This window comes from Malus sylvestris, chromosome 7 (assembly GCF_916048215.2).
Source record: "Malus sylvestris chromosome 7, drMalSylv7.2, whole genome shotgun sequence".
NCBI lineage: Eukaryota > Viridiplantae > Streptophyta > Magnoliopsida > Rosales > Rosaceae > Malus > Malus sylvestris.
The window spans coordinates 19,350,979-19,423,067 of NC_062266.1; the positions used below are offsets into that span (position 1 = coordinate 19,350,979).

The 72,089-nt window shown below is 36.3% G+C and overlaps 4 protein-coding genes and 2 long non-coding RNA genes across 6 annotated transcripts; 4 read left to right on the forward strand and 2 right to left on the reverse strand.

Moving 5' to 3' along the window:
- The first annotated feature begins 7,523 nt into the window (after positions 1 to 7,523).
- Positions 7,524 to 9,205, forward strand: LOC126629877 (probable receptor-like protein kinase At5g24010). Its single transcript, XM_050300024.1, has one exon. It carries the CDS (start codon positions 7,629 to 7,631, stop codon positions 9,039 to 9,041), a length of 1,413 nt encoding a protein of 470 aa, XP_050155981.1. The 5' UTR covers positions 7,524 to 7,628; the 3' UTR covers positions 9,042 to 9,205.
- A 380-nt stretch (positions 9,206 to 9,585) lies between these two features.
- On the forward strand, positions 9,586 to 9,934 carry LOC126629878 (uncharacterized). The gene is made up of 2 exons (XR_007625882.1): positions 9,586 to 9,626; positions 9,670 to 9,934. It is a non-coding gene; the product is annotated as an uncharacterized LOC126629878 (long non-coding RNA).
- Positions 9,935 to 13,814: 3,880 nt separating this feature from the next.
- Positions 13,815 to 14,809, forward strand: LOC126630449 (uncharacterized). Its single transcript, XM_050300581.1, has 2 exons — positions 13,815 to 14,583; positions 14,736 to 14,809. The coding sequence occupies exons 1-2, from the start codon at positions 13,815 to 13,817 to the stop codon at positions 14,774 to 14,776; spliced, it is 810 nt and encodes a 269-aa protein (XP_050156538.1). The 3' UTR covers positions 14,777 to 14,809.
- Positions 14,810 to 31,059: 16,250 nt separating this feature from the next.
- On the reverse strand, positions 31,060 to 32,768 carry LOC126628175 (uncharacterized). Its single transcript, XR_007625305.1, has 2 exons — positions 31,636 to 32,768; positions 31,060 to 31,521 (listed from the first exon to the last, which is right to left on the reverse strand). It is a non-coding gene; the product is annotated as an uncharacterized LOC126628175 (long non-coding RNA).
- A 16,586-nt stretch (positions 32,769 to 49,354) lies between these two features.
- Positions 49,355 to 50,145, forward strand: LOC126629552 (brassinosteroid-responsive RING protein 1-like). The gene has a single exon (XM_050299631.1). The coding sequence runs from the start codon at positions 49,428 to 49,430 to the stop codon at positions 49,920 to 49,922; it is 495 nt and encodes a 164-aa protein (XP_050155588.1). The 5' UTR covers positions 49,355 to 49,427; the 3' UTR covers positions 49,923 to 50,145.
- Positions 50,146 to 54,896: 4,751 nt separating this feature from the next.
- Positions 54,897 to 57,576, reverse strand: LOC126629613 (U1 small nuclear ribonucleoprotein C-like). Its single transcript, XM_050299691.1, has 8 exons — positions 57,289 to 57,576; positions 56,916 to 56,937; positions 56,627 to 56,683; positions 56,453 to 56,534; positions 56,189 to 56,284; positions 55,968 to 56,092; positions 55,859 to 55,877; positions 54,897 to 55,660 (listed from the first exon to the last, which is right to left on the reverse strand). The coding sequence occupies exons 1-8, from the start codon at positions 57,386 to 57,388 to the stop codon at positions 55,070 to 55,072; spliced, it is 1,092 nt and encodes a 363-aa protein (XP_050155648.1). The 5' UTR covers positions 57,389 to 57,576; the 3' UTR covers positions 54,897 to 55,069.
- Between the last annotated feature and the right edge of the window lie 14,513 nt (positions 57,577 to 72,089).

Consider the following 72,089-nt stretch of genomic DNA (forward strand, 5'->3'; position numbering starts at 1 on the left):
GTTGAGATAGAACAATTGATGATGTCGTCTGCATAATGGGTGGATGCGAGTCTCAAATTCAAAGAAAGTATGCATTGGTAGTAAAACTCACACAAGCTCACTAATGTAAAACCTAAGGTAAGTAAAAACCCATAGACTAAGAAGAAAAGTGAAAAGTATGCATAATATCTAAAACAAACGTCAAACGGGATGAAAGTAGTAAACTCAATGGAGTATGATCATCCCAGAATTGGTGCCTCATCAAAACCTCGTTAGGTAGCAAAAACCTAGTAGGAAAAATGCTCATAATCGTAGGAAAAATAGTACATTAAGATCAAGTGAGTATGCTTTTGGATACTCCCTCTGAGTTAGACATAACTTCCAAGTAAGATAACTACAAGCAATTCAACTCAAATAATTTACGCATACTGATTCCTTGGAAGAGCTTCTGAAAAATAGACTTAGGCAATGACTTGGTGAAGAGATCGACTAGGTTTTCCTAGGAGCGGATTTGCTTGACTTCAATGTTATGATGATGTTGTTGTTGGTGAGAGTAAAAGAACTTCGGCGTTATATGCTTGATGTTGTCTCCCTTGATGTATATCTTCTTTAACTACTCGATATATACTACATTATCTTCAAAGATCATCATAGGAAGGTCAACGATGAAAGTAAGACCACTAGTGCTTTGAACATGTTCCAGAACTGCTCTAAACCAAAAACACTTATGCAAGGCTTCATTCAAGGCGAGAATCTCAACATGGTTCGAAGAAGTCACAACTATTGTTTGCTTGGTAAACCTCCAAGACATTGCGGTGTCTCTAATGCTAAAGACATAGCCCATTTGAGAAACGTGCCCTATGTGGGTCAAACAAATAACCAGCATCCGCGTAGCCAACAGGGTGAGAATCAACTCGATAACCGAGGGGGGCCGCGGCTCCTCTCGAGGATTCATGGGTGTAGAACAAGCCCAAATTCGTCGTACCCTTAAGGTAGCGAAAAATGTTTTTAACACCATTCCAGTGTCTGCGTTTAGTCGCAATACTGTATCTAGCTAAAAGGTTAATAGCAAAGGAGATGTCAGATCTAGTGCATTGAGCCAAGTATAATAAAGCACCAATTGCACTTAGGTATGGAACTTCAGGCTCCAAAATCTCTTCTTCATCCTCCTTGGGACAGAAGGGATCTCGTTTAGCATCTAGAGTCCGAACAACCATAGGAGTACTTGAAGGCTTCGCTTTATCCCCATTAAAACGTCACAACACCTTCTGGGTATAGTTTGATTAATGTACTAGGATTCCATTTGAACAATGCTCGATCTCCAGGTCGAGACAATATCGAGTTTTGCCTAAGATCCTTCATCTCAAATTCAGATTTCAAGTGAACGACAATTTTCTCAAGCTTTGTGGTAGTTCCGATGAGGTTCATGTCGTCAACATGCACTGCAATGATCGAAAATATGGAATGTGACTTCTTAATGAACGCACATGGGCATAATTCATTGTTCACATAGCCCTGACTTGTCAAATATTCACTCAAACGATTATACCACATATGCCCGAGTTGTTTCAATAGAGTGATATCCTCAATCTAATCGAGAGGGTGTTTCATGGTCTAGAACTATTTGAACCATTCAATGGAAGTCCTTATGGAACTTTCATGTAGATTTCCGTATCTAGATCCCTATAGAGATACGTGGTTACCACATTTATAAGCTACATATTCAGTTTTCAGAAACTACCAAACTGATAAGGTAGCGGTACGTTATGATGTCCATTACGGGGGAATGCGTCTCCTCGTAATCAATCCCAAGGCATTGAGAGAAACCTTGCGCTATAAGGCAAGCTTTGTATTGTACTATTTCATTCTTCTCATTACGCTTCCTCACAAAAACCCACTTATAGCCCATGGGCTTCACATGTGGTGAAGTATGAGCTACATGCCCAAACACCTTGCATTTCGCAAGTGAATCGAGTTTGACCTGGATTGCTTGTTTCCAGTTTGACAAATCGATTCTTCATCGACATTTACCAACGGAACGTGGTTTAATGTTATGGTTAAGCATGATGTCGGTAATAACTGTATAAGCGAATGCATCATCGACAATCATTTCATTCTGATTCCAAACCTCATCCATTACTGCGTAATGAACCAAAATCTCGCAAATCTCGAGAGGCCAGTTTGTCTCATCTAAGACATCACCGTAATCTAAAATAATCTCATGCGTTAGAACAGATGAGTACGTGATGGTTAGACTCAGACTAGAGTCACTAGTTTGTGTTTGTTTCCTCTTCCGGGGTTATGAATCCTTTGAACCAGGGAGTTTGCCACGGTTCAGGGTAAGAGCAGATGATTGGCTAGTTATTAGTGTACCAGGCCACCTGGAAAGTACGGCTGCCCCACCCTCAGAGACTGTCCGGTCTTCCAAGGATGTGTTACAACATACGTTAAGTACGTCCATCCTTACATGTGCTTTTGCAGTGGTTATATATGATTTTGTCACCTTTGCTAGATCAATAAAAGCATTCGGCATGCTTTGAGCAATGCTCTAAAGATCTAGAATACGTCGCACTTTAGTTTCATACTGGGCAATGCGGGGATCTAAATGAGACAAAGTGGGAGTAATTGACAACAATTCACGACGTTTTACATAAGCATGAGTGATCTTATCTCCCCTTAATGATGAGAAGACTGTCATATCAAAGTGACAATCCGCAAAACGTGCGATAAAGAGATCTCCTGTCAAAGGCTCTACGTATCGAATAATGGATGGCGAATCATAACCAACATAGATTATCATTCTTCTCTGATGACCTATTATGGTACGTAGTGGGAGTGCTATTGGCACATAGACTGCGCACCCAAACACAAGTAAATGCGAGACGTCAGGCTCGTATCTAGTAACCAACTGTAACGGTGAATGAGGTTGGGTAGCGGTGGACCTTAGGCGAACCAACATAACTACGTGCAATACTGCATGGCCCTAGACAAATACTGGCAATTCGATTCGCATAACCAAAATTAGAGTTATCATTTGAAGGCACTTCTGCCAGGCCATTTTGGGTGTGAACATGGGTACATGGTGTTCAAGATAAGATTTTAGGTGATGCTCATGTGATACTTTAAGGATACAACGCATCATATCTCATCTAAGATGTCTCATTTGGTCATGCCAAAGCAGAAAAGTGTCATAGGGCCGACCAATTGATGGGTCTCAACAGATCGAATGGTTATCTCTAATATTCCAACTTATCATGAATACGCTTCTGACCATATTCGTAAGAAGTGATACAAAGAAATTCAGAACCATTCTCTTCAGTGGTTTCAACATGATATTGATTACCTCGAATATCTCTAAAGTTCAACAATGTTCTTCCGGAACATGGAGAATAAAGGGCATATTTAATGGTTAATTTAGTACCATTAGACAACATTATACAGGTCTTTCTGTATCCTTTTATCAAGTTGGATGGGCTAGAGAGGGTTGTCAGAAATGCATTTTTAGGTATGAAGTTAGTAAAATAGTGTTGCTCACACAAGATGGTGTGCATGGTAGCACTATTAACCAAACAACTAACTTCCCCACTAGTCATACCTAGAAATAAATTAATTAAATCAGTCACATGCATAAGTATAATTCCATTCATTCAATTAATTAATCGAGAAATAATATCCATAATTCAAAACAAACCAAAACCAAACAAATAATTCCCAAGAAAGAAAAATTGTACAAAAATTAAACCATAAACCTAGAAAATTAGGGGGGGTTTCGGCCACACCTAGTGGGTTCGGCCACTAAGGGTGTAAACACCCTAACATGTCTTAGAAAAATAAAACTTTATTCTTCCATGGAAGCAGATGCCTCCTGAAAATCTGAAGTTTAGGGCCTTAAGGGCAAAGTGTTGGCCCTTTTGGGTCAAATTTCCTCTTTTGGGTGGGCCTCTGCTCTATTGACCTTGGGCTTGTGGTGGGGCTTGCCACCCATTTCCACAGCCACAATGAGGTTTCTATCGGTTATGGGTGCTAGAATTCGTCACATGCGCTTCAAGCGGAGCGTTCAAACCAGTAAGTCGAGCTTGATGATTCTTCAACAAAAACTGGTTTTGCTTTTCAACGAGAAGTAAAACAGAGATTAAATCTAAAAATTTGGTGAACTTTTGTGCCCTATATTGTTGTTGCAAGACAATATTGGTGGCATTGAAGGTCGAATAGGTATTCTCTAGGAGATCCTCTTCGGTTAAGTCCTCTTCACATAACTTAAGCAATGATCGGATTTTACAAACTTCAGAGTTGTATTCATTCATAGACTTAAAGTCTTGGAAGCATAAAAGTTGCCAGTCATGTCTTGCTTCAGGCAAGTAAATGTTTTTTTTTTGTGATTGAAATAATCGACAAGAGCAACCCAGAGGGTGCGAGAGTCCTCCTCAACGAAGTACTCGGTCTGCAGTGCATCATGGATGTGTCTTCGGATGAAGATCATAACATTAACTTTCTAAGCTTCATCGACTGGGTTGTCGATAGGTTCCTCATGGTGGCTCGAAGGCTTTTTGTAGTAAGATGAAACTTCACGTCTTGAACCCACTTTAGGTAGTTTCTGCCATATACTTCCAAAGCAGTGAAATCAAGCTTATTCAAGTTCGACATGTCCCTAAAACAGAGGGTACAACAAAAACATGGTTAGTCATATGGAAAGCCATAGACATACATTGTAGAACATTTAGGTTCTATAGAAATGGTTTGGTTTATTTTACGCATGAAACCTACGAGTTTCATCTGGTAAATTTTGAATGAAAACTTTGGGTTTCAAATGCGCTAAATTCGAAACTACATGTTCCCTTATAAAATGCTAAAAAAAATAGCATTGGATTAAAAAAAATGGAGCCCAACTCAGTGGGCTAGAAGCTGTGTACAGGACAAGGCCCTAAAGAGGTTTAATAGGCCACAGTTTGGTTGCAACGGCAGCCCAATCATGGTTGCAAGCCATTGGCCAGTTCTGGGAAGGAACCCAACAACTAGGATGTTGGTTTTAGGCTTCAAAATGGCACGGGTGCAGGCCCAGCATGTGCTGGCTTGCGAGTTGGTGCTCACAAAGCCCAGCTGAAGTTGGGGTTTGGTTTTTCGATTGAGGCAGTACAAGCCTAATAGCTATAAAGCTACTGGCCGGTTGGGCCGAAGGTTGGCGAATCCCAGCAAGCAACACGGGCTTGCTGTAGGCAAGCCTAGGGCATGGAATGAGGCCCAACAACATAGGGTTGCTGGTAAGGTTCTTTTACGGTCCTGCAGCCCCAACTCACTTCCAAGAAGCTTGCAGCTCTCAATGGACAAGTGAGCTGGGGCTGCTCGACCGTAAAAGAACCTTACCAGGCTGAGGCTTGGGTGTCGTGCATGTGCAGCAAAGCCCAAAGGGCTACTACCATGTGGTCTAGACGTCATCCCAAGGTGATCCACACGGTTAGGCAGCTAGCTAGCGACGGAGCTCAGTGGCGGTGAGCCGCGGCTTATGACGCAAAAATCCTAGATTTTTTTTCTTTTTGAATTCTATGGTTAAAAAACCTAATTGCTTCTAAATTAATTTTGATACTTTGACTCACAAATTCCACATAGCATAATTGATTATTGCATGAACAAATATATATATTGACAAAATATATGAACACATATGCAATATATATATAATTGAAAGGAAAATATAAATATAAGGGGTTTATGCATTATGAGGAATGTTTTCATACTTCGAGGTCATTTCAAATATCTTAATTTATTTTAAAAGAACCTGATTAGCAGAAAACAATTATGCCTTTGATTGTGTAGAAGAGAGCCTCCTCCTACGATCATTCAGCTCCTTAGCTTATGGCAAGAGCATGTTGATAACGTGTTGCAAGCCTAAATTACTGAATTGAATTCATGACTAGAAATGGAGAGCGCCGACGGCAAGAGAGAGAGATAAGAAAGATGTAATTCTAAGGTGTTTGTTGTATCACCCCATTGTGCATTTATTTATAGTAGTAAGATAGGTTAAATCTTTACCCTTACAAGCCTAATAGGATAATATCTACTAAAGGGAATATTCTAAAGATATCCTGTTAAATTTCAAGTAGACGGGCCTAGGGCCCACTCCAACAACATCGATATTGTCCCCACTTTACCACCTGCTCAATCCTTCAGGTATGGGGCTTTAATCCAAAAGGCACAGGTGTTAGTTAGAGTGGGGTAATTCTATTTAAATTGATTTCTTATCTCCCTCGGTCTGATGTGGGACAATGGATTCCAACACTCCCCCGCACGTGAGACCTCATTTTATGGGTCATACTTGGAGTTCCACACATCGACAGCCAGGTGGAGCCAAGTTGGGGCTCACCCATTCACGCGGGGCCAATGGGGACCCACCCATTCATGTGGCATCTCTTAGCCTACGTGGAGCCAAGTCAGGGCTTACCCATTCGCGGGGGACCAAAGGGAACCCACCTGTTCACGTGGCAGTACGAGCTCGTCCCTTAGCTCTAATACCATGTTAAATTTCAGGTAGACGGGTCATGGGCCCACTCCAACAACATCGATACTGTCCCCACTTAGCCACCTACTCAATCTGTCAGGTGTGGGGTTTTATCATAAAATGCATCGGTGTTAGTTAGAGTGGAGTAATTCTATTTAAAGGGCTTGTTCTCAAGCCTTCTGGCCGATGTAGGACAGAGGAATTCCCCTGCACGTGAGACCCCATTTTATAGGTCACACGTGAAGTTCCACACAACGGCAACCACATGGAGCCAAGTCGAGGCTCAATCGTTTGCACGAGGCCAATGGGGACCCACCCATTCACATGTCATCTCTTGGCCTACGTGAAGCCAAGTCAAGGCTCACCCGTTCGCACGGGGTCAAAGAGGACCCACCCGTTCACGTGGCAGTACGAGCCCGTCCCTTGGCTTTGATACCATCTTAAATTTCAGGTAGACGGGTCATGGGCCCACTCCAACGACACCGATATTGTCTCCCACTTGGCCACCTACTCAAATAGTTAGGTGTGGAGTTTTAATACAAAAGGCATCGATGTTAGTTAGTGTGGGGTAATTCTATTTAAACTTATTTTCTTCTCTCCCTCTGTCCGATGTGGGACAATAGATTCCAACACTAGATACACTAAGATTTACACAATCGTATTCCTAATTTAATAGAACTGCAACACTAATGAGTTTTTAGTAATTATCAAACTAAATCAAACTAAATGGACAAAACAGGGACACTTGTCCACATCCACCTGATTTTTCTAAGAGAGGAACAAAATTACCAGCTTAACCCACAATTTCATACTATCTAAACCCGAACTTGATGCAATTAATTCAACTTCCTTCCACCCCTCACAATTCCAAAACCCATATCAAAGGTGTACATGAGCTAAATATTTGTTTTGGCTACGTGCGTAGCCCAAAAGACCGTAATTATTTCAACAACTATAGCATTTTAATTCTGTTACGAAAAAGAAATAAGATAAAAATAAAATAAAATAAAATAAAATAAAATAAGAGAAAATAGACCAAAAATGACTGTCATTGATCTCAAGACTCGGATTCTACCACCACTCAAAAAACGCCCACCCGAAACTCAAGTCTCGGTCTTCCTCTTCCACCATTTCTGAATTCTCCAGACTCCCTCCCATGGAGTTTCCGTACATAAACCTCCTTTTCTCTCTCTCGCTACTTTCTCTCTCTACCCTTTCCGCCCTGTCTCACTCCTACTTCGCTCCCATAGACAACTACCTCGTCGACTGCGGCTCTACCGCGGAATCCCCCGTCGACAACCGCCGTTTCGTTCCCGACTCGTCCAACCCTGACTCGTCCCTCTCCTCCTCAACTCGCTCCATCCCGCTCAGAAATGAAAACCCAGTTCCCAATTCGCCCCAAATCTACAGCACGGCCAGGGCTTTCCGGCAGCCGTCGAAATACGAGTTCCAGATCCGCGACCCAGGGACCCATTTGGTACGCCTCCATTTCCAGACCTTTAATTCTTTGAAATTGGATTGGAATGATGCTCAATTTCATGTTTTGGTCAATGGGTTTGTGGCTTTGACCGACTTCAGAGCTACAAAAATCCCCGTTGTTATGGAGTTCTTGATCTGGGTCGATTCCAAAAAGCTTGTAATCGAATTTGTTCCTGCTAAAAAATCGTACTTTGCGTTTGTGAATGCGATTGAGGTGATTTCTGCGCCGAAGGATCTCGTTGCTGATACAGCGAAGTTTGTGAATGATGAAAAAGTTGAGGGTTTTAATGGGTTAATTAAGCAAGCGCTTCAGGTTGTGTATAGGGTTAATGTGGGAGGTTCTAAAGTCACCCCGTTTAATGATACCCTGTGGAGGACTTGGGTTACTGATGATGAGTATTTGGAATCGGATTCTGGGTCGAAAAGGGTGTATTTTGGTGGCCGGATTAGGTATCAGGGTGGAGGGGCTAGCAGGGAAGTTGGTCCCGATAATGTGTATAATTCGGCCCGGGTGATTCATAGTGCGACTGCTTCGATTCCGCATGTCAATATGACATGGGTTTTTGCAGCCGTTGGAGGATATAAGTATCTTGTTCGGTTGCATTTTTGTGACATTGCTAGTATTTCGATTGGATTGCTGTATTTCAATGTTTATGTGAATGGGAAATTGGCATATGAGAATTTGGATTTGTCTATGGCTGCGAATTACATGCTGGCTTCTCCGTTCTATGCGGATTTCGTGGTTGATGGAGAGGATTCAGGTGTTCTGTCCGTAAGTGTAGGACCTTCGAATAGGAGTGTGCCTTATGCCATGGATGGGATTTTGAATGGCATTGAAATCATGAGGTTGAATAACTCAATGGGGAGTCTTGATGGTGAGCATTGTGCCGGGTGGGTTTTGAGGAACTGGCCAAGAGGAAATGTTGGTGAGGCGGTTCCTTTGGTTGCTGCCGCCTGTTTGCTGCTGAGTATATCATTGGTCATACGAAGGAGGATGAGTGGGAAGGAATTCGTGGGATGGTCGAAACTTCCCACAGATGTTTCAGAAGTTAATCTCAAGCATGGAATCACACAGCTTTCGGTTAAGTAAAACAGCAGTACAGGATCAATAACTACCAGCTGATGTTTTGTAGGTTTTGAGTTTGAAAATGAATGTTGTATTGTTATTCTATAGGTGATAGGTTGTATGAAACAGTATGTAATGTAAAACTTTCACGTTTGCCAATCTAATGAGTAATGAACTCTTGTCAGATATTCTAACACGACTCTACTAAGGGCTGGTTTGGTATTGCTGTGCTTTGAAAAAAAGCTGCTGTGAGAATAAGCGGCTGTGCTGTGAGAATAAGCGGTTGTGAAATAAAGCCAGTAGAGTGTTTGGTAAACTTTTTTGTGAAAGTGCTTTTGGAAAAAAAAGCAGGATGATAGTGTGTCTTTTCATTAAAGGAGCACTGTAGCTCCGTGTGCTTTGAAAAAAACAGCAAATAGCAGCTTCAGCTTTTCCTTTGATTTTCAGCTTATTCTCACAGCAGCTTCCAAAATAAGCTATTTTTTTTCAGTTTACCAAACACAAAAATGACCCTCAGCTTTTTTTCACAGTGACTTTTTTTTAAAATCACCTCAATCCCAAACGGGGCCTAAATCAATGGCTCCCGTTCACAATCTAGCAGCAAAACATGTTAGGCCGTTTGGCAAGAGAACGTTCCCAGATAATACCGCAGTCTAAGTTGTATCGATTTCGTGCTGCGTTACACACTGGAGGCCCAGCGATTGCTCAGTTGGGTAGCTTGTCACACTTTCAGTTCTCACCGCAACAGCTTTTTGCAGTTTATCCGACTCTTGTTTGGGTTTATAATTTTGTATGTACTGGATATTTTTGGTTTAATTGTTGATAGGTATTTATTACTTTTATCATGTTAATATGCATGTCTCAGTTTTGTATCTTTTGGATAATTTGTTAAAAGTAATAGTCCTACTTGTTCGTAATTTATGCAAATAATAAGGAATTTGTTTAGGTTATATCTGATAGGGCAAACCACAAAGCAGCACACAAATTTTCTAATGATTTTCTTTATTAACACTAGGATTTGTCAATTGTAGCATATGAAAATAAGGATCTTTCCGGCAGAATATTGTTTCGCCCAACTACTTAAAACTTTACAAAAACTATGATGTTGTTCCTATTGACCTGCCATCGAAAAATAATTATTAGATAGACTTATACTTATCTAAATTCAACAAAATTTTATATGCAGACACCAGACACATAGAAGTACACAAATTTTTGGGATTTTTGAAGTTGATTTGCTATTTTAATTAAATCCAACAAAACAAGAACAACAACAATGATAAAATAACGAAAACAAATTTTAGTTCACAAATTAAGCAAACGAGTTAGGGAAAGTGCTATCCACCACCAAATAATCATGCAACACATGTTATGTTTCATTCAAATTCCTACTATTTCCAGATGAAGATGCTCAAGTTGGTTGATTGTTAGAACTCAACTTATTACTCTCTTACGTAGTATGTTAAGAGAATGGTGTTTTCGACTTAACTTAGTTCCTAGCATGCAATCTAGAATGACGTGTTCTAAATTTAACAAGTAGAAATCATTAAGAACAAAAACAGTTTGAGTTATCACAAGACATTATAAGTACTGGCGTTATCTTACTTATCTTAGAAATTGATTCACATGTGAAGTGATTGAGTATGTAGATTCAAATTATTATATTAATATTGAGGCTGGAACACAAAATTGAAGATGGCGCCAACCAGCATGCACTTAGACTAAAGTTTCTGGACACCCAAGATACAAGACCAAACACCAAGCAAAGCGTTGAGAGAAAACAATCTGCTTAAAAATGCAAAAATTGCTCATGTAACTCATATAAAACAGCCTTAGAATACTACCTAAAAAGAAATTATACGAACCGTGACGAAGGAAGAAAAAAATAAACATAAAACCACTATTCTAAAAATCTCTGCCTAAGCTAGGCGGTTGGCTATCACCCCGATTAGTCTCTAGGCGTTTGAAAATGAAGAAAGTGTGCCTAGACCCGCTTAGGCGTCTGCCCAGCCCACCTAAACCCACCTAGGCACCCACCTAAGTTGCGACTCTTACTGAAGTCCGTCTAGTCCGCCTAGACGCTATGCCCCAGCCCGCCGCCCGACTAGTGCCTAGTGTCTTTTAGAACCTTGCATAAAACCCAGACGAAGATATCACATTGAACTCCCTAACAGAAGTTTGCAGCCATCATTTTTTCTACAAGAATATCTAATTCCAGTGAGACCGGTAAGTTGATTATTGTAATAAATAAAAATTGTATATGAGTCGACCTTCGATGTCGCCTCAGTGCTCATCATCCAATCCTTTCAATAAATGGATGCCTTCTTCACCAGTGTCAATCAGTTACCTATTGATCTTCACATGATCGGATCGACATTCATTACTCTGCAAACAGAAATGTTAAGGGTAAGGGAGAAAAACAACTGAGCGAGCACAATTTGTTGTCAAGCAGGATAGACTTACAGGTCCGACTATAACCTCATTTCTCTTCAAAAGTTCTGGTGGATGACATGACAGTCTCTCGTCAAATCTCCAAGAAGATCATGGTATTCAGTTAATGCGGGATGTGACTGAAAAGCATATATCAATAGAGGATAACATTAATCTAGCGACACAAGAGGCAAGGAATGTAGACACTAGTTATTTGGCCGAATGTGAACACTACTTTAAGCAATAAATACCTGCAGGGTGATGCTATATGCTTTCCACAACCGCATATCGGGCTGGAAAAGATCGAATTGAACCTGTGCAAATTTAATTTGGCATCACTCGCGGTTGAAAGGTCATCCATAAAGCGTCTGGGCTCTCGTACAAAAATTTTCAACAAAAATATGCCTTCCTCAAATGTGGAAATGTGTGAATTTGTCAGTTAAGAGCATGATTTATGTTAGCTTAAGGTTAGGCGAAACCATGACATACACAAAAACATCATCCTGAGCTCGGCACCACTTGTCATTGGCCTTGGGCCAAAGCCTATACTACATCTTGTCCATAATAAGTGTGATGTCAACATGTGCTAAAGGAACTCAAGCGTAGGAAAAAAGTATGATGTCAAACTTCCCCAGATTTACGCAAGCTAAACGGTTCCTTCAGCAAGTTAAACCTGACAAGTTTAGGACTAGCTATTTTGATTCCTTCCTATCATTCGGAAATCAGAGTGAATGAAATGAGCAAAGCAAATGACAATGATGCTGATATGCTCATCATATGGCATAGACTTGTGAGAAATGAACCGTGTTGTACCTAAGATCGTCTTAAAAGAGTGGCCAGAACAACAATCCACTCTTTGAACTTGACAGAGCACATACGTGCCAAAAGGAATTCTGCATCAAACCGGCTCTGTAGTGTACCCATTTGGAGCTGGAAAAAGAGAACCATGTTCAGTCAGCAAGGCAAAGCGCAACAACTTCTGTAAGATGTGACAATGTGGCTTAATTCCAGCCCTGAAGCAAAATTCTCCAGTAGAGCACTTCCATTTCTCTCTCTTTGAAGATATTGCTGGCATAAATTGTTAGATCTATTGGGTGATGTAATGTCAAGTGTCATAATCTTGTAGTGCCAAGTGTCATCATCTGGTAAACTCAATTTGTTAGAGAGAAAGCTTACTCAGTAAGCTACTAGATTACTATAAATACTAGAGAAAGACTATATTGTAAAGTTAGTCTTTGACAGAATATAATACTCTCTCACATTTCTCTTAGTTCATATTCTTCCTCTTCGTTCTTTCATTTCTGGTTTGTTATGATGGTATCACGAGCCCAGGTTCTCTTGATCCAGAGAGGTTGCGATGGAAGATCGATGGCGCATGGTGGTTGTGATTGGTGATCTGTTCTGCGCCTACAAGAGAAATTGTTTGGATTGATTGAAATATTGGTGAATTGGAGGCACGAGGCTATTTTTCTCAATCTTGAATGATGAATTTTGATGATCTGTGTCTATGGTTGCATCTTGAAACTATATGGTTGGTTTAAAGATTTGAGTTAAAGGGTAATTGTTTGAGCATGAAGCTTATTTTGTTGAATTTGGTTGCTAAATGGGGTTCAAGATTGTTAGGGCACGAAGCCAAAACTGTGAAATTTGGTGAATTTTGAAGATCTCTTTGAGCACTAAGCTTCTGTATTTGCGAAATTTGTTTGTCTCCCAATTAAAATGACATCTCCAGTGGTTAAGATTGAAGGGTTGTTGGGTATGCTTACTATGCGTTTACAAGATGATAATTTTGCAAAATGGGTGTTTCAATTTCAATCCGTGTTGGAAGGATATGACTTGTTTGATTACTTTGATGGTACCAATGTGTGTCCTCCTAAATATGTTATCTCTTTGGAGGAAGGAGTGACTAAAGAAATCACTGAAGCTTATCGTGCATGGGTTAAAACTGATAAAGCTCTACTGAGTTTACTCATTGCAACTCTTGGCGATGAAGCTATTGAATATGTAGTTGGTAGCAAGACTGCGTCTGAAGCATGGGCTAATCTGATTGATAGATATGCTACGGTTTCGAGAGCACGGATTAATCATCTTAAAACTGAGCTGCATACAATAAAGAAAGGTCCTAAATCTATTGAGAAGTATCTGTTGCGACTTAAAAGCTTGAAAGATCAGTTGCTAGCTACAGGAGAAACAATCTCAGACAATGATTTAATTGTAGCAGCGCTTGCTGGTTTACCATCATAGTACAACATGATTAAAACTATTATTGTGGCAAGGGAGTCATCCATTACTCTCAAAGAATTTTGAGCACAATGACTGAGTGCAGAGAAAACTGCCGAAGAATCTCAGGGATCATTACAGTTATCCATGGCTGGAATGTTTTGTCAAGGGGAAACTTCTCAAACTGGTGCAAATAGAAATTTCTACCAAGGGGAGTCGTCTAATACTGGAGCTCAGCGTGGTTTTCAGTCTAATGGCTTTGGTTTTGTGGGACACTCACAAAGATCTAATGGTAATGGCTCGACTGGAGGTCATTTTTCTCAAGGCAGTATACCACATCAATTTCATTCTAACAGGTCTAATGGGGGCTTCAATGGTCAAAGGTATCATTCTCGACCTCGGTTTAATGGAGGCAATGGAACTACTAACAGGGGTAATGGAGGTTTTTCTGGTAATGGCAGTTTTTCTGGCAATAATCAGTTTCACTCAAAAGAGGGCTCAAACTGGAATCATTGGAATGGTTATAGTGGGCAGAAATCTGGGATCATTCCTGAATGTCAAATCTGTAATAAACGTGGTCATACGGCTCCTAACTACTACTATAGAAATGAGCAACAACCTGTGCAGCCACATAGCATTCCTAAATGCCAAATCTGTGGGAAAAGGGGGCATGTGGCATTGAATTGTTTCCATCGTAGCAACTATGCTTATCAAGGCGCACCTCTACCACCTACTTTAACTGCAATGACTGCTCAGTCTACACCCGAATTCAATGCTGATCAAGCTTGGATTATGGATATTGGAGCTACTCATCATATGACAGGACAAGCAAGTGATCTGGATATGCTAACACCGTTTGAAGGAGATCAAAAGATTACTGTTGGCAATGGAGAATGTTTACCAGTGAAGAATACCGGTTCCTCTTCTTTTCGAACTCACTCTAAACCCTTATATCTTACTACTGTGTTGCATGTTCCTTCTCTTGCTGCAAACTTATTATATGTGTATACTTTATGCAAGGATAACAAAGTCTATGTAATTCTTGATGAATGGGGTTTTTGGGTGCAGGACAAGGTAACAAAGGCAATCTTAATGAGAGGAAGGAGTAATTGAGACCTGTACTATATTCCAAAGAGTCTTTTCTTCAAGAATAATATGCAGCAGTTCAAGATAACTCCAAAGGCATTTCTGGGACAAGTTGTGAAGGCTTCTTTGTGGCACCATAGATTAGGACATCCAGCAAATGATGTATTACATAGTATGCTTTCTCATTCTCAAATACTGTATACTCCTGATGTGGATCGACATGTGTGTCAATTCTGTCTTAGTAGGAAAATGACTAGACAAGTGTTCTCTGCTAGTTCTTATATTGTTAAGAGACCTTTTGAAAGAGTCAGTAGTGATGTATGGGGACCATGTTCAATTGTATCTGTTGAAGGATATATATACTATGTGATTTTTGTGGATCATTATACCATATTTACTTGGTTCTTTCCTCTGGTGTATAAATCTCAAGTTTTCTCTGTGTTCAAAAAGTTTTATGCGATTGTTCAAAATCATTTCAATGCTACAATTCAGTTTTTCCAATCTGATGGTGGCGGGGAATTCACTAGTACAAACTTTAAGAAATTTTTGGACTCAACAGGAATTGTGCACTTAGTATCCTGCCCTCATACACCTCAGCAAAATGGAATTGCTGAGCGAAAGCACTGCCATATTATAGAGACTGCAATCACTCTTCTGTCTACAGCAGCATTACCTCATAATATTTGGACTCATGCTTGTGCTCATGCAATTTTTCTTATAAATAGAATGGTGTGTAAGTCTTTAACTATGCAGTCTCCTTTCTATAAACTGTTTGGTTATCATCCTCAGTTGCATTCTCTAAAGGTCTTTGGTACAGCAGTGTATCCACTTTTGAGACCCTATAATAAGACTAAACTGGAAGCTAGAACAGATCAATGTGTGTTCTTGGGATATGTGTTAGGATATAAAGGAGTGGTGTGCTATCACAAGACAAAAAGAAGGTTGTTCATTTCTAGGCATGTGATTCATGATGAGAAGGTATTTCCTTTTCAAGGTTCAGAAAAATTCCAGCAATTACATAAGAGTCCTCATTCTACTTGTAGACATCCTATCCTTGTTCCTATAGTCTTGCCGGTGCATTCCAGAAGTATATCTCAGTCCTCAAGTATTGAGGGTCCACAACCATTCACTCAGTCAGTGGGTACTTCACAGGTTTCAGATTCTTCATCAATGGTGTCTACATCTTTGGATCAGCATTCGAGTGGTTCTTTTCAACTACAGGCCTCACCTTTGGGTACAACTCCTTCTTCCTCTCCCTCACAAAATGCCATGTTACCTGTCCATTACCCTGTTCAAATTGAGGTACCTCTCTCTCTGGAATCTACTCATTCAACTTCTTCAATTAGTTCTACTCAACATCATGCATCTGATGTCCTTGTTTCTACCCATCCCATGCAAACACGCTTAAAGACTGGTGCTATTACTATGAGAGATTATAATGCTTTTTCTGTTATTACACATGGGTGTGAGAATTCTGATTGGTCATTATGTAAAAGTTCTTGTATTGGTTTCACTGCGGTTCTAAACATTGTTGAACCTACTGAACCATCATCCTTTAAGCATGATGTTGCTCTTTCTGAATGGAGAGATGCCATGACTGAAGAGTTTCTTGCCTTACAAAACCAAGGAACTTGGGAGTTAGTTCCTCAACCCTCTGACAAGAATGTAATTGGTAGTAAATGGGTATATAAAATTAAGCGAGATCAAGACGGGAAGATATCAAGGTATAAAGCTCGGTTGGTTGCACAAGGTTTTAGCCAAGAATAAGGTTTGGATTATGAAGAAACCTTTAGTCCTGTTGTCCGCCATAGTACTGTGAGGATTGTTTTAGCACTGACAGCTGCAAATAAATGGTCTTTAAGGCAACTAGATGTGAAGAATGCCTTTCTTCACGGGGAATTACAAGAAGAAGTTTTCATGAAGCAGCCTCAGGGCTTTAAAGATCTAAACCATCCAGATTATGTGTGCAAATTGGTCAAATCTTTGTATGGTCTCAAGCAAGCACCCCGTGCTTAGAATTCCAAATTCACCTCTTATTTGCCATCTTTGGGCTTTATTGTCTCAGATTCTAATACGAGTTTGTTTGTCAAATTTGTGAATGGACATGTGGTTATTATGTTGCTATATGTTGATGATATAATCATCACTGGATCTGATACTGTGTTAATTCAGCAAGTCATTGACGATTTGGGTGCTGTGTTTGAAATGAAAGACATGGGCAAACTCACTTTCTTTCTTGGGTTGCAGATTACCTACAACGCTAATGGTGACCTGTTTATTTCACAGTCTAAGTATGCTAAGGATCTGATTCGGAAAGCTAGTATGGTCTCTTGCAAGGCCTCACCTACACCCTGCAAACCTCATACACAACTACTTAAAGATGAAGGAACAGTGATGCCTGATCCCACAGTGTTTCGCAGTTTGGTAGGGGCATTATAGTATCTAACATTTACTCGCCCGGATATTACTTATGATGTCAACTATGCTTGTCAGTTTATGTCCCGTCCTACTGATATTCATTTTTCTTTGGTCAAAAGAATCATTAGATATCTTCAAGGGACTGTGGAATGTGGTCTTACATACTCTTGTACACCTATTCTTGATCTTATGGCATATAGTGATGCTTATTGGGCCTCGGATATTAATACCCGGCGATCCACAACTGGTTATGTTGTTTTTCTTGGACAAAATCCGGTTTCTTGGCAGTCTAAAAAGCAAGCAGGTGTGTCTCGGAGTTCAACAGAAGCAGAGTATAAAGCTTTGGCTAATACTGATGCTGATGTCACTTGGATTAGGCTCATTCTTCGCGACCTGAAGGTTTTTCTACCACAACCTCCTCTTCTTCATTGTGATAATATTTCTACTCTTGCACTCTGCTCTAATCCAGTTTTTCATACGAAGATCAAACATTTAGACATCGATTTTCACTTTGTCCGTGAAAGAGTGCAAAAAAGAGATCTCCAGGTTGAATATATTTCCACATCAGATCAAGTTGCTGATATATTTACCAAGGGTCTTCATGGACCATTGTTTTTGCAGCATTGTTCAAACCTTAAGCTTGGTTTTCCTAGTTGAATTTGGAAGAGGGGAGTATTGAGTGATGATTGGATAATTACTGTACCAATCACAAACTGGAATTCTGTGAATTCTCAGTTTGGATTGAGGGGGAGTATTGAGTGATGTAATGTCAAGTGTCATAATCTTGTAGTGCCAAGTGTCATCATCTGGTAGACTCAATTAGTTAGAGAGAAAGCTTACTCAGTAAGCTACTAGATTACTATAAATACTAGAGAATGACTATATTGTAAAGTTAGTCTTTGACAGAATATAATACTCTCTCACATTTCTCTTAGTTCATATTCTTCCTCTTCGTTCTTTCATTTCTGGTTTGTTATGAAGATCAACTTAGCATCACTTGATTACAAAAACAAAACCATCCTAACGAGTAACGATAACTGCAAGCTTATCTTACCACTAAATCAAACTGAGTGCCTTTCCCAAATGCAACTAGCTTTGAGAGCTCTTTGGCTGACATCAAAAAGTTAGCATGGCTTTCTACGATATTCTTCACGGAAGCAACATGTGCGTTCTGCTCCTTAAATGAGGTGCTGCTCGAAAGGAATAACTAGGTCTGACAGATGCAAAACAGTACATAAGTGTGCACCAAACTCTTATCCAAGGACTGCTTTCTGAAGTTAGTATGGAAACCGAAATAGCCCAAAATTTTGGGAGATGGTCTGTCTGAATCTGTTGATGGCTGTTCATATTCCCTTCCAGATCTCAGCAAGAACCTCAACTAAAAATTTATATAAGAAAATTCTGAAAATCTGCTGAATACTATGAATTTATAATGAGACTATCCAACCTATAAAGGGAAATTGATTTTCCGGTTCAATATGTATAGGCCAAAATATCATAAGTACATTAAGAAATAACTAAATCTGACATGGAATATATAATTTGACGTGGGCATGAGTCAAAAGACTTTTTTTAGTTTTTAACCTTACATACAATATTATTGAATAAAATAAATCTTTTTAGGGACTAAAATCAAGTTTTTTATAAAAATTTCACAAAACTATAAACTCTGCATATTCTTATGTAAACAAGGGATACAGAGGAAGCTTTTCATTTTAGGTATTTACCATCAGCAAAAATGGCAACTTAAACGCCATGAGAACAAGGAGCATGGATGAAGATTTTTAGCATCAGCAAATTGCCATTCTTATTTTCTCCCTAGTTTTGGATCGATTTAAAGGCTTCAATAAATTCTAAAATATTTATTTATTCTTCAAATAGAATGTGTTTCCAGTTTCGCATTAGACCCGTGAGTATATTTAGGTCTATTCAATTGAGTTTTTGGCTTTATGTAAAAGTTTTTATAAAAATTGAACTTATGAATTTTTAGGCTAAATTTGGTTATAAAGGCTAAAACTCGTTTTTTCTACTCTTCTACTAAATATTGATTGCTAGATTGAATATTTTGTCTTCTACTATCATGATTGTGTGTTTTTATTTTGGTTTATTTTTTTAGTACTCTTTACATTTAACCTCATTTCATCTAGTTTTATGTCTAAAAAAGTTAAATGCCGGACATGATACTTATGGTTTGTAGACTTGGCATTAGTGTCGTGTTTCTCCTGTTCGTATCGTTTTCGTGACATACTCGATATCTTAACGAGTCGTGTCGTGTAACACCCGTTAAAGTAAACGGGTAACATGCCCGATCTGAAATCAACCCGTTTATTATCAAGTAATATGACCCGACCCATTACCCGTTAAAGAAAATATATTTTAAATCAATAAATAATGAAAATGAAAAACATAATTTGACCCAAAAAATAAATTGAAAACATAATACTAAATCAGTATATGCATACCACATTGTCACTAAATATTACTTCAAAACATAGAAAAATAAAAAAAATTGTCTTTCAAGTATTACATACTCCAAAATAAAAGCCTAATGAAAAAACATTAGACATTGCTACAAAATACTAAATGTTCAAGGATATGCAAAATGAAGGTAGTTGCATTTCAAGGTTGAGGAACTTTGCACGTTTGTATATGCTTTCACATTTTTCATAATTGTTCATTAATTGTTATGAATTTTTTTTATTTTGAACTCCCTTAAAATACAATTCATGAGGGTTTGTATGATTTTAAAAATTCAAACGACAATGTACCTATACTCAAAGTGTAGAGGATTTGATCACGAGCGTTTGCATATTTTTTTCACATTTTCTACACTTGTGAATTAGTTATTATAATTTTTTTCATGTGTTTGGTATTTTTAAATTACTTGATATTTTTATTTTTAATGTGCTTTATAATTTTTAAATCTCTCTTTGCCTATAGTATACTAAAATAAATAAAACTTATATGTTTTACATTTATATAGAATAATAATGCAATAATACATATTCAATATACAATATATACATATACACTATATGTCATATCCTAATCCGCATAGTAAGATATTGTCTGCTTTGGGCCACGTCCTCACGGATTTGTTCTTGGACTTTCACCCAAAACGCGTCTCATTATAGAGAGGTGGGCATGTACATATAAGGCACATCACCTCATCTCTTCTAGGCAATGTGGGATCTTACAATCCACCTCCCTTAGGGGCCCGACGTCCTCGTCTGCACACTTCCGGCCGGGGAGTGGCTCTGATACCAAATTGTCACATCTCAGTCTGCATAGTAAGATATTGTCCGCTTTGGGCCACGCCCTCACGGATTTGTTCTTGGGCTTCCACCCAGAACGCGTCTCACTATAGGGAGGTGGACATGTACATATAAGCCACATCACCTCCTTTCCCCCGGGCGATGTGGGATCTTACAATATATAAAAAAAAATCTATTGCCAGGAATCGAACCCGGGTCTCCTGGGTGAAAGCCAGATATCCTAATCGCTAGACAACAACGGATCAGACAACTGTCACATCCCAATCCGCATAGTAAGGTATTGTCTGCTTTGGGTCACGCCCTCACATATTTGTTCTTGGGCTTCCACCCAAAACGTGTCTCACTATAGGGAGGTGGGCATGTACATATAAGGCACATCACTTATGTAGGATCTTACAGTCCACCCCCTTAGAGGCTTGACGTCCTCGTTGGCACACTTCCAGCCGAGGAGTGGCTCTGATACCAAACAGTCACATCCCAATCCGCATAGTAAGATATTGTCCACTTTGGACCATGCCACCCAAAACACGTCTCACTATAGGGAGGTGGGCATGTACATATAATGCACATCACCTCCTCTCCGTCAGGCGATGTGGGATCTTACACTATGGCAATTATATTTTATAGTAAGTCTTTTAGTAGTTTAAAAAATTAAAATCATCAAAATAATTTTTTTTAACATGTCAAAACAGGCTACCCGCGTGTCACCTTCATGTAAACCTATTAAGGACTCGTTATTAACGGGTTATTATCGTGTGACCTGATAACGACCCGATTAGTTATCGTATTGACCTGAAACCCTTTATTTTCATGGCGTTTACGTGTTGTGTTAACGGGTCATGTAAAAAATTATCAAGTTTATTTGTGAGTGATCACAATTATTACGATTTATTATTTTAGGTCTTGCCTTAAATAAGATAATAAGTTATTAGAGTTTTCGTCGGTATCTTTTTTTTTTTTTTTTTTCGTTATCGACGATATTTAAATAGAATAGTACCATAAACCATATCGTTGGGTAGTAATAAAACGATAGTAATGGGGAGATCATATTCTAAGAATACTGCTAAGGAGCCAATGTAATAAGTCGTTCCTCTTTTAAAGACGATTTGACCATTTTATTGTACAAATATTATAATTATAATTGTTTATTCTTTTTAGCATCATTTAAAGATCATTTCTAGAAAAGCTGACATTTCATGATGAAAGATGTTAGTTATTATTCTTTTTATCACAAATAGTCCCTAAAATTGACCATTACCATCAAAATGGTCCTTCAAATAGAAAATCAATGTAATTCTTAAAAATAGATGTCACAACTTAATGTGGTCATTCCATCATAATTCTATTGAAAATCAATGTAATTCTTGAAAATAGGTGTCACAACTCAATGTGGTCATTTCATCATAATTCTATTAAAAATTATGTTAAGTGCTGATGTGGTACATAAATTGACCATATAAGTGCTTTTTTTTTCTTTCTCAAAGTGGTTCTTGAAATTAACCTGTGACATCAAAATAGTTCCTGAAATTGACCTACAACATCAAAATGGTCTATGAAATTGAAAATTGATCAATGTAGTCCCACAAGTAAGTGTCTCAAATCAATGTAGTTCTTCCATCACAATTCTGTCAAAAATTTTGTTAGGTGCTGATGTGACACATAAATGGGTCACAAGAGTCCAATTAAATTAAAAAAAATACATATAGGCTTAATAATTTAATAGTTAATAAAAAAAATTGTCAATTCAAAAACTCAGTCCTACAATCACCTCTGTTCCCAATCAGATTTCTCTACCTCATTCGCTCTCTATTCTCTAAAAAAAATCTTAGTACGTCGACACCTTTTAGCGAATTGAACCTAGATCGAAATCACCTTTGGTGACAGCTTGGCCGATTGGCAACAACTTATGGGACATCACCGATAACATTTAGGCAATCAACATCCTCACAACCTTAATCTTTTTCTTTTTTTGAAAAGCACAACCTTAATCTTGGGGAGCTTTTTTGGCGCTTCCTTGGTGGTATGGTGATGCAAAGAACGGCGAGGTTTGCCTTGAGATAATTAGGTTATAACCAAGGTGCGTCTATTGTTGGTTGAAAACTATTTTCACACCCCATTTTAGACCTTGGTTAAGCCTTATGCCTTTAAGAATTTATAGAAGGGAACTCTCTTCAGAATAGGCCATCCTATAAGAAAAAAAAACTTCTATTGTGCAAAAAGGTATTTAGACAAATTTTTTAATTAATTATTAAACCCACCATCAATACATAACAAATTTTTTTACAGAATTGTGGCGGAATGATCATATTGATTTGTGACATCTACTTTCAAGGATTATATTGATCGATTTCAATTCCATGGACCATCTTGATTGTATGGGTCAATTTCAGGAACCATCTTGATCGTGTGAGCCAATTTCAGGGATCATTTGTGATAAAAACTCATAAATCTTGTGAGATCCATTTATATGTCACATCGGCACTTAACGGAATTTTTAACATAATAGTGACGGAATGACCACATTGATTTGCAACACCTATTTTTAGGGACTACATTAATTGATTTTTAATTTCAGATACCATCTTGATAGTGAGGGTCAATTTCAAAGATCAGTTGTGATTAAAACTCATTTAAAAATATTATAAGAACAAGTTAAAGGCGTCCGAATTGCGTACCAAATATGTCGGGCCTAGATAGCCAGTTGCCTAAGAGCAGCTCCAGCCATGGGAGTATCCTAGGGGACAGGGGAGAGGAAAGGGCATGAGGCCCTGTGAATCAACTCCAGCCTTGAAGAGCCCAAGCTGTTGAGAAGGCCTAAGCAGAAGGCCTGTCAACTTTTGACAGCCCGTGAGCCCGAGCTCCAAACCCTTTTTTTATTTTTTTCTGTCAGGCGCGTGCACCCCACTCGCGCGTGGGGGCACGTCGCCCGACAGCTTTTCAGAAAAGCAGTCCGCTTTTGCAGTGGTCTCAGTTACCGTTGGGAAGCCACGTGGCTTCCCACAGTCCGTTTGATCTCAACGGCTCCTTAATTTGGACCGTTGGATCTCAATGGTAAAAAAAATAAAAAAATCTTATTTAATATCAACCGTTTGATCTGAGATCAACGGTCGATACTAATATGCTTTATAAATAAAGAAAAACTAGTTTTAAAATTAAGAAAAGTTACCGTTATGACACATGGCACAATCTGGAGTGTTGGAATTCAAATTTTTTAAAATCCAACGGTAGAGATTAATTATTTGAATAAAAATTAAAAAAAATGGAAAAAGTCCGAAAAAATCGTAAAAAATCTGAAAAAAAAATGTAAAAAATTGTTTTTACTTTTCTATAAATACCACTTCTTCTCCATCTACCTTACACCACAATTGCATATTTTCTCAACTACTTTCAATCAAATTCCTATCTTTCTCTCAAAGTTTCAATCCAATTTTTTTCCACAAAATGACTACTAATGCAGATACGAATTGGTCGCTTCTTGAAGATGTTGCGTTGTGCACTAGCTGGGTTGAAGTTACTCATAATTCCCTTGCGGGTAATGAGATGCAGTTGCGAGAAATGTGGAGTTTAATTCATACCAAATTTCTTGAGCAAATGAGTGGGAAAATAACCAAAGAATCGATGTTCAGTCGTTGGAAAATACTTAGCCATTCCTTTAGTACGTGGAGAGATGCCTTGACACAAGCTAGTAGTAATGTTCAAAGTGGGGCAAATTATGCGGATGGGGTAAGAATATATTATAATTATTTGTTTGTATTATTATTTTGTTACCTAATTTGATTATAATTATTTGTTTGTATTATTTATTTGTTACCTAATTTCATTATTATTATTATTTGTTTGCATTATTTATTTGTGACCTAATTTCATTATTATTATTTGTTTGTATTATTTATTTGTTACCTAATAATTTCATTATTATTATTTATTTGTATTATTTATTTGTTACCTAATTTCATTATTATTATTATTTGTTTGCATTATTTATTTGTGACCTAATTTCCTTATTATTATTTGTTTGTATTATTTATTTGTTACCTAATAATTTCATTATTATTATTTATTTGTATTATTTATTTGTTACCTAATTTCATTATTATTATTATTTGTTTGCATTATTTATTTGTGACCTAATTTCATTATTATTATTGGTTTGTATTATTTATTTGTTACCTAATAATTTCATTATTATTATTTGTTTGTATTATTTATTTGTTACCTAATAATTTCATTATGATTATTTGTAGCAACTTCAAGCACAAGCATGATATGCTGCCAAAATCAAATCAAGAAACAAATCATTCAACCGGTGGGAATATTGGAATATTGTTAAAGATTGTCCTAAATTCAAAGTTGTGCCTGTTGGTCCAGAAGTATGCATGAACAGCATCCCTCTACACAGCACCTTTGTACACAGCGCCCCTCCACACTCTACACCCGATCATGGCTCCCATGTTGATGAAGAAGATGGAGAAGAAGTGCCTGAAACGCCCATTCCTGAACAAGCGTCGGGGTCGACCCGTTATCCAATTAGGCCTCAAGGTAAGAAGGCTTCAAAGAGGAAAATGAGTGCTTCCAAGAATGATTATGGAAAGTACATGCAAGAACTTGCTCGTCAAGGTGAATTGACGTTGGCGCGGGAATTGGCGAAATATGAGGCTGAAAAGGCTAGAGATGAGGTAAAAGCTGCAGCTATTCAACAAGCATTTCAAGCTAAACAGAGGGAAAGAGAGCTACTTAGGCAAGAAAGGGAGTTGCTTAGAGAAGAAAGAATTGCACAACGAGATCGTGACATTATGAACACGCGTTTAGAAGGGATGTCTCCAAATTCTAAATATTTTTGGCAGTCGAAGAAAGTGGATGTGGTGCAAAGGAGGCGTGCAAGAGAATCGAGATCAAGACAAGATGGTCCTAGCACAACAAGACAAGATGATCCTAGCACCACATATTGGTTAAGTGATGATGAATAGGGTACTTTTTGTAATCGGAGCCCATAGTTTTCCAATCACTTTGGGTTGTAATTTATTATTTATGTTGTTTCCATTTTATTGAAGTTAGTACTTTATTTAAAGTGAGAGTACATGTATTTAATTTCGTAATATATTTATCCTAATAATAGAATCTTTATTCATCAAATTGTTCACGTATAAATAAATTATAAAACACACCAAATAAAACTAAAAAACTCACCAATTGGAATTACATAAACACACCAAATAAAATTACATAAACATACCAAATAATTCACACCAAATAAGATTACATAAACATACGAAATAATAAAAAACTCACTACAAAAAACACACCAAATAAAATTACATAAACACACCAAATACAAACAAACATACTAAATAAACTTAAGTATCTTCATCTTGTTTCAATGCCCATTGGTGCTCTATCAAGTCAATTTGCCGATCATTGTGCATAGAGGACCTTTGAAATGCAGTATATCGTTGAATGACCCTTTCATTGTAACGTCCATCCCTTTCTAATGGCTCGTGTTGCACGGGTTCTTCGGTGGCATCATGCGCACAATATATCCGTGTTCTTGAATTGTTCATCGTGTCTGGCTCTGGCTCATATTCATCAACCGCATCATAATCGAACTCATCTTCCATAATCATGTTGTGAAGAATGACGCACGTCATCATGATGGATCGAAGTGACTCTACATCGAACATTCTGGCAGCACCCCTGACGATCGCCCAACGAGCTTGAAGGATACCAAAACAACGCTCCACATCCTTCCTGCACCCCTCTTGACAGCTTGCAAAGTGTTTTTCCTTTGCACTTTGTGGACGTGGCACTGTTTTGACAAATGTTTCCCACCGTGGGTAAATGCCGTCAGCTAGGTAGTATGGCCCGTCGTACCTACGTCCGTTGACGACGTACGTGACTTTTGGTGCATTTCCTTGCAGGACGTCGTTGAACACTGGGGATTGGGCAAGGACGTTGAGACCATTTTGAGCCCCCGGAACCTCGAAAAAGGCGTGCCATATCCATGTATCAAAAGATGTCACTGCCTCCAAAATGATAGATTTTGCTCATTTTCTGTCCCCGTATGCGCCTTGCCATGCACTTGGACAGTTTTTCCACGTCCAGTGCATACAATCGATGCTTCCTATCATCCCAGGAAAACCTCGCATCTCACCCTTCTTCAGAAGCCTTTGCAAGTCCATGTGAGTAGGTTTTCGGAGGTACTCAGCGGTGTATAAAGATTCGACTGCTCCGCAAAACCTCATCAGGGCCTAAAGAATGGTTGATTTCCCCATCCTCGTTATCTCATCCACTTGGTCTGCAGATGCTCCATACGCAAGCATATGCAACGCAGCAGTGATTTTTTGCTCAGGCAAGAGACCCATAACACTACAAGCATCCTTCTTTTGCACAAAGTAAGAATCATGGTTGCAAACATCAGTCATGATTCTATTGAACAAATGTCGTTCCATTCTAAAACGGCGTCTGAAGTGCGTATCAGGAAATGCACTGTTATGGACAAAGTAATCGTCCAACAGCTCTTCACCCCGTCGTTGCCTGCTTCTATCAAGGTTTCTTGAATGGCTGGGCCTGCATATCTGAGCAACAGTCTGGATGACTCGACGAGAATGTGAAGCTCTGGCTATTCTTGTTTTGTCATCTCTCATTTTACGCTCCTCATCCTCTTCCATCTCATTTTCGGCTATCTAAAGGTTGAACATTCCTTCAGATTGGTTAAACAATTCTTCCTCTTGTTGATCGATTTCCCACATCATCCTTGATGAAGAATAAGACATTGTAAGGATGGATGGTGAAGAAGAAGCAGAAACTATGAATAATGAGATAGAGATGTTGAGAAAATTGATGTGAGATTTGTGAGGATGGATGGTGGATTATATGGACGATTCAGAGGATTGGATTGTAGATAAGGCCATGTGGCATGCCGTCATTCATTAAAAATCTGATCAAAGTCCATCCTCAAAGATTCTGAAAAGATAATGACACGTGGCACGATCGTATTGGATAAAAATCTTATCGAAATCGATCTCCAATAATTATCTTTTCGGATAATGACACGTGACGCAATTTTGAATGAGTTAAAATCTGATCGAAATCTATCGTCAAAGATTCTTAAAAGATAACAACACATGGCACGATGACATTGGATAAAAATCTTATCGAAATCCATCGCTAAATAATTGTTTTTTTTTTATAAAATGACACGTGTCATTATTTTTTTTTATAAATAGTTTTTCTAGACCGTTGGATTTCCAACGGTAAAAAAAAATTTAAATTTTACTTTTAAAATAGACCGTCCGATCACAGATCAACGGTCCACGTTAATTAACTAAATTAAAATTTATTAAAAAATACAAAAAAAAATATTAAAAAATACAGAAAATTTAAAAAAAAATTATTATTTTTTCTATAAATACCTAACTCTCATCTTCCACCTTACACCACATTTCAATATTTTCTACACTTTCTACCAAAGCTTTCATATACTTTTTATGTGAAAAAAAAAATACCAAAAAGCTTGTGGTTGAAGAATAAAGTGTATTTGATGAGTTTATGTAATTTCATTTTAGTGTGTTTTTTTTTATAGTTTATTTGATGAGTATGTAATTTTATTTTAGTGTGTATTTTTTTTAAGTTTATTTGAAATTTTATCTGAAATTGGTTAAAAATCTTATCCGAAATAAACTTAAAAAAAAAACACACAAAATAAATGCGCTAGGTGCCAGCGCATTTTTTTAGGGGTGGAGATGCCTTGGCCTATTACTGTTCACTCCAGTCTATTACTGTTCACTTGAGTGGATAAATGCGCTGGGTGCTGGCGCAAAGTCCTTAGGGGTGGACTTGCTCTAAGAAACTTGTTGGGTAGAATTGGGCCGCATTAAATTTGTAATTTCATTGAAATGGGAAGCTGCAATTATTGGAGTACCACATATTGTGTGCTATTTTCTAATCAGAGAAATTGCATTCATAAATTAATCCTACCAACCACGTAGGTACGATACAATTCAAGGAGTGGTGAGTTATGTTTGTTATACCAATAAGTGGCCATGCCAACTTTGTTCATAATATGGACATAAACAAAACAAAAATAAAAGTTTTTGTAGATATTTCAAAATAAAATTATCACACTTTTTTTTTAGCACCAAAAAAATGAATGCTTACATAAGAATATCACGAGGTCTCGAGATCTTATCTATATCTGCAACTAGCAATTAGGAGAAGCTTGCTTAAAAAAGACTGAACCCAAACTGCATAACAAAACTAAACGAGCCAAATCATCAGCAATAAAATTATTTCCATGATAAATATGATGAATTTCACAAGACCAACTTTAGTGCATAAGATATCACATTCCAGCCTCGACTCTGTCGTAGCACGATATTGTCCGCTCTGGGCTTACCATTCCCTCACGGATTTATTTCTGAGAACTCAGGCGAGAACTTCCCAATGAGTCACCCATCCTAGGATTGCTCTCGCCCGAACTCGCTTAACTTCGGAGTTCCGATGGAATCCGAAGTCAGTGAGTTCCCAAAAGGCCTCGTGCTATATGGAGGTGGGCATGTACATATAAGGTACATCATCCCCTCTCAGTTGGTCAATGTGAGATCTTACATAAGAGCACGACAATTCAAAACAAAACTCTCAGAGAATAATTATCCACTTTTGCATTTAAACCAATTTGACTGCAAATGCATAACCCAACTTTACCATAAGCTTTTTTATTTCATTATTCTACGTAAGTTGTAACCCTATCATAATTTTATGGTTGAAAAAATAATTTTTACGCGTTTTTTCTTTTGCAGTCTATTTTTTAAGTGGTAAATTAAATAAATCGAAGAAAAAAAATAAGAAACATAAACAAATTAAGATGAAATGCACGATTAGAAGACATGAGTCGTCAAATTATTTTCATGATTTAATTTGGCTAGAAAATTAGTACACCTTGCCGAGAGGATTAAGGCAGTCAGGTACAGGGAGTGAATTATTTAAGAAGACAAACAAGAGCTCGAAACATCTGCACATGATTTTCATGTCCCATTTGTACGTTAGTCAAATAAACCAATAATAATGCTAGTGATAATACAAATTAATAATACATGATCTGATCGCAACCGCTGAGACTATGACCCAAATCACTCACAGTTTGACTGGTCCTTGCTACTTGCTAGAAAATATAGGTTGATGCGTTTTATAACTATTTTGTAACATAAAGTCAAAAATTAAACAGGCGATGAACTTAAAATCACTGAAAACTAAAAATTACATAAAGAACATAAATTGATCAGTCAAAAAACACACTAGCTAGTAGTGGCGGAGTCATGATTTCTTGTGAGCAGGGGCCTCTCACAATGTTAAAAAAAGAGAGTAGTATTTGTAAGGTTATTAACCACGATATCATAATATGTATCCAAAATAATCTTATTTATCCTCAAAGAGTTTTCATATTTTGAAATCATTGCATGATAACATCGTCATCGATACTCTAGTGAAAGAATTAACAAAATTAATAGAGAAAATCAATAAAAAATTATAAAGCCTAACACTCAAGTAAGAGTAGAAACGAACTAATAGAGATTTACATACCTTATTGTGCTTATTTAATGTTTTTAATTTTTTTTATAAGTCGATAGGATTTGAAATTTGAAATGACAAAAGATATGAAATTTCGGGAGTGACATAGGAAATAGCTCTTGAATTTTTCAGTTGCACTGTGAAAGAAATCAGCTAAAATTGTGAGGCAAAAAATTTTATTTTATAAATAAAAGTGAATGATGGGTTTAATAAAGGAACCATGATTCTCTCCTGAGCATTTCCTAGGGATCCCGCAATCATGTTCGTTCATCATGTATCGTGAAGTCAGAAATCATTTAAAATTTAAATTTTAAAATTCAAATATGAATAGTATCTAACAAAAACTGACCGCACGATATAAAATGAACGGATAAGATTGCGGGATCCCTAGAATCCCTAGGGAAATGCTCAGGAGAGAATCCTGGTTCTTAATAAAGGTCTGATTTGTGATAGGTGACCATAACAAGAGATAATGATTGAATTTATTTGAATTTTTAAACAATAGGAGGGTTTTAAATGAAGAGAAATAAGTATAATACACACACACACACACACACATATATATATATATATATATATTTTTTTTTTTTTTTCAAGGTCAGGGTGGCCCGAGGACCTCCTTGACCTCTTGGTGCCCCCACTAGTGCTAGCTAGCAAGTGGTCTTCTACTATAGTCATGGAGAGAAGTGTTGCCCTTACACTACGGCGTAAGTTTAAATTCCGTCGGTTTCCTAATCTAACATATAATTTAATAAATCCATCATTTGACCAAAAAAAAAAAAAAGCCCTAGCTGTTATTAGGTGCTACTAATTACTGTTATTTGAGCATCCCCGATGGTGGTTTTATCTTCTATGAGCTGGTGGAACTACACAACTACAATGGGTTGTAGCCTAGGGAAGATTTTTGTAAACTACAACTATAATGTATGTATATGAGCTTGTTTTTTCTTATTATAGGTATAACAGCCCACCCAAGTCATGCCAAAGCCATTATTTAATATGTTAAATAATGCTTTTTTACTTTATATATTATTTTATAATTTTTAAGCTAAAAGTGAAAATGGTGATTAATACATAATTAGGTTTCTTCTACTCCACATCTTTTTTACCCTATTCTTCAAAACAAAAAAGCCTATTCCCTATTTGACAAAGCTGCGTTGCTTTCCCAAGAAAGGAAAAAGGGTAAAGTACAAAAAATTATCTTAATTATTGGTGTCATGACATTTTCATACATCATCTTTTAAAATTGACAATGTCATACCGTATTTTACGAATTTATGACAATGTCATACTTCCGTCAGTTTTTCTGTTAATTTCTCTGTTCAATGCTGACGTGGCCCGACACGTGTCCTACTCACTAATCCAGCTGGATTAAAAAATAATTAAATATATTTTAATAATTAAATATTAAAAAATTAAGAATAAAAAAAAAATCCTAGGGATGCGGCATCCTTTCCTTCTCCAGCACCAATTTCAATTTATTTTTGTTCTTTTCTCTCCTTCTTCTTCTTCTTCATCTTCTTCTTCTTCTCTTGGACGATTTGTCACTTTTTTTTTTTTTCGTTTTCAATTTTTTTTGTTTTTCTCTCTTCTTCTTCTTCTCTTGGGCCGAAACATCCAATCACTTTTTTTTTCATTCTTCTTCACTTTTTTTTTTTTCGTTTTCAATTTTTTTTGTTCTTCTCTCTCCTTCTTCTTCTCCTGGGCCGAAACATCCAGTCACTTTTTTTTTTTCATTTTCGTTCTTCTTCTTCACTTTTTATTTTTATTTTTTTGTTCTTCTCTCTCCTTCTTCTTCTTCTTCATCTTCTTTTTCTTCTCCTGGGACGAAACATCCAGTCACTTTTTTTTTTCGTTTTCGTTCTTCTTCTTCTTCTTCTTCTTCACTTTTTTTTTTCAATTTTTTTGGTTCTTCTCTCCCCTCCTCCTCCTCCTCCTCTTCTTCTTCTTCTTCTTGATTTGTCACTTTTTTTTTTCGTTTTCAACTTTTTTTGTTCTTCTCTCTACTTCTTCTTCTTCTTCTTCATCTTCTTCTTCTTCTTCTCCTGGGCCGAAACATCTAGTCACTTTTTTTTTTCGTTCTTCTTCACTTTTTTTTTTTCGTTTTCAATTTTTTTTGTTCTTCTCTCTCCTCCTTCTTCTTCTTCTCCTGAGCCGAAACATCCAGTCACTTTTTTTTTTTCGTTTTCGTTCTTCTTCTTCACTTTTATTTTTTATTTTTTTTTGTTCTTCTCTCTCCTTCTTCTTCTTCTTCATCTTCTTCTTCTTCTCCTGAGACGAAACATCCAGTCCCTTTTGTTTTTTCATTTTCGTTCTTCTTCTTCTTCTTCTTCTTCTTGGGTCGAAACTGGGTTCAAATTTTTTGTTTTTTGAGAGGGTTCTTCTTCTTCTTCTTAGGCCGAAATTGGGTTCGAATTTTTTTTTTTTTTGGGTTGCAGATAGAAGGAAAAGGGGAAGAAGATGAAGATGAGGGAGGAGAGATGAGTGCGCGTTGGGTTGGGGGGGACGAACTGGGTTGGCAGAGTGAGGGAGTGGTGAGAAAGGGGGGAGAGAGAGAGGCGAGAAAGGGGGGGGGAGAGAGGAGAGAGAGGGTGGTGGAGGACGGGTGGGAAGGGGTTTTGGGTTGCAGAGAAGAGAGAGTGGCGAGAAAGGGGGGAGAGAGAGGAGAGAGTGAGAGAGATTTAATATATATATATATATTTTTTTTTAATTTTATTATTTTTTATTATTAAAAATTTTTTTTTAATCCAATTGGATTAGTGAGTGGGACACGTGTCGGGCCACGTCAGCATTTAACAGAGAAATTAACAGAAAAACTGACGGAGGTATGACATTGTCACAAATTCGTAAGATGCGGTATGACATTGTCAATTTTAAAAGATGAGGTATGAAAGTGTCGTAGCACTAATAGTTGAGGTAGTTTTTTGTACTTTACCCAAAGAAAAACTATGAATAACTGTCAAATTATGTTCTAATGAAATTCAACATTGGGTAAGTTCCTCAGCTCCTCATATATCTTATTTCTTGATTCAATTGTTAGGTTAATTATTTTTTTGGCCCTTGAATTTGTCTATTAGGATTTAAAAATTTGGGAATAGTCCATGTTTCATTGTTCTTTATTTGTAACTAATAAAAAGAGCTCGACGTCAATACTGATTTTGATAATAACAAAAGATTTCACTTCCATTACACTATGTTTGGATGATGAAAATAAACTTAGAATTTAGATAAAAGTCAGAATTTATAAATTGACAAGCACCAATTCTCTTGTTTGGATTCATTAACATGGAAATTTCCAATTTCCACATGGAAAAAGAACTTGGAATTTGGGACCTCCAATTCCCAAGTTTAAATTCCATGTAAATAGGTGTCATTTCCAATTTCAATGTTTAAGAGTTTAAAAATAACAAATTCTGTCTTCAATTCCAATATTCTTTTAGGCTAACCAAACAAGAAAATTCACAAATTCTAGAAAACAAAATCCCGTCACTTCAATTTCCGTCATTTTAAAACTAATCAGTAATCTTAAATGTCTTCATCCAAACATAGTATTAGGGATCTAAAGACACAACTTGAATTGGTATCCCCTAACCTATTTTTCTTTTGAGTACCTGTTATTAACAAAAATGATAATATTTGTTCTCTTTCTATTGCATTTTGTATGCATGTTTTATTTGTGTTAAAACTAGTTGGAAAGTAATTAGTAGACTTGTTTGGATTAGTACTTCATGTTCTTAATTTTATGTAGATTATTATATAACTTTTATGTAGGCAAAAAAAATATCATATGATTACATGCTAATAGTTTTAGCTAGCCCACTCATGAAAATTTTTCTGAATCTATCATTGTTTATGAGGTTACTGATAGGAGCATATTTATGCGACTTAGTTAGCTTATTTCTTGGCATTTATGTTGTTAGTTCGTAGTTATTTTAGTATTTTTAAGCTATTTTCGTGTGTTTGTAGGTCCAAAGGGTTAATGTGGCAAAGAAATGCATTTTGGAGCATTTTTAGGCATAGAATGATAACATATGCTTGGAGCAAAAGGAATTGACGAAATTTGAAGTTTGTGCATCATCATCTCCCTGTAAATAACCATTTTAGCACACTCATTTCACCCAACACATCCACTCATTACAACCACCCAACACATTCACCTACCACTACATCCACTCATTTCACCCAACACATCCATTCACCTACCACTACATCCACTCATTTCACCCAACACATCCACTCATTACAACCACCCAACACATTCACCTACCGCTACATCCACTCATTTCACCCAACACATCTACTCATTACAACCACCCAGCACATTCACCTACCACTACATCCACTCATTTCACCCAACACATCCATTCACCTACTACTACATCCACTCATTTCACCCAACACATCCACTCATTACAACCACCCAACAGATTCACCTACCACTACATCCACTCATTACCACAACCCACTACATCTTCTCCCTAGCCTATAAATATATCCATCCAAAGACACATTCAGGGGGATAGTTTAGGGAGAAGGGAGGAAGACATATTCTGCCGCAAGGCAGCGTCTTTTCTTCTTAACCATTCTACACATTCCCATAACAAAAACACAATTTCATGCACCTTCATTTCCCTTTCCTTGCCGTGACCTCCATCTAACCTAAACACATTCAGCCATTCCTCCATACAAACAAACCTTCAAACACTTACCAACACCTTGTGCCGTAGCAAAGAAAGGGAAGGAAAGTGCTTGGACGTGCTTGTTGTCCAACTTGGATCGTTGGAGCATTTAGGTGTTTTCTTTCTTTTGTTTCTAATGTTTAAATTCATTTCATTTCGTTTTGTTGTAAATATGAGTGGCTAAACCCCTCTTGGCTAGGGGTGATTTCAAAGCCATGATTATGTGTGCAATATAATTTGATAAATTCTAGTTATGAACTCTTGAATCGTGAATGCAATTGGCTTAACTATTTGATTGATAACTTATTTGTATTTGTTAATTAAGGGTCGACACTTAATTGGCATGCATAAATCCGTTGCTATAATATAAGAAAGTTTCATATAATCGTTACAAACTTATATTTATAAGTAGTGAAGGTCGCTTATAAACGATTGCGTTAAGTTCAATTCCTAGCATAAGTGACATGATGTAATAGTTGCAAGTGCTTTGTCAATGCTTATGATTTCCATTAAACGTAATGATCTTTGATTGTATCTCTATTATGATGTCATGTAGGGAACTTTTAAAGAATGTTTTGGGTTGTCGAATGATGTCATCCAATCCAATAAAACAAGGAAAATCTGAGAGTTAACTAGTGATGTCACGGTTAATTTGGAGCATTGTCATTCATAATTCAATGAAGTATTAATTGGAAATCAAGTTATTTGCATACATGTCATGTGTGGAGAAAAAGCCTCTAGCTATCTCATCCATCATCTTATTTCTCAAATTTGTTTTACAATCTGTCTAGTTTTTCATACTTGTTTGTTTGTTTCAACTTCATCCAAAATTCAATCCCCCTTTACTTTAGTGTGTCTAATTAGTTAGAATATGTTTTAATTTGTGTTTTTAAATGTTTTGATTCAAGTAAAAGTCAATTTTCATCCAAAGTCATTCCTAGTGTCTAGTTTAAGTTTAGGGACACTTTGGATGCGGTCCCTAACTATTAATATTCTTTGATTGAAACCTTTTTAGTTTTTGGTTTTTTATTAAGGTCCCCGACATTAATATAATAATGTAAGTTACTATATTTTTAAATTAAAAATTAAAATTGAAATTTGTAATTGTTTATATTAATGAGATTTTAAATAAAATCCATAATTTATGGGATTAAAGATAATAAAATATAAATACTCTCTATTATATTGTGTGTGTGTGTGTGTGTGTGTGTGTGTACATATATGTATGGGTACATTAACCAAAATTAACAAAAAAAGGTATTGTACCAAAACATGAATGCATTCTCAAATCAACGAAAAAGAATGTACCCATATAAGTTTATATATGGATTAAAAAATTTGAATGGATTTTATATTAAAAAAAAGGTACATTTTACATATAACAAATTGATATATTTGAGAATGGGTACATTTAAGATTTAAAAAATTGAAAAACCATATGAATGGGTACATTTAAGATTAAAAATTTGAGAATCTTTTTATATATATAAAAAAATACTAATAGGTACAAACTTAATTTAATTTAATTTTTTATTGTTTTGGAAATGTTTGAATTGAAAATTAATTAGAAGTTTAATAGAGGTGTGAGTATTAAACCCTAAATTAATTACTAATTTTTATATTAAAAATTATATAATAAACATGTAAATTCATTATCACATTAATGATAGAGACTTGAATCAAAATTTGAGAACTAATAAGGTTTTAGTCAATGAACAGCAAAAATTAGGGACCGGATACTAATTTTTCCTTAAGTTTATTTAGTTGTTCTAAGCTGTTTTGAGTATTTTAAGTTTGCTTTGAGTCTTGTGAGTCTTGTTAAGTATTTTTAAGTTTAGTTTTATGTTTTTGAGTCAGTTTAGAGGTTCTTAGCAAGTCCTCCTAATCTCCAGTCCAGAACAATCCCTACTTATACTTATACTACAGTTGTCAAAAGAGGGTTAAATTTGTGTGTTAAGATAATTTTCACATCAGTTACTACATTTGAAACATTCTGATTGGTTTAGTCATTCATTTTATCCCAACGATTCATAAATGCAATGCCAACATATCTGCATAATAGGTGTATCTTTTTCTACTTATCTTTTTCAATCGAAATGTAATGTGCCAACCGGAGGATAATGAGTAGGCAGTTTGTGCATATGGTATACTTGCTAAAATATCAACATAGATATATACGTAGCTACATTGGTAGATGGCAAAAGTTCTAACCTAATATACATTAGAAAGAGCTTGTAGCTAATAATGAAAAGTAGTTAACGTGGTACACAATGGCGGAGTCTGAATAGTCACTATGGATTCAAGAATCATGTATTCATCAATTTGCGGTGGAAGTAGCATTTTTGGCTTAATATTGAAGGTCAATTTACCAAGATCGGGTGGTCAAATTAGCAAATCTTGATATATAAAGTCAACAATTCCTTTTGGGGTCACAAGTTTCACAAAAAATAAGTGGATAGAAATGCCTCTCAAATAAAAAACTTCAAGAGCAACCCAAAATAATGCATCAAATGTGGCAAGAATAATTTCATCATTTTAACAGTGTTTTTCTAATAATTAATATTTTTTGTACTGTTTTTTTTTAATAATTAGTACCTAACAATAGGCTAGCAATAATGCGATTCAATCAGTTGTTCATTAAATATTATTTTCTCTATTTTTAAACAAGTTCAAAACATCTTAAGAGACATGTAATGCCGGTTATAAAAATGTCTTTTGCACACACATAATAATGTGATTAAATTAGTTGTCAAATGATTTTTTTTTCCTTTGAATAAACGATATTATCTACATTAAGGGAGAGGGGGTGGGCTTAGCCTCAAAATGGGCTAACAATAATGTGATTCAATCAGTTGTTTATTAAATATTATTTTCTCTATTCTTAATGTAAATTCATAGAGACCGATTTTATTATATGAATTCAGCTGCTTTTATTGGTTTATGAGAGATTTCTTCTAGCATGATCTAAGATTATTCATTTACTTCAAATGTTTAACTTTCCTTTTGTCAATTTACGCATATAAATACATCTAAAACATGTAATTCCTTTTGTCAATTCACACACGTGCATGAAGACTAGTTAAATAATTAATTAAACAAAAAAAACAAGTCGTCAGTGCAAGTGACTTCATTGGCTCCATTGTGGTTTCGCATTGCTTGCACCGAGTTGTCATATACAATTATCTTTATTTTAAATATCGTTTGTACAAAAAATGGAATGTACATTACACACTTAATATTATCTGTATGGTATGAGAACTGATAGGATTTTTCCCACTCGCAAGAGAACAAGGTAATTGTAGTATAGTCAGTTGTAGCAAGATCGTCATTCACAGGTATTAAATGAATAATTTGTATTTAAACTAATCCTTAAATAATTATTTGAAAGCAAAGCTTGAAAAATGTTGATTTTGTGAGCTAAAATAATAAAAAATAATTTAAAAGATTCAATAAAAGGAAAATAACTAAAAGAAAACGGTTTTGAAAATCATTTTAAAAATACAATAGGGTTCCGCCATCACCTTAACCATCCTACGTAGTTCTCCCAATTACTTATGAACTACCTATGCATATTTTGAATGTTAGGTTTTCCTAAAGTATATCAAACATACACCTGTTCGGACATTTGGATCGAAATGTCAACATGAAAGACTCATTAAGAATTATGAAAACCTTTTGAAAAACCATGCAAACCTTAAGGGGTGTTGTTCGTCCTAAGTGAAATTACAATAATTAACCACAAGAAGCCATCCCCAATTTCAAGGAACCTTCCAACCATAATTGTATCAAATTACTTTTCTAAACATCCTATGGTCGCGAATCACTATGACACTAGATACTTTAAACACGATGATTAATAATTCAAAACATGCATGCACAATCATAAGTAAATTGAAAAGAAACTACATATTCTTGTTAAGGCTCGTCGCGTCGCCCTAGCAAAACAATTAATTATGACCAATCATAAAACAAAATATTATTAAGAACATGGATAGAAAACACCTTGAAAGAAGAGTACAAATCCTCAAAGCCTAGCAAAGTTCTCCAAAAAGATCCCTCTTAACCTAATGACCAAATAGCCTTATTTATACTACTACAAGATAAAATCCTACCTAGAAAATGTCTTAGAATAAAACTAGGAAACATAAGAAAATAAGAAAATAGCTAATAAAAGGTTTCCTATTTAAAGTCAACTTCAGACTTCTCAGGAAATTAGACTTTTGAATGATTTGGTCCCAAAATGTCTCTTTTAAAAGCTTAAGACGTCCCCAAAAAATCTGAACCTTCCTCAAAATATGCCATATTGACCTTCAAAATACTCAAAACGTCCAAAAATGTCAATTTGGAAAAGCTGCACGCTGGGCCTTCTTTTCTTCGTCCCGGTCAAACAGCTTGGTAGAAAAATCTGGAATTTTGATACAATCATCTTGAAAGACTCACAAACATCCTTCAATTGTATCATTTCAAAATTCATCCATTTGATTACTTTATGCTCAAGAGGAAGTCGCATGTCCTACATTAAAAATACATAACAAAAGTATCAAAATTCTATCAAAATAATCAATAAATTATAACTAAGAATATGATAAGATATATAAACAAGGACAGACGATGCAATTGAATGGATGCAAAATGGTGTCTGCATGCAATAATAATCACATAGGAAGATGATTGAAAAGAAAAGAGGGTAATAATCTGAATACATAAACAAAAGAATAGAACAATGTATAGGACCACCAAAGAGGCATTTGATAGAAAATCCAAGCAAAGGGTCAATGAATCAGAGAATCCGACATTATAGAGGAGGATAAGATTATGTTTTAAGTCAGTGGGTGTTCATGCTTGAGAGGGAGTGAAATGGGAGACATGGATCAAACATTCTGGGGTCCCTTCCCTTGACATCTTGGTTAAACATTAGCTTCATTTGAGCAAAATTCAAGTCACATCATTTTCTATTTGAGATCAAAACTTTATGTCAACATTAATACAAAGTAAATACCTTATTTCATGTTTTTCTTTCTATTTTTTTTTTTAATTTGAACCCAAATGCTACTCAAAACTAAGGACTACTGCTAGTCTCAAGTTCAAGGGCACTAAGAACTGGCCATAGAAATATTATAATTAAATATAATAAAGCCTGTACATAAGGAAGAAAATTATATTACCCGATTGCGTAACTCTTTTTAGTGGGCTCTTAAAGACTTAAACCAAAGTATTTTTAATATTTTCATTTTTTTTAAACAATAAGATTTTATAAGTACATTGTATGATTTGCTTGTTCAATAACGAAAGTTCACCCATTTTAGGAAGGCAAGGGCAAGGGCAGTGAAATTTACTATTCATTCTAAACAATAATTGTCTTCGTGCAAGTCCACGGGTTTGAGAAGAGAAAGGGCAACAACAAGACTGATTACTATTCACAAATATTTTTTCTTTTTTCATATGTCTTGTAAGTATGTACTTAGTAAGTTTGTTTTTTGAAAATAAAACTCTAATAATTTAGTTTCAAATAAGCAAGTATAGCATTACAACAAGCATAATTAATTAAAAATAAAAAGTGAATGAAGAAGATGGTTGAACTTTGTAAGTTTGTTAGGTGTGTTGTTCAAAATAATTTTTTTTTTTTTTTTTTACTTTTGAATTAATCCTGGTAGTTGATTTCTTAAAAAAAAAAAATACAATGCAGCAAATTGTGCCGTGTGGCAAAACTTATAATTATTAATTTTTTTGATGTTGGAACTCTAACGGTTGCAAGAGTAGAAAATTCAGCTCAAAGACTCGGTGGCGTCCACGTGGGGCATACCCTTTCTGCAGCATGATGACGTCATGGCTCTCCAGCGGGCTCAAGATCCAACAATTATTGCAAGGGCAGTCCAACGGGCAACCTTTGGTCCAATTGCCCTCCCCCTTAGACCATCTCCAACTTTGGGTTAAAAGCCAAATTACTCCCCAAATTACCCCCCTAAACACTCTCCAACCCATGCTAAAATTTTAGGCTAAATGCCAAATGCTATTTCTGGGCCAAATACCCCCCAGCTTTCCCCCCGGGCTAAATGCGAAATGTTTATCGGAATTTAAATTTTTTTAGATTAAAATGTTCATAGAATTAATTTACAATAATCTACATATTTTTTTTTTTTTAAATTGATTTAAGAAAAAAATTTAGGCTAATTTCATTCTTTAATAATTCCGGGCTAAAATTTTAGGGTAGAAGGGTTGGAGTAGAAAAGATATTTCTGGGCTAAAAGCTAAATTTTCCGGGCTAAAAAATTTGGCTTTTAGCCCAAGGGTTGGAGATGGTCTTAGGACCGATCATGATGAATTTGTAGAGTTGAGGGCAATTCAATCCAAATGCCCAAGTATTTTAAGGTCCCATGGATATGTTCCATGGGGCCTTTCTATTTAAGTATATTTATTTGGGAATAATATTATAATTGTGGGAGGTAAAAAAACAACTTATTTTTTCTTTTATAAGACCATCTCTAATCGAAATGGCTAAACATTATAGTCCTACAAAAAAATATTTTTAAATGAACAATGTCAAGTCATACTCATATATCACCTTCAATCGAAGAGGCTAAACATAGCCCTTTAATAATTTATTAGTTTTTAGTTTATACTTTAAATTTATCAATTAATTTAATTAAACTACAGTGAGATGTTTTCAAATCTAGTTGTTAATTTGGTTCAATTATTGCAATTGATTAGTTGCCCCAAAAAAAAGGCTAAGGCCGTCTCCAATGGAGATGGCTAAAGGTTCAAAAGCCAAAAAATAACTTGATTTACCCAAAAACTCATCTCCAACTGAAGGCTGGGTTATAATTATATGGAGTCCACCAAACCATTATTTGGCCAAAGGGGCATCAAGCTGGCCAAATGTAGCCCTTTTCTTAACCTTTTTTTGGGGCCCAGCTCATTAGTTACAATAATTAGTTTAAGTTCAACTGCTAGATTTGAAAAACATCCAAAGGTAATTTAACTAACTTAATTAATATATTTAAAGTATAAACTTAAAACTAATAAATTATTGATGGGCTATACTTAGTCTCTTTGGTTGGAAATGGTATATGAGTATGGTCTGACACTGTTTATTTAAAATAATATTTTGCAGACTTCAATTCTGGACAGGGTTATATTTAGCCATTTCGATTGGAGATGACATAAGAGAAAGCTACATTTGGCTAGCCTAGTGCTTCTTTGGCTAGATAGTGGCTAGTTGGCTCCATAAAATTATAGTTTAATCATTGATTAGAGATGAATTTTTTAATAAATCAAACCATTTTTTAGCTTTTGAACCTAAAAGGCCCACTTCTCATTTGTAAGAGTGAAAAAACAACTATTGTTACTTACGAATAATACTTTTATACACACTAAACAACAACAAAGAGATATGCTTTTTTTTTTTTTTAAATTCATTTCTGTTTCTGGACTCAAGTGAAATTAAATTGTGAGTACATATGAAAATGCCACATTACAGATTTTCTCAACACTCCCTGCCATCATCTTATCATGTATATTCTGCTCACATAATCTAACCCTAATTTTTGTCGTCTACACAATCTGTTTTATCACCATCATCATCTTTGTGTTTTTACAGAAAATCAATAGACAAAAATTACTAGAAATATATGAGAAGTAAAAAAAAATGTTTGTGAATAGCACTACCTTTTCTTTTCTCTTCTTTTCATTTCCTCCTGACCACGACTGCTGGTCTATAAGGCAAGACTAGAGACCACTTGTTGTCCATCAGATAGCAGGAAAAAAAGAAGGGACAAACTTTGGACCAAGTGGTGGCAAAGATAAGGGGTTAGTTGGGGCCATTACTTGTCTAGGGTTAGCCATGCAAAACCAAAACTAGGGTTGCCATCAAGTCATTGCATGCTTCTAAATCCTCTCGATCGATCGAGATGGTGCATGCAGCTATCCGTTTTCTATTTCTTCAACATTGATGGAGTGCTAATTAAACCAACCATCATGCCTTGTTGGTTGGCCAGGGCTCTCACCGCCACTGACCTTCCGTTCATCGATTGGCCGAGTTTCCTCCCCTTCATACCCTATATATCATGGACTACATTAAGGTGGCCATGTCCCACTTGTGTTGTTCATTCCTTTATTTAGTGATGTTACTTTGAGACTAGTTGCCTAATTATTCCACTATCCAAACTAGCTTATTTATATTATCCATATTATTAAGTAATTTTGTCAACTATCATTTGGGAAATGCTAATTGCATCTCCCTAACTACTTCGTGAAACAAAAAATATTTATAAACAAATATATCATGAAAGAAAGAGTATTTATAAACTAGAAATAAAGTTAATTGGAGTAATGGTTCTTGAACTGTAGTCTAATTAGGGGTTTGGTTATGTATTAAAAATTTGTGAGTATTGGACACTGAACTTATTTTAACGTACAACAATGGTCATTTTGGGTAACTTTGTTAATTCCTTTAGAATGTATGTTCATATTTTCCCCATTATACCTTTTTTTGGATGAAATTTTCAACGGTGTTACTCAAATTGAATGTTACTCCATATTGAGACAAATTCAAATACCAACATTTATGATTTTTAGTTCAATGACTAAAGTTCCAATTGGCCAAGGACGTTTGAGTGAGTTATTTCGACTGCCATGCTTTCTTTCCTTTAAATGACAATTAGATTAGAGCCTTAAAGTCTTAATTTAATAAGAGGAGTCTTAATTCAATATTTAATAATATTAATTTAATAAAACTTATTAATTTTTTTTTATGTGTGGTGATCAAGTAGTTATTTAATTTATAGGAATGAAGAATGAATTTTGACTTTGGTAACATAAGATTTAATTGTAGAAAAACCCTAAAACTTACTATTTTTTTTATGTGTGGTGATCAAGTAGTTATTTAATTTATAGGAATGAAGAATGAATTTTGACTTTGGTAACATAAGATTTAATTGTAGAAAAACCCAAGGACTAATGCTCCAAAAAATTTCATAAGAGTAATTATTCATTTGCTACGTTTAAGTTTTTAAAATCAAATACGTTCTCCATGTAACCGACACTACATTGCACGTGTATTGTGTTTGTCATTTGCTATTTAGTTTAAACACTACCTTAAGAATTTGAGATTTAAGAAAAAGGGGGTTGCTTATAGTTGCTATGTTTTCAGTTTTCAACCATCATTTAGAAATGTCAGATACTACCAGACTGACAGATCAACTTAGATTGATAAATTTCTACGGGAATTAGCGTGATTAATGTTTTATGTTTTATGCGTTAAATAGTGTGCTTTGGAGTTTTTGGAGTCTATTTCCGGCTAAATATTTTTTCTCAGGAGAACAATGAGACAAATCAAACCCATCGCTTTACCACAATATAAGATAAATTTCGGATAGTGTGCTTTGGAGTTTTTGGAGTTTATTTCTGGCTAAATTTTTTTTCTCAGGAGAACAACGAGACAAATCAAACCCATCGCTTTGCCACCATATAAGATAAATTTCGGACGTTTTAGGTTTAAACAAACTTTGGTATCACTGAAAAATATAAAATGATATATGCCACTTCTTAGATCCCAACCGAATGGGGAAGAAGCTGCAATAGGGTCCATAATATTTCCTTGCTTTAGTTGATGCTTTCTCTCACTTAATATGAATATAAACAACCAACTAATGATATATTTTATAATGGTTAATACATCCTTATAACTTAAGTCAAAACCTTGTTTTCTTTTTCTTTTTATTTTGCTGGAAAAGCCTTGTTATCTTATAAAATAAGCTGCACGTTTTAAATCAATATGAAGCACATTTTAAATTAATTAAATAAGACTATGCTAATTAATCTGATGATACCCTAGTTTAGTAACAAAAAACAATAAAAATATGATCTTACCTTTATTCGTGCACGAATATAAAGATGCGTATGCTGAATCACTGCTCCTGACTTACTGTTGCTGCTGCAAATGCTTATTTGCAGCCTTAAAACTTATTAAAAAAAAGTGATAATTGTAAGGTTATTAGGGCCACGTATGACGCGTAATTGGATTTAGATCTTATTAGTCCATCGTATATTACGACCAGAAATTATTATAAATTTTTTATTTAAAATTAAACGTAAATAATATTTAACGAAAATTGACTACATGATGTACGATAAACAGATAAAAGGTAAAGATCTATAGGATCCTCACAAAGAGATAAAATCTTTACAAAAAGAATCCGAAAAGAATGCCCATCTGTGTATATTATATATCACACTGTCCCAATTAGTAATAATAAAGTGATGCCAAGACGTATTTTATTCACTTTTACGTGACTTTTTCTTGGTTTGGCATGAAATGATTAGTGGGACTTGGTTGATGCTAGCTTTAGGTGAATCGTGGCAGATTTCAATGGAGTTTGGCTGTCATATTTTTGAGATGCCTTGTGGCGTTGGTCGGCTGATTCAACAGGGTATTGTGGGCGTTTTTAAGGCATCATTTGTTTGTGTTTAAGTTTTGTTGGGCGTTTGCCTTCTTTTTTTTGGGTACCCAAAAACAAAAGTTTAGGGTGATTAGAAGTTATTTATTGTTGCATAGTGTGTCGTTGTCTAATTTCTTGGAGAATTAAACTCTTGTTCATATTTTGTACTTAGTTTACCTTTGAATCTGTTAGTTTTAGCGTCGTTTGGCGGGAGGCTAACTTTATCGGCTATGCATTAGCCTCTTATGACCACTCTATCGACTTCTATGTACAGTAATTAATAATTTGCACCTCTTTAAATACAATGCTTTCTGTTCTGGTGACCCTGTGATTCTATTCTACTCTAACAAATATCGTTTATATAAACTATCACCTTCACGTGCAATACACACTACTACAATATTAGCTTTAGGCGGTGGATGATGGTGGCGGTTTTAGAAAAATCTTGTCGGATAAATTGTATCCGACACATCATTTAATTAGTGGCGGATATTAGAAAAATCATGTCCGATATATCCGATAGAAATTCCTGGCGGATATTTACTGGCGGATATCAAAAGAATACTGTCGGTTATATCGAAAATCTATGTGCTTAATTCTTTTTTTTTTCCCCAACATGTTCTTAATTCGTTCGTCGATAAAAAATTATCTTCTTTTGTTTGCTTTATGTTCTCTGTGTATATGTTTTCTTCTTAAGCTTCACTTCAAACCAAGTCTTTATAAGAACAAGAGTTTCTTTGAGCCAATGCTTTACTTAACTACGAATTTATTTTCATTTTTCAATCAAGCTATTTCTATTAAGTACAATTTTTATTAATTTTTCTTAATCCTCAGTGGAAAAAGACTTTTGATATCCATTAAAAAATCCTCAGTACAATTTTTATTAATTTTTCTTAATCCTCAGTTGTAAAAAATCATTAAAATCGAAGCTAAAATAACCATTAAATTGTGAATTTTCGTTTATAACCATCGAAAACTTTTGTCCCGTTATGTAATCTCTGAATGTTTGTTTTTTACGATTTTTTACGTATGCGATCTTGTAGTATCTGCAAACAAGTTTGACGGTTAGATCATGAAAACTAGTTTCGTAGAATGCATAAATTTGCCTAAATTTTGAAGTGGGAAAAGTAATTTGTGCTAAATTTTTATTTACATTTTTCAAGTGTTTATTAGACAATAGTTAGTTTATGCGATGACATTTTCATTATACAATTCTCTTTTTGTTTTTTTATCGCATATTTTACATGGATTATTATCTATTAAAGCAAAAATATAAAAATTATCTATTAAACCAAACAATTATTTATTTAACCTAAATTTTGAAGTGGGAAAAGTAATTTGTGCTAAATTTTTATTTACGTTTTTCAAGTGTTTATTAGACAATATTTAGTTTATGCGATGACATTTTCATTATACAATTCTCTTTTTGTTTTTTTATCGCATATTTTACATGGATTATTATCTATTAAAGCAAAAATATAAAAATTATCTATTAAACCAAACAATTATTTATTTAATTTTTAAAAACATATTCTATTTAAATACATATTATTTATTTATTTATTAAACCAAACAATTATTATTTTATTATTTAAAATGTCAACACAAGCTCATTTTCTTTGGCATTAGTCTCAAGCTTTGATTTCACATAAGGGGATATACTATTTTGAGCTTTCGCAACAATACCATATGCATGAGACTTTGAGCTTTCAGATTGCAGCTTGATTCGCCTAACCGTAATCGCAGCCTTCGTGATGTGCTCGTACGGAGGCGAATCGTTGACGTGCTTGACGCTATACGAACATGGCGGTGCCCCGACGGTTTTCAAGTCCCAAGAATGCCTTCAATGGAGGCACTCCGACTAGTGCGCTTCCTACTCTCAAAGCATGTCCAGCTATGAAACGGTTGTGCTCAAAGATAGTGCAAGGCCGCTAGAGGATTACATTCTCTGCGCCCTCGATTTCATCATTCCCTTTCTTGGTGCGCTCCAGAACCTCTCTCTTTCTCTCTCGCTGATTTGACAATAAATTGGGGATTAGTATGATTTTCTTTCACGCAGGTAACGGTGGTGGAATTGAGGAGGTTAGAGTTGGAATTGTTGCTGTTTTTTATGGTCATAATGGTAGTGAAGCTGGTGATATGGCTTCCAAGCTGTTACTTGAGTATTTCGATCTGCATATGCATTTTCTTGTCGGTGCTTCGTATTCTGCTATGTTAGAGAATGCTACGTCAAGAACAGCAAGATTGCAGAATTTTTTTTTATTATTAATATATTTTATGTCGGTTTTATCCGACAATAATTCTTTTATTTATTCTTATAATAAATTTCTGTCGGTTATATCCGACAAAATTAGTGGCGGTTTTAGTATTTTCTGTCGGTTTTATCTGATATAAATCTCTTATTTATTTATTATAAATATATATCCTGTCGGTTATAACCGACAGTATTTATGTCGGTTTTAGATATTTTCTATTGGAAATTCATTTCCTGACGCAAGAAATTCGGTCGCTTACTATATCCGCCACTTATATATATTTTCTGTCGGATTTTGCTTAAAATTCGACAATAATATACGTTTTTTGTCGGTTTTTGAACTGTCAGTTATAGATAATTTTGTAGTAGTGACACATTCCCTTCTCATTAGTTATCATTTTTTTTTTTAAATTTATGAACACATTGTTGATAAGGAACACAGAAAGAAAATGAAATTTTTTAAGAGTCGTGCATTATCAGTACAATAAAAATAATGAGTGATGGTGATTCAATACAGTGTCGATGACTATTGAAAGTAAATTTCATGTCCTTTAATTGAATAACCAAATCAAAGGGACACAAAAACCATAAATACACCTAAGAAATACAAGAATAAAGCATTACCTTACATTTTCCAACTGATATCAGGAGGGTCTAGAATTAGAAAATGTATCCGCTCGTAATAACACCATGTAACGTTATAATTATATGCAGTGGCAGAGCCACATGGAGGCTAGGTAAGACTTAGGCCATCCTGAAATTTGACAAATATATATGTATTGTTTGCTAATGTTTATAGTAAATAGCTTGTAGTGCATTGGTAAGTGGAGTTTGATAGTTTTATGGGGCCATGGGGTTCTGAACCATATAAAAACTAGTTTTTTTTAGCTCACATAAAACAAGGTCTATCTAATGTAGAAGAAGATTCATTTTGTTTTACCATATGAAAACTAATTCTTTTTTTGTTTAGTTCACATAAAAATAAGGTCTATCTAATGTAGAAGAAGATTCAATTATGTTGAAAGGATTTGTTTTACCATATAAAAACTAATTCCATTATTTTTGTGTTTATATAAAACAAAGTTTTGTAAACCTTATAATTAGTCTTATGTTTTATCATATAAAATCAAATTCTTTTTTTGTTCAGTTCATATAAACAAGCTCTATCTAATTTAAAAGAAGATTCAATTATGTTGAAAGGAAAATCTCATGGTAATAGTTTTACGTTATGAACTTAAACTTTTGTTCGAATCTTCATTTTCATTAAAGCTTGTAAACAAGTTATGTTCTTATGATATAGTAATCTCAATATTGAATTTTTCATAAAAAATTTAATGCCCCATCACTCTTGTTTGATAAATTTTCCATGCAAATAAAAAAATAGAAACCTTAAATATTTCTCCAATTAATTATATTGCTATATTTGGTTTACTTTCTTTTATATGTCTTAAAAGGCCCCTTTTGAGAGCGATTTTTGACTTCGCCGCCAGTGATCATATGAAATTCTTCTAAATTATGTTTTTAGAAAACATTCTTAATTGCAAACATGGTCAATCATTTATAATATTCTTTCTATTCGTGAATTAAGAAATGAAGTGAAATGCCGCCCATAAACATGGTCACTGACTCAATTATGACAGCCACAGGATAATCACACTGATTAGTAGTCAATTAGTCCTTAATTACAATACGGTAGTGGACTACAATCATAAGCCACACCTACCGCTCCCTCTCTCTGTCCTAATTTTAGCACGTGCCACTTGTGTAATTCTGGCGACTGTTGCAAGACGGTGACGCACGCTCAGTAACCCGCACGCCAGAGCAAAGCACATGGCCCATCCCCAGCCACCCCACCATTCACGGCCCAGATTCCAGTGGGACCCACGTAACAACAATGTCGCAGACGGTGACCCCCTATCGATATTTCTCTCTCTATAAAATGCCTCCAAATCGACCCACTCGGCATTTTCTCTCTCTAGTCTATAGAAACACGACCTGGTTGCTCTCTGTCTAGAAAAACGCCCCCTTTCTCTCCCTAAAACGCCGCCATGGGCTTCCCAGTGGGATACACAGAGGTCTTCATCTTCCCCAACCTCTTTATCCACACTCTTTCTCTCCTCGGTTTCATCCGAAACCTCATTTTCGCGCTCTTCCACTTTCTGGGTCTCTCCGAATTTCTCGAAACCGACGTTGTTTGGCCGGAGACCCGGTCCCACCTGCCGGAAAACCCATCCTCGTCGGCCCTCCTGATCCGGGAATTTCTCCCCGTCGTCAAATTCCGCGACGTAGCCGGAGACCCGCCGGAGAGCTGCGCCGTTTGTCTGTACGAGTTCGAGGTGGAGGACGAGATCAGGTGCTTGACGAATTGCAAGCACATTTTTCACCGGGCGTGTTTGGACCGTTGGATGGACCACGACCAGAAGACCTGTCCGCTTTGTAGGATGGCCTTCGTGCCCGATGAGATGAGCGACGAGTTTAATCAACGGCTCTGGGCCGCCTCCGAGATTCACCAAGATTATTACAGTGAGTACAGTTCGGTTTGAGGAAGCTGGAATTGTGTTTTTTTGTTTTTATACTTTTTAATTGGTGAAATTTCACCATGTAATGTATATACACATGAAAATTTGGTGCCAAATAAATAAAATTTGATGCCAAATTTGAAGAAGAAAAAGAAAAACAGGGAAAGGAGAGAAAATTTTGGATAATTTCTTTCTTTTGTGTTTATATATTTTGATATTGGAAATACAAATGCTACATGATTCTCCATCTTTGTGCTCCATAAACTTCATTTTTTTCCAGTTTTTATTTTCACGAAAATTTAAATTTTCTTTAAATATAATTCTATCTTTGGAAATGTGTTGTATAATTTTATGGGATTTTTTTTAATGATTTCGCTTTATAGTCAAGTCAATGACTTTAGGAAATGTGTTGGTGGGAATTTTTTATTTTGTTTAAAAGAAAAAGGGAGAATATTAGAGTATTGAAGAGAGAGAGAGAGAGAGAGAGAGAGAGAGGGGGGGGGGGGTTATGTTGGCCTTTTGGGTGCAAGGGAGGCGGCAGCAATGCCAATTAGAGCACGACGTCGACTACCCATTGATCGATGGTAAGGGCAAGGGACAAGGAACATGCTCTCTAGCCCAAAAACCCTCTTCCAGCGCCAGCGGGTTAAATTGGTAAGGGCAAGTGGTGAGCCTAGCACTGCTCCGCCCAAAAGCCCGAGTATCAGCGGGCATGTACCGACGTCACGCTCGCATCAGCTGTCACCGGCGGGGCCGTGGCCAAACAGCACAGCAAAGCGATAGAATCCTCTTCCAAAATCGACCCACGTGCCACATCAAGAAAAAAACACTCAAACTTCTTTCAAACCATAAGTTCTAGGCGCCTTCGATCCAGTGACGCCTTTTAGAGGCCTCTATTCCGACCGTGATTTTGTTGGAAGATCCATGGGCTGTCCTGGACTATTCCTGGGGTATACATGGTGGGTGGGACTAGAAGAGTGGAGAGCAGTATTGGTTGGGTTTTATCTATATATATATATTTTTTTGCCAATTTTCCACACAAACTCTAATTTTTAATGTAGGTGTGTCACTTCTGTCAATTTTCATTGAAAATTTTATCAAAACTCATCATTTATTGCACACTTGATCAACTTTTCATGCATACTTTAACCACTCACCTTTAAGCGTTGAGCCCTTACATGACGGTGTGAATTCAAATATCGTCAGAGGTTAATTTAACAAAATCTATTATTTAACAAAAAAACCACCTGTAGGTGATCTGGGATAAAAATTTCGTTGACTGCAACTTATTTTTGAGGAGGCGGAATAAATGTTTCACAAACTTTAGTCAACAGAATTCTTACTCAGTCACTAAGTGTCATTAAGTGAAAAAATACCTTTGAAAAAGGTCTTACATATGTTGATGATAAGTTTTGACTAAATTTTTAACGAAATGGCATAGGGGTTGTATATTCACGTTGAGTAATGCTAGGTTGACTAATTTTACAAACCATGTGATATGTTACTAATAAGAAAAAAAACATGTTAATCAACATTTAAGTAATAATCCAATTATTAACAACCACTTCATATGATTTATAAAATTTGGTCTAAAAATTGGTTTCCCTTGTACACCCATTCACATTAAAGCGTGAGTATGGATGGTGAATTTGCAAGACTTTTAAGTTTTGGTGGTATTTGCGCACACTTCTTAAAATCAGGCATTGGGCTTGGCCAAAGTCCAATTCTTTAAAATTCAGTTGGTTTGCTTATTGGTATTTAGTTTTAACATAGATGAACAATAAGCGGCCCAAAGTTTAAAAATGCTTATGACCTGGTATGTTTGGGCGGCAAGATCACCCTCGTTCACACTGAAAGAAGAGATTTGTAGTCGGATTTGCCAAGAAAAACATTTTTAGTGGAAAACCTGTAGATAGAAGAGGATCAAAGCTCAAGTATCCAAGTGGGAGTCATTCTTTGACAAAATTACATCAACCACTTGAGACTGAGAACTTACTTTGGAAGAAAGAGGCATTTTCTATAAAGGGGCAGCTGAGAGATTGAAGAAAGGACACTCAACTCAACATACAAAAAAAGACTTTTAAAAGCTATGCAACCTACTTTTCATATATTCCTTTGTGGTTCAAACATTCCTTTGTATTTATAACTCTGCTACTTCCCTTTGTAGTATCTATTTCATGTATTAAAGTTTCCTTTTCAAAACATGTCGTGTACTTGCGATTGGCTTGGACCATTTCTGATCAGTCTGTGGTCGTATTTTGACATTCACAAAGATTGCAAATTGGCTTGGACCATTTCTGATCAGTCTGTGGTCGTATTTTGACATTCATAAAGATTGCAAATTGGCTTGGACCATTTCTGATCAGTCTGTGGTCGTATTTTGACATTCAACACAAGGAAAATATAAAGTCTTGTTCTCAAGGCAAAGAAAAGAACCTAATATGGATTTAATCCCTCAATAGAATAGTCTTTTGATAAAAAGCTCAATTGACTTGTGGCACAAGCAAATGACCTATAAACATCTAAACTAACTAAACAATTTGTTGATCTTGGCCAACAGTAGCACGCCCAATAGCAACTAACTGTGTAAGAGAACCTGAGAGCCTATTCAAGGCTTTGCCAAGGCACCTTCAATTAACTCAATGTTTAACACTCACGCAAGGGAGTTGTGTGAGGATCTAGCACCCCAACAGTGATTATAGAATTTTCACTTTTATAGTTTAATAGACATTTTTAAAGTGTAAATAAACAATATCTTTACTTTGTATAACTACATGGTCTCGATTGAATTTAGGGAGTATGGAGGTTTTTTGATGTTGTTGGGTAGCTGGTAACGCAGCCAATCGAATTATTCGGATCTTGTCAAAGCCAGTGCTATATTGGCTTGGATTAAGTAAAATAAGAGCATCAGATGATATAAAATAACTAAAATTCTCTTTTAAAGAGCTAAATTTAAAAAAGGACACCTTTAACAGGCTCAATAAAAAAACTTCTATTATAGTAAAATGAAAAGTCACTTTTTAAATTTACAGAGCAACTGCTCATCAGAGAAAATGCTGTTTTAAATAATGAGTGAGTGAATTGTCAATAATAAAACATCATGTAAAAATAGAGTGTTGGTAGAGATAAAAAGTTAAATTGAGTAACTAAAATAGTTTTGAACACATTTCACTTGCTAGTTTAGCAAAGGAGATGCTCTAAGATTCAACTATATTTTTGTTAACACATTGGAATTTAATTGTTGACAACCATCAATTTTGGATAATGTACACTCTTTTTTTACGGGCATGAAATCTTACAGATGTGTTTAAATATCAGGCCATCTCCAACCGAAGGGTCCAGAGGGCCGAAAATAGCCCAAAAACTGTCTCCAACCGAGGGCTAGGCCATAGAGCTCGAGAATCTAGGAGGGCCCCACGAAATTTCAAAGTGCCAAAGGGCCAAAGGGCTGGCTGCTTTCGGCCAGCCAGCCAGCCCCGGGCTGGCTATTTTTTTTTTTTATAGTTTTGTTATTCCTGTCGGTTATAACCGACAGGAATACTTGCTATTATTTAATATACTAAATAATGGTGTATTTCTGTCGGTTATAACCGACAGGATTTTTTTTTTAAAAATTCAAATGAAACGGCTACTAGCCGTTGCATTTGATTTGATTTTTTTTTTACATTATTATTATTATTTTTTATTTACAAAATTTTTCATATAACTTCTATTTTTTCCTATAACTTCTATTTCACAAAATTTGGTTCATATTTTTTTTTAAATTCCATTTTTTTCCTATAACTTTTATTTCACAACATTTGTTTCATATTTTTTTTTCCTATAACTTCTATTTCACAAAATTTATTTCATATTTTTTTAAATTCCATTTTTTTCCTATAACTTCTATTTCACAAAGTTTATTTCATATTGTTTTTTAAATTCCATTTTTTTTCCTATAACTTCTATTTCACAAAATTTGTTTCATATTTATTTTTAAATTCCATTTTTTTCCTATAACTTCTATTTGACAAAATTTGTTTCATATTTTTTTTAAATTCTATTTTTTTCCTATAACTTGCTAAGCCATTATACAACATTAAATTAAATTAAGTAACATGAAACAACATTAAACAATATGAAACAACATTAAATAACATTAACCAACATAAAAATTATACAACATGAAACTTAAACAACATTTTAGTTGTAGTTTTTAAATAATAAATTATGTTTGGCCCTATGGCCCTTTAGCCCTCGGTTGGAGACGGTTTTTTGTGACAGGGCTAAAACGAGCCCTCTGGCCCTTTGGCCCTCGGTTGGAGACAGAGGCAAATATGACCATGTACTGTTCATTAAAATATTAATATCTTGGAGAATCTTGGAGGGCCAGAGGGCTAAAACGAGCCCTCTGGCCAGCACTCGGTTAGAGATGGCCTCATTTGCAAAGTTTGGGCACCATGACTAATGATGGTTTACCTAATACTTGCACTCCTCTACTTTGACTAATTAGTCACAAGTTGATTGGTATTAGTGTAAATTGTTTATTCATTAAGAAAAATCCTAAGGAGATTCTCTTCAAAATCGGACTCTCCATGACCTTTTTGGCATCTCATGTTTTTAGCAGTGTTTTATAATGTTGGTACGAAAATTGACGTTAACTATGGGGTGTCAGAAAGTTTATGGAGAATCCCACTTGAAGAAAGTCTTCTTACCATCTCTCATCCATTAAAATTTTAATTTTTTATGAAAGTGAAATTTATGATTATCACATGTTTAATAACCTTTCCTTGTCGAGAATATAACATTCATTTCATCTGTTCTTCCTTGACATCATCATAGCATCCTCCTCTGTCGGCCGCAAAGAAAAGAAACTCTTTACAACAACGAATAAATGTTTTTAATATAAGCCATCATAGGTTTAGCTAAATTAGTTATGATCTTATCTGTGCACACGAGTTTGAATTTTCTTATCGTAATTTAGGTTGTCACTTGAATAAATTGTTTTGTTACCATCCCTTGAAAAGTAAAAGTATATTATGAAAATAACTGTTAAAAAAAGAGAGTTGTTATTGTCACTAACTTGTTAGTGCTTTATTAACAACATATTAAGGACTCTTCAAAGTCATGTTTTATTTTTTGGATAGGTGTTTTCAATTTTATGGCGGATCGGTCTGCATTGTACGATCAGATCACTTGGGAGGATCGGTACTGGTACGGCTAAGAGGAGAAGGTTGAGGATAAGCCTCCTGATGAGAAATCGGTGGACGACCTGGAGGATATGGAGGAGCAGATGCAGATTCTGGAGTATAGCCAAGAGGTGGAGGAGGAGGTCCGGGGTTATAAAATTCTCCCGACTCTGGAGGAGGAGGATACGCAGAAGGTGGAGGTCCTGGAGGATATACTGGTTGCCCATATGCCGGTGGATGCATATATCCAACTGGCTGATGATGTCCATACCCTGCATGTTGATTTGGATACCCTGCATGTTGGTTTGGATACCCTGGATGCTGGTTTGGATACCCTGGATGTTGGTTTTGATATCCCGCCGGTGGATATCCTGGCGGTTGATTTGGATATCCTGCCGGTGGAGTTGGATATCCTGCCGGTTGATTTGGATATCCTGTTGGTGGAGGTGGATATCCAGCGTGTGGATGTTTATATCCGGCATGAGGAGAAACTGGCTGATCAATCCGTGACATCTGCTGCATCGGAGGAACTGCCATCACGCGTGGTTGGCCAAGCTTGCCATCCCTTTTGTCCAGTTCAATCTTGTGCTGGGTCTGCATAACCCCAAATCAATGTTTGTTTGCTACGATAGAGATTAATCGCCATGAAATTAGGGTTCTATCAAGTGCACCACTAATATAGGGTTGGAGATGAGGTTTTTAGTATCTTAGAGCAAAAGGGTTCAGGCATTGGTTTATCAAAATTCATATATCAACTTATATAATGCGCTTGATCACTAATTTATTACATACCTGCATGCAAGCACAGACCCTGAAAAACAAAACAAGTCAAAGAATCAATAGAAAAGAGGTAACGAGCTCCGGAATGAATGTGTTGAGGAGGGTGGAATGAAGGCCTTACGAGCAGAACACCGTGTCAGCTATACAGTTCAACACACTGGAAATATCTGAGAGCTCTTCGCTTCCAGTTAAGCAAGCAATCAAGGAGCATATACATGCAAGTTGGTTGAGGCAGAGCATACATCCCTACAAAAAAAAGTCATGTGTCGAAGTGATAAGGATATCATAAAATGTGTAGGCAGAGAAAAAGCTGTAAACAGAAACATAGAGATGGGAGATTACAATAATGCAATTGTCGCACGGTGTTGTTTGAATATTGAACTCATCTTGGATTAGAAAGCGTGTCGAGGAAACTGAACTTGCAAAGCAGCAGCAGACCTTAAAACAACGAAGTATGCAAACATATATAAAGTAAAGTTCATGGATGTCCATGTCCATAAAAATGCAGTAATAGAGCGCAGAAGGCGAGGAATACCTACATGGATCGCTAAATGCGTAAATTACCAAAAAAAAAAAAAAAAAAAAAAAACACAATGTGATTAATACCTCCGTAAGAAGACACAGCTGAGGGCAACGCCTTTCTCCAAACTTTCCACTGCATGGCATATATCCGGCACAGCATGTGTACCTGTAACACAGACCATTGCAAAAGTGTTCAGAAATTGCAATCTTTCTATTTTGATCAGGAATATCTAGAAATGAAAGTAATTATTAGTTTACCTTGACATATCATTGTAAAGAGCTCGTTTGCGCAGCAGGTAAGAAACGCACGGACCACTATCATGTAACGAAGACAAATTAGATTGCAGGATGCAAGAAACAAACCATCTCTCTTTAATACACAAGACTGAGTAAAGAAAAATTGAAAAGAGCAATCGTATCGCTGGTACCAAAGTGTACGAGAACATCATACTAAACAATTTACAGCAAAAGTAGAAACATATCGAATCAATAAATGAGCTAAATGCAACAATTTAAGAATGCACCGAAGAGATATAAGAGTGCTTACCAGAGACATGCAAAGCAAAAGTCTGCATAACAAACACAACAAAACAAGATTATATTTCGCGTCAGATCATATGCACGTAAAAAAAGAAATACATAAATAAAAAATTAAATAAAATCCCCATCCCATCTGCATGGAGCCTCTCAGACTCGGTAGGTTTTCTCAGTAGTACTCAAATCGTTTTTTAACGCATTAATGTTCTTATAAATAAAATCATCAAAAGTAAACATGCCCCAAAGAACGAAATTCAAATCCAAGGAACAGACACGTTCAAAACAGAAACAATGAAAGTCCTATACTTTTTTCCTCACATTCTCAGCAAGCAAACAGAAACTAAAAAACAAGGTAAATCAAACTGGTACAATCTGATACTTACAGGGACTATCAGCCGTCGCGGTGCCCATCAAATCGGCGTGCCATAGATTCCGGTACCCCTGACGGGCCTGCATTTTCCCCACCTGGTCTTGAATCCCCATTTTCTCTCGATCCAAACAAGCCTATAAACTTTCCGAGAAAGAAAACTCAACGCAATGTGATCGAAACGAGAGAAATCTCAAACACAAGAACACACGCGGAGAGGATTTGTGGCGAAATTGAAGCGTTGATTTCAATAATTTCGAAGAGTGATTACGTTTTCTGATGTATGCGTACATGCAGGTAAAAGCGAGTGGACGCCGGATATGAGCGAGGTGAAATTACGTTCGAGGAGCTGAAGAGAATGTGTGAGGGGTGGACAGCAGGTGTTTGCTATGTCTAATTGTGTAATTTTGCAGGTTGGGATCACTAGCCACGTATCTACTAATTTCATTTTTATCCTCGTAGTGCAGTTTGTTTGTACCATACTTAGGGTCTCCGTATTTAGACCTCGTATAAATACTCAGAGGACTGAAATGTAATTATGTAATAAATGAATGGGCAAATATGTAATAAGTGAGGAGCCCTTATTCTATAAAAGGACTCATCACTGTCTTCATTAGGGGAGGCCAATTCTTAGGCCTGAGATCCCCAAAGCCTCTCATATTCAGAGCAGGGCTCTCACCCTCACAATCCTCTTCAACATCTCAGAGAAATACAATATTAGTGTGGACGTAGCCCAAACATTGGGGTGAACCACGATACATCTCGTATTCTTTACTTTCTTGCATATTCACGGTCAGATTTACGTTGTTCCAAGACCCCTCTGGTTTTGTGCATCAACATTTGGCACCGTCTGTGGGAATGATACGAAAAGTTGTGTCGGTTCTTTTTCATTTTTTCACCTCGACCGTGAATCTGCAGAAACCCAGAACCTCCCTCCTTGGGCTGTTCCAGAAAAACCTTCGTAGATCTCTCTCTCATTCAGACTTTCCAGTTCAGCTTCTTCCCAACCGATCCTCTGTAGAAGCACACGCAAAACCCACAACTTGGTTTCTTTTGATAATATCATATCAGTAGAAGAAGGAGATTGTTAGAGAGAGAATTTGCCTGCCATGGGGAAGAAGAGGAAGGCGATAGCCTCCAGACTCGACGAGGTGGAATGAAGCATGTATACCTCTTTCTGCAGCACCGCTAATTCCCTCTCTTAGCTCTACACTCAGGCCATCACGGACCTACATGGACGAGGATGCCCCCACAAAGCTCAACACCATCAATAACTCCAGTGACTTTCTCGTCGTGTCCCCTGACAAAGCACTCCTCTGTCTCGCGCATACTTCTCTGTCGCCAAAGATTCGATCTTTTTCTAGGGTTGGAGTTTATCTGTTCCTAATTTCTGTGATTCCGTCGCTGATTCTCGAAAAAATGAGTGCGAAAGAAGGAGCGTCGACTAAGAGAGGCAGAGGCAAGCCAAAGGTCTCGAAGTCTGTGTCTAGGTCGCATAAGGCCGATCGTCAGTTTCCAGGGGTAGGATCGCTTGGTTCTTCAAGTCTGGAAAGTACGCCGAGCGTGTTGGTGCCGACGCGCCTGTGTATCTCTCCACCGTGCTCAAATACCTTGCTGCTGAGGTTAGTTTGTGTTTGATTTATGCGGGGCCCGTGTCCACCTCCCGAATCCCGAGATCATCGCTCAGGGCAAGGACGCGATCTTTTCCGACTTTCTCCGAGATTATCTTGCTCTTCTTTTCTAGGGCAACCACCATGCTCGCCTTTGCTGCCACCATTTTGCTCTTGATTCGCGTCAAGAAGAAATGGACCGAGTCTTTTACTTTACCCTATTGCCTTTTTCCCAGTCCCTCTTTTTTGCCCTGCTTCAATTTCCTACGTATCAATCTCTCATAACCATTGTTCAGAAAATTCATGCCTGGTTTGAAAAACCCATTTATGGCTTTCTTGGCTTACCCAATAAGAGATCGGGATCAATATGGGGGAAGAAAAAGGTGTATTGAATCATGTTGGCAGCCGCTGTTCTCGCACCGACATATTCGATTTCTTGGTGGATAATGTGCCCTACGACGAGATCAAGGAGGAGGCGGTGGGTCTCGGAGATATGTTCGAGGTGACAGCGATCTGGTGGTCGTGACCACATATTTGTATTTCGAAGTGTCGCTGGCAACATTTATAAATATTTCCATTATTCTTACTCCAGAGAGAAGCAGCAGCTATACAGAGTGGTGGAAGGAGGGATGGAGATGGAATAGTTGTCTTGAAAATGGCCCAACAAGGCATCCCCAACAGCAATGCCACAACTTTTAGCAGCCAACAGCAAAAGCAGTGATCGCAAGTGGGTAGGGGATAAACTGCAAAAAAGGTATTAGATGATTAATTGGGTGCACATGCATGACAGCAACACAGAGACAGAGACAGAGGTGCGATGGAAAAGAGAAAAAGAGAAAAAGAGAAAAAGACAAAGCAAAAGCAGAAAGAAAAGCAAAAGTGAAATAGAAAAACAAAAGCAAAGCAGAAAAACAAAAGCAAAAGCAGAAAGCAAAAGAAGATAAAAAAAAAAAGTAGACATAATTGCGGTGGTGATGACATTATGGGCGTGACCTATTGAGCAAAAGGTCGGATTTATTTTTGAATGATGTAATTTATTTTACTTATCTTTCGGAGACATCTGTATAACCCTATCAGAGGGTAATAAAAAAATAACACGGCAAGCCCAAAATAATGGGCTGGAATGTTATGTGGAGGGCGAAGGCCCATATGCTCAAAAGAGCCAGGCCCTCTATTATCACCAACTAGGTGATCAAAAGTACGTCCAGTACTACCAAAATTATTCGACAACCTGCCACTATTATCACCAACCAGGTGATCAAAAGTATGCCTAGTACTCCAAAATTATTCGGCAGCCTGCCGCTATTATTACCAACCAGGTGATCAAAAGTACGCCAAGTACTCCAAAATTATTCGGCAGCCTGTCGCTATTATCACCCATTAGGTGATCAAAAGTACGTCCAGTACTCCAAAATTATACATGAGCATCACTCATGTCAATCATACATAAACATTCATGAGCATCACTCATGACAATCATACATAAACATTCATGACCATCATTCATGTTAACATTCATAAGCATCATGAGGAGATCTATGAGATTCATGTGGGATTTCTAATGACTAGCATGCATATACAATTCAAAATTTATATACGAAAGCAACGGAAGCATGTTATCAAATAATATCAAAGCTATAGTCATGCAAATCCCCTTCAAGGTTCATAGGTTTATATATGATGCATCAAAACATTTAAGTAAAGAACAAAGTGTAGGAATAGATCTATACCTCTTGATCTAGATTTTAGACCAAGGATGGACCACCTCCAAGCCCTTTGTTCCTTGAACTCCTTGAGCCTAGCCTCCCTCCTTGCCTCCTCCACTTTGTTAGTATGAGTGCTCATTTGGTTCTCCTTTAGTCTCCAAAGAGAAGACCTCTAAAGATCCACACCCACTAGTGTAGTGAGATGGATGGAGGAATGACCAAAAGGGTGAAAAGATGATTAGCTAAAATCACCCTTAAGGTGGCCGGCCTTTGGTGTTGAAGAGAGAGTAATTTTCTTTTTCTCTTTAGTTGTTTTGAACACACAAAAACCCTATTTTAAATTATCTCTATAAAGTTCCTTATATAGACAAAAAGAAACCTAGTCAACAACTTGACTTTCACTCTCTCCCTTTCCCTTTAAGTGGCCGGCCTTTAGTGTTTGGTTTGGGCTTTGGGCTTTTATTATTTCAAGTCATCCTATGCTTGAATAAAAGCCCAATGGGTCTAGGCCAAATGGGCCCAATTAAACCCGAACGTTTCTTTAAGCCCAAAACGATCTTATATCGCTTTTATGATTTCATTAGACTTTCTAATTAATCACAACACTTAATTAATCTAATTAATTATTCCCATCATCCATTAGTGGTATCACTACAAGAGTGTATCGGTGTACAATCATTTTAGGTTCTAATTAGCAAGGCAGTGAGGTGATTGGCACCAATCTAATTGATTATATTTAATCCAATCACTTAGTGAATTAAAACTTCCTTTTAATTCACCTTCTTCTTTGACTACTACATTTAATCATCTAGAAGAACTCAGAAGCCATGAGTGACATCTAACCATATATCATGGCTACCCAAGCTAATGTAGAATTTGTTCGGAGAACCTATTCAGTTGGAATTACAATGTAATTCGATCCTTCTCTAAAACAATACTCTTAATCACATCATTGGGGTATGGATATATTATGTCAAACCCCTAATGTGATTACTCCTTCTTATATGATTCAATTGAGTCGTATAGGAACGCTTTCCTTTATTACGCTTGATACTTCGGCCGAAGATTCCAGAATCATATCTTAGAGTATTCTTCCTCTCTTAACGAAGATTAGAGATTCCTTGTTGTGCATTCACTTGCCTTCATAACTAAGTGGCTTAACCCCAACTATGCCGTGGACACCCGCGAATGGGGTGACTTTGACATAATCAAAGATCAAGTACTTAACCACAAGACAACGACGATGCCTCAGGTCAAAGGACTACTTACATTATTCCAACCATAAGAGTTACTTGCTTGACATGTGAGTAGACCTCCATGCAAGTACTCTTGTTCGATTGTGTTCAGTGAACTCATTCCCTTAATGAGCACCTATATACTTGTCTTAGTGTCACTACACGAATGGGATGAGACTTTCCATCATTCCAATTGAAGCGGACATAGTATGTACTGGTCTATGCATTGTTAGTTTCCTTCCGACAATCCTATGACCAGGAACCTTTTGGACATGATGATTATGTGAAGAAGGTCTCTGTAGTCTAACATCATTAGATTACTTCTTCAATCGATCCATTGTCCATGGATTCATTATTTAGGACATATATCGTTCATTGAGATAGTCCTAATTAGTATCTTTGCCATTTGATGTATAAGAGTCATCTATACATCCATTCATTTGTCCTGAAAGGTTTCTTCCAAAGATTGACTTTCAGGGCATATTTCCAACAATCTCCCACTTGCACTAAAGTCAATCACTAGTGTATCTTATACATGCTAGTTGAGAGAGCTTATGCTCGTAGGTTAACTTGGTTATGTATTAATCTCCTTTTTATTTAAAAAGGGATTTACTTATCAAATGTTTCCAAAACATTTGATGATGTCTCTTTATTGTGTTCGAATACTTTGATGAGACCTTGATTCCATAGCTTGAGCTATCGCCCCATTACGTCGTAGTATCCTACTAACGACCTTATGGTTTGGATTCAATCATTGGTTCTATAAGAACCCCTTCATTCAAAAACACATTTTGAAGCAGTTTCTAAAACAATATATCGTCATATATTTCGTTTGTATACTTTATACAAACTTTGCTCCAACCTTGAGACCATTGTAGTACAATACTAACAAGTCATTCATATGATTAGTACTTCATCCAATATGAAGTTCCATTTGTTAAAATGGTTTATTTTCACTTTGGTTTATAACCTAAGTGAATGCACGCTTCCAGAGTCCCACTATGATGTTTCTTTCTTAAAGGCAATAATACTTTATCAGTTGCTTTGGTTCTGATCCTGGGATATAGTAATATCTTAAAATGACAACCCCTGTGGTTTTTCACTTTTGGATATCTACTTCACAAGTCCATACATGTGTCCCTTTTGTGATTTTGTGACACATTCATTATAAGGGATACGAAAGTGATTTTCTATCATATAGGAAAATGCTTTCTTAAATCTTCAACATTTGAGATTTTAATTTCCCTATTTAATATCCTTGAGATAGTCTTGCTATATCAATAAGTCCAATTTCAAGTCTATACTTTAAAATTGACCGTGTCACGTTTTGTCAATTTTCGAGTAACATATATGTTTTATCAAGTCTATCAAATAGACTTTATTCATATCTTGTTGCTCAAAATTATGACATCACTCCCACTGGCCTTGTTGTAACTTAGCATTCATTCAAAAATCTTAACACTTATATTTTCTTGATTTGAATGCATATTGCTCCCACTAACTTGTCTTGGATCCATTGACAATCATTGAGATCCATTAGCTTATTGATGATGTCTCAACAATTTTGAGACTATCAACAACTCTAGCTAACACAAGTTATTTAAACGAATCATACAAAAGAATTCTTTCTCAAGTAATTCCTTTTGAAATGTGTGACTTGCTTTATCAAGTTTATTCATTTAAATCATATGGTGTCATACACCATACTACAAGTTTTAGTCATACTAAGACCTTTAATGTAGTCATATAAGAATTATCCAAGTCTTTAGTGGAAGCATGGCTCCTACTAAGGATATAGAAACTCAACCATTCCTTCTAGGTGGTTGATATAATTCTTTATCAAAACTACATAGAGCGTTATAGTTACATAAGATGTTGAATTTGGATTGTCTTGTTGTTAAACTATATGTTGTGACTCATTTTGAAAACTATTCCCTTTTGTTTCATCAACTTGTCCAAATGCTTTGTTATTAACTTGTTCTCATAAAAGAGAATGATGGACAACTCCCAACATATAACCATTTTATGCTAGGTTGACGAAACCAACATTTATAGACTATTCTCTTTTGTTTCATCAACTTGTCCATATGCTTTGTTATTAGCTTGTTCTCATAAAAGAAAATGATGGACAACTCCCAACATATAACCATTTTATGCTAGGTTGACGAAACCAACATTAATAGACTATTCTTTAGAATGTTACACAACATGGAATTTTAACGTTTGAAGAGCTTGAGTCCTTTAACAATTAAAGTCACAAACTCTCAATAATAGTCAAGTACTATTATTCTTTAGACAACTATAAACCAATCATATTCAAGTTTATATCCATTTTCACACCTCCCACTATTTCTCATGATTTTAATGAGAAATCACTTCATACATTCAAAATGTATAAACGTGGAGTATACAGGTAGAAGACATTGTGTAGTGGCTGTAAAACCTTTCAAGCTCGTTTGTTTCAATCTTCACTAAGTTAATGTCTCGTTAATAAGTGACTAAAGTCTTTAAACATTTTATAGATTTAGACACTTCTTTCTTGGTTTAATCACTAAAACAATTGACATTTTAAAACAATTTAAAGAATGCCCAATTAGTTGTTCAAAACTACTAATTGAATCAAGAGTGATCTTGATTATTGTGTTCTAAGTGATAACCATATAAGAAACGTTTTTCTTATTACTTATATCATTATAATGTGATCTTCCTTTTCTTCAAGAAAGGAATCTCTAGACCTTTGTCAATTCATATAGAACTCATAGGTAGACAATTGGAACCAAATCTAAAGATTCATTGTATCCTTTTATGTCCTACATGTGAGATCTATCCATAATTGATAAGTCTAAAGTTTGGTTTATCACATTACAATAAGTGATATAAATCTTGTATCTCAACTAGGATACAACAAGACAATATTCAATTCATAACACTACTTTTAAGGAAATAATATATTAGAAGGTATACATCACATCACATTAATATGATAATTCAAACATTCATAATGTTTAATACAAAAAGTATTAGCTCTATACATTTAGAGACTAATATAAATACCTTTATACATTTAGGCACTAATAGTGATCTTCCATCATATGAAGCCACATTAAGTTCTTAACAAAATAAGAAAGTTTAAAGACTATCTTTAATGCCTAACAAACTTCCTAAGTAGTTAGCAAAAACATGGTGGCCGAACCCTTCTCCACACTTCTCTTTGCTTGTTCCTCTTCTACTTGGCTCCTCCACCTATATACATTTATACAAGTGATTAGCCCTTTATATCAAATATAAATATTTAGAAGATCTAACAATTAGAATTGAAGATAAGAACATAAACCATACCTTGTGGCTTGTCCTTAAGAGTTGCAAGGTATAACCTGCAATTCCTCTTCCAATGCCCCTTCTTTCCACAGTGGTGGCAAGTCCCCTTGGGCTCCTTTGCCTTCTTTTTCCTCACTCCTCCTTGCGGCTTAGGAGTGGGAGACTTCTTCTCCTTCCCTTTGCCTTTGCCTTACGGCTTGGCCTTAGAAGATGATGGCTTGTTGTAGGCTACTGCAGCAGTCCCTACAACGTTCACTTTCTTCATAGTCTTCTCGGCAGTTACTAACATGTTTAGTAACTCAGAGAGAGTACTATCCATCTTATTCATATTGTAGTTCATTACGAACTGCGAGAATGAATCAGAAAGAGAATCCAATATGAAGTCCTGGGCCAATTCCCCGTTAAGTGGAGTACCTAGGTTCTCCAATTGTTCAATGAATCCTATCATCTTCAGTACATGTTGATGCACTGGAGCCCCTTGACCATCTTGGTCTTCACAAGTTCACAAACAGTGCTAAAGCGACGGTTGCGCATCCCTTCACCATATAACTCCGTAAGATGGAGTATGATGGAAGATGCATTGTCCATGCCCTCGTGCTGTCTCTGTAGCTCCTCATTCATGGAAGCCAACAGATAGCACTTGGCTTGTGTGTCATCCTCAACGTGCTTGTCATACTTAGCACGTTCATCCTCAGTGGCCTCAGGGCCGAAAGGTATGTGAGGTGGAGCCTTGTCTAGCACGTAAACAATCTTCTCCAATGTTAGGAGAATCTTGACATTACGATACCATGATGGGAAATTGTGCCCCTCTAGGCAATGTTTGTCGAGTATTTTCGCGAGTGTGCTTCCAACCATATCTAAATACATAAACAATAAAATAATTAGTTTGATTGTTGGTTAAGTCAAACGATTCGGGTCTTTAAACTGAATGACACCACCCACCATTTTTGGAAAATTCCATATCCCTCAAGATGTAATCCAGGAGATTTCAAAGAAAGCTCCTAGCGGGTTATGGGAGGCTCACTATTACCAAGCCCACCTCACGATGATACGATGTCGGCTAGCAAAAATAATAATGAGAGGGTATACTTACCCATTCACAACAACCTCTTGTGATTACCCATCTTTTTGGCCTCTAGAAAACAATGCCTCACGATGATACGATGTTGGCATCATTTCTCTTAGTTAAGTTCTTTCCCACCATGCCGGTTTAGCTAGGGGTTCAAGTATGACCTCACGATGATACATGTTGGCCACACTCGTTGCCTACCTTAACCTCATCAAATGTTTTAAATAAACTCCTCCTGAGTATAAGCATGCACTTTGCACTTCCCCATGATAGGGTGAAGGCGGTGTACAAGTCATAAACGCTTAGAGCCTACCATGGTGGAAGGCCACGAAAAAGTGTTCAAAGCACTCTTACGCTTTCAACTTAATATTGTATGTTGGTTGAGGGATTTTAAGGTCTCATCAATTTTATTTATTTAATCACATTCAAATAAATTGTCCTATTATAACTACTAGTCCAAAGTTAATGAAATTAGTAGCATATGATATCCCCATTATTCGTTTTCATAAAACAAATCAATATAAAAAACAATTTTCAAAATATTGGAGATATATATAACTACTAATTGTATTCATTTATAATTTAGTAGCGTATGATACTCCAACTATTTGTTTTAAGAAAAACAAATCAATATCAAAAACGAATTTTTCAAATATTGGAAGTAACTACTACTACTAAGGTTTTTGCATTCCTTTGAAATTGGACTTTATAGTTATCTTAGGCTCTTGGATGACCATGGACTTATTAGGTTATTGCAACAACGAGCCAACATTGTTGAATATAAACTCGGGGAGGTTGTGTCAATTTAATTACGTGCTTTTCAATCCAATTAAAACATTTTCATTGAGCCATTAGAAATGAAAGACAATCATTCATTGCTAATTAGGGCATTGGACCCATTTAATCTTTAATCTCATGTCAAAACCCTCTTTTAGTTATGTCTCCTTACCAATAGTTAAAGAAACTCTAGTCTAGTACTAGAGGGAATCAACTAACTAAAAGAGATTAAGGAGTAATAAGAATTACAAACCGTTTTGTACAAATTCCTACAAATTACATATACTAAGAGGGAGAGATAGATTAATGTCAAACGTGACAAGGTCCAATTAAAACAGTAATTAAAACACATTCCCAAGGTTCAAACAATTTGATTTTAGCGCCTTATCTTATAGCTCAATTATCGTTTAAAGGCATAAGTCCATAGTCACCCATTTTCTAACTACTTAATCACATTAAATAATTAAATGGAATGCAACATAAACATTTAGATTTAGTGCATATGGGCATAATAATATTATGAGTTTAAACAACCAATAAAATTAAAATAAAATATTTTAACTTTTTAGATGGATGGGGCCTATTATGCAAATATGAAAAAGTTAGGGGTAAAATCGTAAATACTTCAAAAGTAAAAACAACTTTTCAAAGATTACAAAATAGCCCCACAAGTGGATAAATCCACTAGGGAGGCCGGCCACTTAATGGGGATGAGAGGTTTCTTACACAAAGCAATAAAATCAACATTATGTAGAAAAATTAAATTTTGCTTGTCACTTGGTTTTGCTTTAAGGACTTTAGTGAAAAGGGTGATGGAAATTCACCTAGTCAAGTCTAGGTTTTAATAAATTTTTGGGAAGGCTATGGATGGTATGAACATCATCCAAAACCACAAAACAATGCATGAAAACAAAACAAAACCATTTTCACCAAAACTCAAACCATGAACACCAAGAACAAAACCATGAACACAATTTCAAGATTTGTACATTCTTGATGATTTTTCAAACCCAAAAACAAAAGTGACAAGAACTCTTCTTTCTAGCTTTAAAAGGATGTGAGAGTGGTTTACAATAAAACACAAACACAACCCAAAACCACCCCCAAAACCGTGCCCTCCCTTTGGTTCAAAACCTCAAATTTTTGTTCTAAACTCATTCTTCATTCATGCATCCAAAACACTTTTGCATACATATCTTTTCAACTATTGATTTACATTTTTCAACCATTGAAAAACAAAAGATAAACATACTTTGAATGAAGCAATAATATGTCATACATAAGATTAAAACCCATATACATAAAATCCAAAAGGACACATAATATATAAACCTTTGGCTCTGATACCACTTGAAGGGAGATCTATGAGATTCATGTGGGATTTCTAATGACTAGCATGCATATACAATTCAAAATTTATATACGAAAGCAACGGAAGCATGTTATCAAATAATATCAAAGCTATAGTCATGCAAATCCCCTTCAAGGTTCATAGGTTTATATATGATGCATCAAAACATTTAAGTAAAGAACAAAGTGTAGGAATAGATCTATACCTCTTGATCTAGATTTTAGACCAAGGATGGACCACCTCCAAGCCCTTTGTTCCTTGAACTCCTTGAGCCTAGCCTCCCTCCTTGCCTCCTCCACTTTGTTAGTATGAGTGCTCATTTGGTTCTCCTTTAGTCTCCAAAGAGAAGACCTCTAAAGATCCACACCCACTAGTGTAGTGAGATGGATGGAGGAATGACCAAAAGGGTGAAAATATGATTAGCTAAAATCACCCTTAAGGTGGCCGGCCTTTGGTGTTGAAGAGAGAGTAATTTTCTTTTTCTCTTTAGTTGTTTTGAACACACAAAAACCCTATTTTAAATTATCTCTATAAAGTTCCTTATATAGACAAAAAGAAACCTAGTCAACAACTTGACTTTCACTTTCTCTTTAAGTGGCCGGCCTATAGTGTTTGGTTTGGGCTTTGGGCTTTTATTATTTCAAGTCATCCTATGCTTGAATAAAAGCCCAATGGGTCTAGGCCCAATGGGCCCAATTAAACCCGAACGTTTCTTTAAACCCAAAACGATCTTATATCGCTTTTATGATTTCATTAGACTTTCTAATTAATCACAACACTTAATTAATCCAATTAATTATTCCCATCATCCATTAGTGGTATCACTACAAGAGTGTATCGGTGTACAATCATTTTAGGTTCTAATTAGCAAGGCAGTGAGGTGATTGGCACCAATCTAATTGATTATATTTAATCCAATCACTTAGTGAATTAAAACTTCCTTTTAATTCACCTTCTTCTTTGACTACTACATTTAATCATCTAGAAGAACTCACAAGCCATGAGTGACATCTAACCATATATCATAGTTACCCAAGCTAATGTAGAATTTGTTCGGAGAACCTATTCAGTTGGAATTACAATGTAATTCGATCCTTCTCTAAAACAATACTCTCAATCACATCATTGGGGTATGGATATATTATGTCAAACCCCTAATGTGATTACTCATTCTTATATGATTCAATTGAGTCGTATAGGAACGCTTTCCTTTATTACGCTCGATACTTCGGCCGAAGATTCCAGAATCATATCTTAGAGTATTCTTCCTCTCTTAACGAAGATTAGAGATTCCTTGTTGCGCATTCACTTGCCTTCATGACTAAGTGGCTTAACCCCAACTATGCCGTGGACACCCGCGAATGGGGTAACTTTGACATAATCAAAGATCAAGTACTTAACCACAAGACAACGACGATGCCTCAGGTCAAAGGACTACTTACATTATTCCAACCATAAGAGTTACTTGCTTGACATGTGAGTAGACCTCCATGCAAGTACTCTCGTTCGATTGTGTTCAGTGAACTCATTCCCTTAATGAGCACCTACATACTTGTCTTAGTGTCACTACACAAATGGGATGAGACTTTCCATCCTTCCAATTGAAGCAGACATAATATGTACTGGTTTATGCATTGTCAGTTTCCCTCCAACAATCCTATGACCAGGAACCTTTTGGACATGATGAGTATGTGAAGAAGGTCTCTGTAGTCTAACATCATTAGATTACTTCTTCAATCGATCCATTGTCCATGGATTCACTATTTAGGACATATATCGTTCATTGAGATAGTCCTAATTAGTATCTTTGCCATTTGATGTATAAGAGTCATCTATACATCCATTCATTTGTCCTGAAAGGTTTCTTCCAAAGATTGACTTTCAGGGCATATTTCCAACACATCACTCATGTCAACATGCATGAGCATCACTCATGCCAACATCCATGAGCATCACTCATGTCAATCAACATAAACATTCATGAGCATCACTCATGTCAATCAACATAAACATTCATGAGCATCACTCATGTCAATTAGCTTCGAAAGCTTCATTTACAGAGCTCCAATTTCGAGAGCTCCAACTTCAAAAGCTTCGTTTACAAAAGCTCCAACTTCAAAAGCTTCGTTTACAAAAGCTCCAACTTCAAAGCTTTACTTGCAAAGCTTCACCTACAAAGCTTCAGTGCAGGGTATACAAATACCGCCTCCGAACAACCGCCACTTCGGCCCATACATAGATCAAATTTGAAGTCTCCAGCCAACATACTCTATTGACTGAAGACTTGGGGGACTACACTATGTACCATATATTGGGCTTCCACAACTGGGCCTCATGAGAAATACTTAGGGGACTTAGCCCATTATTTATGCACTGAGGAGCAAACCTTTATTCTATGGAAGGGACTCCCTCACTTTCATTAGAGAGCACCCATCACTTATGTATTGAGGAGTGAGCCCTTATTCTATAAAAGGGACTCCCTCACCATCATTAGAGAGCATCGTTGCCTGCTGAACAACCTTCTCGCCGCAAGCATCATTCCTAACCCATCACTTATGTATTGAGGAACAAGCCCTTATTTTATAAAAGGGACTCCCTCACCATCATTAGAGAGCATTGCCGCCTGCTAAGCAACCGCCTCGCCCCGAGCATCAACTCTAGCCCATCATTTATGTATTGAGGAGTGGGACCTTATTTTATAAAAGGGACTCCTTCACCTTCAACGCCATAAGCCGAGCCAACCAAGGCAACATAAGCCATAAGCAGAGCAGCCTCGCAACATGTGCTACTTCTAGTTGAGCATCATTTCAGATTGAGCACCGCCTCATATCGAGTATCAGTCTTTGACGACATCTAGTTACTTTGGCCCATACATGGGCTGAATTTAAAGTCTCCAGCCAAAAGACTCTCTTGATTGAAGACTTGGGGGACTACTGTTTGTACCATACTTAGGGCCTTCGTATATAGACCTTGTATAAATACTCGGGGGGACTCAAATGTAATTATGTAATAAATGAAGGGGCAAATATGTAATAAGTGAGGATCCCTTATTTTATAAAAGGACTCCTCACTGTCTTCATTAGGGGAGGCCAATTCTTAGGCCTGAGATCCCCAAAGCCTCTCATATTCAGAGCAGGGCTCTCACCATCACAATCCTCTTCAACATCTCAGAGAAATACAATATCAGTGTCGACGTAGCCCAAACATTGGGATGAACCACGATACATCTTGTATTCTTTGCTTTCTTGCAGATTCACGGTCGGATTTACGTTGTTCCAAGATCCCTCCGGTTTTGTGCATCAACATAGTTAAAGGACACAAGTGCTAATTTTCTTTAGAGTTTGATATCGGTTTATCAAATAAAATACTGTAAAGATTTATAGAAATAAAATAAATTATTGTTTGTAAATCAGAAAACTAAACATGTCTAAAGGAGGTTTTAGTTCACTTGTTAAGAGTAGTTGTATATTTTGTGATAAATGGTTCAGTGGATTTTCTCCATGTGAAAAGTGTTTTTTAGCAGTACTCTGGGAATACCCAAATGTTTTATTTTCTTTCTAAAACCATCTGAAATAATTCATAACAATTGTTGAGGCTCATAAATGTAACATGCCAAATAATTTAGTGAATTTTCTCTTTAGAGTTGCACATTGGTTTTTATACCCCAGCGGCATCAACCCAATTAGCCCAACCGGTGGCTTCACTACAAGAAAACTTAAAATGGAGTGGCACCACTAGGAACCGACTACTC

Excerpts from the sequence above, each read along its gene's own strand:
- LOC126629877 (XM_050300024.1), top strand. The coding sequence starts at position 7,629 with ATGGAGTTTCCGTACATAAACCTCCTTTTCTCTCTCTCGCTACTTTCT.
- LOC126630449 (XM_050300581.1), top strand. The coding sequence starts at position 13,815 with ATGGCTGGAATGTTTTGTCAAGGGGAAACTTCTCAAACTGGTGCAAAT. Across the intron at positions 14,584-14,735 it reads TTTACCAGTGAAGAATACCG|GACAAGGTAACAAAGGCAAT; the intron begins GTTCCTCTTCTT and ends TTTTGGGTGCAG.
- LOC126629552 (XM_050299631.1), top strand. The coding sequence starts at position 49,428 with ATGGGCTTCCCAGTGGGATACACAGAGGTCTTCATCTTCCCCAACCTC.
- LOC126629613 (XM_050299691.1), bottom strand. The coding sequence starts at position 57,388 with ATGGGGATTCAAGACCAGGTGGGGAAAATGCAGGCCCGTCAGGGGTAC. Across the intron at positions 56,535-56,626 it reads CTTTACAATGATATGTCAAG|GTACACATGCTGTGCCGGAT; the intron begins GTAAACTAATAA and ends TCTGTGTTACAG. Across the intron at positions 56,285-56,452 it reads AGCTGTGTCTTCTTACGGAG|GTCTGCTGCTGCTTTGCAAG; the intron begins GTATTAATCACA and ends CGTTGTTTTAAG.